The sequence below is a fragment of the Cynocephalus volans genome, chromosome 14 (assembly GCF_027409185.1).
Source record: "Cynocephalus volans isolate mCynVol1 chromosome 14, mCynVol1.pri, whole genome shotgun sequence".
Classification (NCBI taxonomy): Eukaryota; Metazoa; Chordata; class Mammalia; order Dermoptera; family Cynocephalidae; genus Cynocephalus; species Cynocephalus volans.
In genome coordinates, this window is record NC_084473.1 from 20,437,741 (window position 1) to 20,509,829 (window position 72,089).

Consider the following 72,089-nt stretch of genomic DNA (forward strand, 5'->3'; position numbering starts at 1 on the left):
CCATCCCCTCCCTTCCCCACCCTCCCACCAGGCAGGGCTGGGGGAGATGCAGGGATGCATCAGGAGGAGGTGTCAGCTCTGACGGGTGCCCCTCTTCAGCTTCTGAGCCCAGCCTTAGTTTAAACTGACCCCAGTGTTTAATCCTCAAAGCAATACAATGGAATTTCCTGGGAGACAGGCAGCAGAAGGAAGAAGGCTTCCACCTTTTCCACAAGAGAAGACCACAGAAAATTCAGGTGACCCTCTTTCCCCTTCCTCTCCAGAGTCTGTGAGTGTCTAGGAAAGGGCATACTGGAACACTATTGGTTTTCTATCTGTGGGTAGCTGGGAAAGCTGGTGGATGGTTCCTGTCTAGTGCGCACCATCTCTTTTCTCCTGCCCCTGGGCAGTCCTGAGGTAACCCGAGGGCCCTACACCAGCCAGGGCAGTGGTAGGGTGTGGGGAAAATAGAATAATTTAGGCAGGCTCCCTCAGCTCAGGTCTGGCTGGGGGGGTCAAGCAGCACATTTCTTGTAAACAAGTTATGAGTGGGTGGAGTTAGTGTGCATGTGCACCCATGTATCTTTCTAGTTAATTGCTTTTTGTGTTCTGCAATTTATCAAGCAGGCTGGTGGCAGAGAGCTAGTGTCTACCAACAGAGCATGTTTACTCTACTGGCAGCTGCTCAATTTCAGTTTTCCTTTGGACTTTGCAGGTAGCAGTTGAGTTTCTGAGTTTCTTTTTGTACTGCCTAGCTCATAGAGTAGTGTGTGCTGAATAAAGACGATTCCTTCTTCAACTAAGGCTCTAAGGACCATTTTGTCCAGTTACCTAACTCATAGACCTGTGTGTGAAGGGTTTGTGAATGGGCTCAAGGGGTCTGTGAGCTCCAGACCCTAGCCCTAGCTCAACAATTGGTGTCATCAGCAGGACTATGCCACAATTGGCATCATCGGTGCAGGATTCTGAGCAGGTACAGGAGCCAAGAAGCCCTTGGAGAAGGAGGAAATGTGGCTACTTCTGAACATGTTGTGCCCCGTGGCCACTTTCCTGTTGACCGAAGCCTGGCTGCTGCTCACTCTGTGGCAAACTGATCAAGATTTGAACTGGAAAGCAGAGTTGTTGGTGGATGACATGTAGCTACTGGCAGATTCGAAGCAGAAAGCAGAGTTGTTGCAAGCACGGATGAATGTTCTGGTGGATGACATGTGGTGACTGGCCACTCCTGCCTCTCACACCAGGGAAGAAGATGAACCCAGTGGTGAGTTGGGGGAGACCGTACGTCCCTAGGCATGACCTGTCATGCGCCAGAAAGTGAAATGTGAGCAGCCTATGGGACCGGGTGGACAACCAGTGGGCAATCCACAGATGACCCAATTTACCACCTATGTCCCATATACCCAGGTTGAGTAAGTTGACTTAGGGAGACAGTTTTGGCAGAAACAGGAGGAGCCCCTGGCTGCTTGGCTGTTGCTGTTATGGGACCTAGGGGCGGATAGTGTGATGTGCTCTGGTGAGGGGATGGAGAAATTGGCCTCCATCAACATTCACCTGTCCCTGAGGCAGCAGCTGCAAAATAGCCGCAGGTATGCACAAGGGCCAGATAATCACTTCTTAATGGAATGGGTGAGTGCAGCTGCCTGAAACATGTGGGCAAATGCTAGAGAACTGCCCAAGATTGTTAGTAAATGGCAAACGTATGCTGAGTTAGTTCAAATAATTCGAGAGCTGGGGATGCGGCAGTCCATGTTTAATGTGAACACTCACAGCCCGCACAATGAAAATTTTATAGGCAGCATGAGAGACATAGTGCTGCAGAATGCCCCGTCAATGTTCTTTGGGTCACTGATGGCCATGCTGGCCCCATACATTGGTCATCCTATACATGAAGTAACAACTATGATAACTGGCTTGGGTGAAGTAGAGGAGAAAAGACAAGCAAAGGGGTCAGGAAGGTGACTAAGACCAAACTCCCAAGAAATACTCGGGATTTTATCCCAAAGGGACCACGCAAGACTAGCTGTAAGCAGATGTGACTTGACTTGCTTGCATCAGGGGTTGATAAGAAGAAAACTGATTGGCAGCCAAATGTGGTCCTGTTTGCCTTGTGGCACAGACAAGACTGGTTGTGCACACCTGTAGGATTCTGGTCTCAGCTTTGGAAGGGTGCTGAAGTGCATTATACCCTAATAGAAAAGCAGTTAGCAGCTGTGTATTCTGCCTTAATGACCACTGAAGCTATCACAGGAACTGCTGAAGTCCTAGTAAGGTCAACATACCCCATAACAGGTTGGCTGTGCACGTGGGCAATCAACCTTAAAACAGGTGTAGCTCAGACTCCCACTTTGCCTAAATGGGGAGCATATATAGAACAAAGAAGCACTGTGTAAACAAGTCCTCTGTCCAAAGAGCTGCAAACTGTGCTAGGCCCAGTAGAGGTTGTGTAGGAAACTTTGACACAAATGTAACCCATAGAGGTTGAGGCTACACCTTTCCATGAGGGACAGGGACTTATCACAGGGCAAGCTTGGTATACAGATGGCTCTAGAATGGGACCTTCAGCATCGTGGACAGTGGTTGCTGTCCAGCCCTTAACAGATACTATGTGGTATGAAAATGGCACAGGGCAAAGCAGTCAATGGGCTGAATTGAGAGCAGTATGGATGGTGATTTAAAAATGAGCCTGGGCCATTAACCGTCTGTACTTACAGCTGGGTTGTGTACAAAGGTTTAACCCTTTGGATCTCTATTTGGAAATGTCAACAGTGGATGGTAGGCCACCGACCCCTGTGGGGATAAGCCATGTGACAAGTTATGGGAATTGGGACATGAGAAAGAAGTAACTCTTTTCCATGTCACAGGACACTTCCCCTTAGCCAGTCCAGGAAATGATGAAGCTGATGCCTTGGCTAAGGTAAGACGGCTGGAGAGAGCCCCAGCTGCTGACGTAGCCCAATGGTTACATCGACGAATGCAGCATGCTGGCAGCAAAGCCATGTGGATGGCGGCTCAAAGATGGGCCCTGCCTATAAAATGGGAAGATGTAGTGAATGCCTGTTGTGTTTGTCCAGTATGTGCTCAAGAGAGTCCACACCCCTGGCGGATGCCCCATACAGATGGGCAAATAACTCGAGGAAGGGTGCCCCTGATTCGATGGCAGGTGGACTTTGTCAGACCACTGCCAAGGTCGGAGAATTTCAGATACATCTTCACAGCTGTTGATACAGCTATTGGTCTTTTGTTTGTATGGCCTTGTAAGGCCCCAGACCAGGTAAACACTGTGAAGGCATTGACTAGCCTTATGGCCGTGTATGGACCACCTGTAGTCATAGAGAGTGATAATGGAACCCACTTTACTGGATGTGGGGTTCAGAGGTGGGCCTCCCAGTTGTCCATTCAGTGGAAGTTACATGTGCCATATCATCCCCAGGCAGCAGGAATGATTGAACGGTACAATGGTCTTTTAAAAAAGGGACTAAGCCTATCTGCCCCACCCCCATCTCTGAAGGGGTGGACACAGCGGTTATGGCCCACAGTCAGGATTCTAAATGAGAGACCCCGCAAGGGTGGACCCTCTCCAGTGGAAGCTCTGTTGCATAGGGCTGCAGCACTTATACAACTGCAAGTCACTACTAAAGAAGAGCTTTTGAAGCCAGGATATGGTAAGAATGGAAATATTCTCTTACTGGCCCTAACCTGTTTGCAACAGGGACAGACAGTACAATGCAAATGGCCTTGGAGAATAAAAGCCCCCCATATATGCTGGGTTGGCTTAATATAGGGCCTTGGGGAAAAGGATTAGAGGAAGGCTTGCAAGTTTCACCTTGGGTGACAAGTACCTGGCCTCCTCGAGTAAAGGTAACATGGTCTGGAACAGACAAGTGCTCTATTGTAAAGGGCACATTTGTATTATCATTATGCCAATTATGAGTTCGCCTATACTGTTACATGTAGAACCTATAGATCCCACGATGTTAGCAAATAAGGTATGTTATCATAAACCAGGTAAGATACCTACTCCTGCAACCTTCCTTTCTCAGGATGGCAAACTGGCATGTATCTTACCAGAGGGGCGAGAACTTCCCCTATTGGTACCAATAACCTTTCTGTCTTTTTGCCCATAGTGTTCTGGCTGCAGGTGCTGCACCAGAGTCAACTGGGTACATACATACATTGGCACGATCATCTGCTGAATATGCACCGATCTTCACATCAGTATGACTACAAGATTCCCATGGAAAATCACACTGATGATGACTACTAACCAGACATATGCGACTAAAGGACAGAACTACAGGACAAGCCCTAGGGACAAGCCTTAAGGCATATCAAATAGACAATGGGTTGTATAAATAAAAGGGTCATTTATCCTCACTAAGGGAACACCGTGGAAGACTTTTAATGTGTAGATCGTGTGGCGAGGGACCCTGAAGGGGTGGATTGTGGGGAAAATAGAATAATTTAGTCAGGCTCCGTCGGCTCAGGTCTGGCTGAGGGGTCAAGCAGCACATTTCTTGTAAACAAGTTATGAGTGGGTGGAGTTAGTGTGCATGTGCACCCATGTATCTTTCTAGTTAATTGCTTTTGTGTGTTCTGCAATTTATGAAGCAGGCTGGTGGCAGAGAGCTAGTGTCTAACAATAGAGCATGTTTACTCTGCTGGCAGCTGCTCAATTTCAGTTTTCCTTTGGACTTTGCAGGTAGCAGTTGAGTTTCTGAGTTTCTTTTTGTACTGCCTAGCTCATAGTGTAGTGTGTGCTGAATAAAGACTATTCCTACTTCAACCAAGGCTCCAAGGACCATTTTGTCCAGTTACCTAGCTCATAGACCTGCATGTGAAGGGTTTGTGAATGGGCTCAAGGGGTCTGTGAGCTCCAGACCCTAGCCCTAGTTCAACGCAGGGGGAGGGGCAGTGACTGGATTCTCAAGGATCTACAGTGGTGGGGGGGGGCTTGGAACTTAACCTCTCCTGGGCTGTCTTATCTTCTCCCCTCCAGCTTTCTATTTTGTTCAAAACTGCTCATATTATACTTTAGCACTTAATTCAACAGCCATAGAAAATATGCTCTTCTTACTTTTCTCATCTTCTTGACCTAAGATCATGTTGGTGCCAATTTCCTTTAAAATAGTTCACTACCTGTAGCCACTGGCATCAAATCACAGCAGTGGCCCCTGCTGACCCTCCCTCCGTAATTCTGAGGCCTCCCCTGGCTTGCACTCCCCTCAGGATCCTTGGCCTCTGTGTTTATACACTAATGTTTTTTTCTCACACGTTCATTGTGTGACTTTCCTTAATTTGGTGCCCCGCCGGGTGCCAGTGGGGGGCCACTCAAACATTATGTCAGTGATCTCAAGATCGACCCCAGGGCTTTCTTCTGCCAGCGGCCTGTGCAGATGCACGGCACACTTTATTAACTCAAGTGCCCACGAGCTGAAAATTTCATTAGTTTGAGGGGAGGGCTAAGTCCCATGAAGAGACCTGGTCTGGACAGATTCTTTGTGTCAACCTGACCCCTAGCAAAACGGATTATTGTTCTAAGTGAGACAAGTGACCTAATGTTCTGCCTATTATGCACACATGGTCTGTAACCTTTTAAAATACGAGTGTGGGAAAACAGCGCATTCTGCCACATCCCTGACCGCAAATTCCTGACAGGTGGCAGCGGGCCTCTTAGCAACGCCACAAGGAGCCTGGAATTATCCAGGGGCACGGTGGCTCCCTTAGGCCAGGTATGGGGTGGGGTCAGGAGACTGCTTGCTGGGGAGGAAGGCAATGCTCAGCCTCCAGTGCCACCCTGTGACAAGCAGGGGGACAGCCTCAGCGTGGGGGTGAGCTGGGCAGAGCACAGGGGAATCCAGGGATATGGCTGCACTCAATGCCCAGCTCAGAGCCTTGGGAGACTCTCTTTGCACAACAAGCCAACCGGAGCTTCCCTGTTAGTCTCCCAGTCCTGCTGGAAAGCCCTGGGAGAACGGTGTTTTCTGTCACATCCCTGACCACACACGCCGGACACGTGGCAGCTGTGTTCTGCAGGAAAAGGCAGGACACGCTCAGCTGACTGTGGCACCTTCTAGCAAGGCTCTGTGCCAGAGCCTGTGCAGGAGACAGCTGCCCCAGCCGTGGCCCAGGTGTATGCAAAGGTTGGGGATGAGAAGGTGGAGGAATGAAGTGGGGGCAGGGATGTGTGATCTCTGGGTGGCGTGTGGCTTGAGGAACTCGGAAGGGATTCCTGGGAGGAGCATGAGCCAGGCTGGACCAGGCCAGAGGGATGGAGTTAGGAAGGCTTCTGGGAAGGAACAGGGTGAGGTGTGGGTCTTGAGTGAAGTTTCTGGGAACTCTAAGAGGTGGCTGTGATTGTCCACAGCACCTTGCTCTGGACGATGTTGGCGGCTCAGACACAGGGCAGTTTCTAGGCTGAGAGACTCCCAGCAGAAAGTGCTCAGGCAGCATTTCTGGTGACACCTTTGTCTCCAGTGGGGCCTGTTGTGGGGATCCACGCTTTGACAAATGCAGCTTTTGCAGGGGTAGACAAGAATGCCTGGAGACCTAGGGACGTGGCCTCCAGGCCTGGGCTCCGCTCTCCCCGGAGGCTGTGTAAGCTGGCCTCCCAGAGAGCTGAGGGTAGGGCTGCACTGGCCCCTACCTTCTGACAGACACAAAGCAGAGCTGGTTGTAAAAACTTAATTAAAGGAAATATTTTAACAAGAAATTCCAAGAACAGAATGCCCTGCTCATAAGCAAGCCATCACAGAAATAAAAGCTGACAGGAAGCGTGTGTTCTGTCCGGCCAGAGAAAGTTTCTGCAAGAAATAAGACAGTTTAGAGAGTGGGCCTGTGCTGGACAAGCTGGTGAGCGGGCCGGTTCCTGCGGTCAGTGCCCAGCAGGGTAGGGGTACTGCCCTAGGGCTGTGACCACTCGCTGGGGGATGCTTGGACCCTAACTGTAATTCATGCGTCAGGCAGATCTCACTGAGCACCGACTGTCGGGCAGTGTGCGAGGCTCTGGCTGTGCAAAGCCTGCAGTTCACCAGGCGCTCCTGGGACGGGGATATTTTACAAGATGAAGAAATGGAGGCTCAGGGAGATGAAGTGATGGGGGGGCAGAGTGCCAGGAAGGGGAGGGAGGGGCACCCACTGACGGGCACAGGAGCAGGGACCCAGAGGGAAGGGAAGAAGGTAGCCCAAAAGTCCCCAGCCTCAGTCCGTGAAGGGCAGCCTGCCATTGCCAGTCACCATGGTGTTAAGATCACTGGCTGGAGGTCAAGCTAGTAAAGCAGGCAGACGAAGTGATCTAACATCAGAGAAAGGAGGTGTAGTGGGAAAAGCCATTAAAAATGGACCGAATGGACTGGCCTGATTCCTGATTCTGTAAAACTGAAATCCACTCCCAGTTGTCTCAGAGCAGAGGAAGTAGAGGTGGCTGGTGCAGCCGGGAGGCAGCAGGCAGCATGGTGGGGTCAGGGAGTCAGGAAGGAAGAGGTGGTGCTGGTGAGACAGGGGCAGTTCTAGGGCTCAGGGCAGGTGCAGAGGAAAGAACAGAGACTCTTCGCCTCCCACGAGCCCCAGCAGCCCCTGGCAGCCCAGCCTCCTTGGAGGATGTAGATTGTCCCCCTCCCAAAGACCGAAGTCAACCCCATGCAACTTCAGCTCCTTCCTCCTGCCATCCAAATCCTTTTATGAGAGGAAAAGCCAAGAAGTACCAGTTCACTGTGAATGATTGGTCAGTCAGTCAATAGACAGCACACAGCAGTGCTGAGTGGATTGTCTCAGAGGTGTCCATAGAAGGGAATGGTTGTTTTAGCAAACTCAGAGGGCCCCAAGAGGGGCCTTTTAACTCCTCAGCCACCAGGCGAAAAAGAAGAAAACCAGTAAGGCCTTGGAGGGAGCCCCTTGGAATGGCCTGATTAATTTCAGAATTTGGTCTGTGGAGCGCCGTGGGTCAAGACCAGGAGATCGGCACAAGCACATGGCCTGGGTGTGCTCCAGAGGCCATCAGAGGGGGCTTCAAGGACTGAGAGACGGTTTTTGCTGGGCCTTGAGGGATTTTCCTAGAGAGACTAAAAAGAACCAGTCACAAAGTTAGGCAAGTTTAGACTGTATAGAAGGACCCAGACTCCTTCAGTTCATCTGGAGCACATGATTGTCCTTTGAGTCCCTGTTTTGCAGATGAAGTAACTGGGGATCAGAGAGGTGAAGTGACTCTCCCAGGGCCCCATAGCTAGAGAGTGGCAAACTTGGAACTCACACCCAGGTCTCCCTCCCAAGGGTGGCCCCCTCCCTCCTGCCCCCTCTGTCCCACGATCCCGGGATCCCTGTGGGTCCTCCTCCTTGGGCTCCTTTCAGGCTAAGGGCTACCTCCAGCCTCCCACAACAGTGCCGTCTTCATTTCTTGGCCTTAAATGCCTAGGAGAATGCCTGGCCCAGAGAAGCAGCTTTAAATAGCTGCTAAAGTAATACATTTCCCCTGAAGAGTGGGAGCACGTCCACGCAAAAATCCCAGGTACCGTGAAGCAGGAAAGGGAGGCACAAAATAACGTTAAGTGCCCAACATGTGCCAGACACCTAAAGGTTCATTTCTTCCCTTTTTTGTTTTAACTAATTAATTACATAATATAATGACATTAATCGGTAGCATAATAAACACCACACACACCCCGCAAGAGAAGGGGAGCGTGAGGTAATTTGCATTCACGCTTGGTCCTTGCCTGCCCTTCCCCTGCCTCTCCACCAGACGGGACCCACCCTGGAGCTTGTCTGCACCACACCCCTGCACTAACACTATAATCCCAGAAAACAAAGGGTTTGGTTTCAGTTGATCTTTACTAAAAGAGTGTCCTGCTGCATTGAGTCTTCTGAGACATGCCTTTTTCCTCCATATTACACTGTGGTAAGATTCCTTCTACAGTTGTGGGTGGTTGCACGTCATTCATTTTGACTTCTGTCAATATAGCATGATCAGTTTATCCATTCTCTGTGTGCCAGGCTCAAGGTACATTAGGTCATTTAATCTTCACAACAACTTTCCAACATAGGAGGAAACCACTTTCTCCTCCTGCTCAGCATGGCTCTACTGGTCCTCTTTCATGATCTCCGTTTTAAAGATGAAAATGAGGATTAGGAGAGTCAAGTAGCTTTCCTGAGGTCATGGTGAAGTTTGAATTTGTCCTGAGAGCCGGGGTCTTGTTTTGAGAAGAAGGAAGTACTGGCAGCCCCAGTCTTCCCTCCCTAAGCTCAGTAGAGCAGCAGGGCAGCACTCTGCCCTCTTCTGTTCTCTCCATGATCTTCACATAAATACAGCAATGTTCTAATGACCCTGGCTCCCATCCAGCTAGCCCAGCCCCAGAACAAGGGCCTTAGGTCTCCTGGAGCTGTCCTGGGTTCCATTACTCTACAAGGACCTTAGTACCCGCCTGGATGAGCCCCACCTATTGGAAGAGGAGTAGAAAGTCCACTTGGAGAACTGAGAAAATTGGGGGAGCTGGGCTGTTGACCAAGCTGACCTTTCCTTAGGCCACTGTCTAGTTTAGAGACTAAGCTCTGAATGCCTCTGCTCACTGTGGTTTGGTGTCCCTGTTGTATAGCTGACAGCCCGACCCATAGCTGAAAAGCAAAGGTAGGGACACAGGTCTGCAGCTCACGAACCAGGTCCCCTCTGAGACCCGAGTTCTCCCTCCCACCCCAAGACTGGACCTCGGTGGTGCCAGTCCAGGGGGTAAAATTGCCACAAGGGTCAGAGCTTAGTGCCTAGTGCCCTGGGCATCACCGACCTAAAGCACTGCTCAGACCTGGGGGAGGCGTGAGCCAGAGTGTGTAGGAAGAAAAGGGCAGGGTCCTCTCCTTGTAGAAACATGTGCACCTACTCCACCAACTTTTATGAGGCCCTGGAATGTTATTTGTTGGTGACCACCCAACCATCCCACCAACAAATGGAGCACTCTGAAGGGAGTTGTAGCTGACCTCTTAATGTGAAACAGCATATAAGGAGATGAGCTAAGAGGTAGGGTCTGTTTCTGCACATTTATCTCTGGTTATTAGACACTTTTAGAGGGAACATCTGTTAGTCCACTCTGGCTCCCATATTGCGGCCCCATTTGAAGGCCAGCTTGGCCCTTTCTCTGACTGAATGGGGACTAAGCCATAAATTAGAGCCAGAAGGGGGCCCTAGAATAGGAAGTTAGAGAAGGCTTTGCTCATCTCACCAAAAAAGAGGGATTTGGGCTCTTCAACTGACCAGCCTTCAAATGAAAAGCGGAAGAAAATGGAGATAGTTTCAAAGGCACCTGGCAGTGCCCAGTCCCAATGGACCCATTTATTACAAGGTTTATCCTGAGGACAGCACCACTACTGTAGGTGGGACCTGGGAGTCCCACACAGCTTGCACACAGCTTGCTGGGGCTTCCCAAGTTCCAGCAAGCTGGGCTGGGCTCCATTATTTGATTTCTCCTTTGGTTTAAAAATTGGATATCTGTTTTACTGTAGGAATATCTGTGTTTATAGCAGGACTTTCCATGTCCCCTCCCAATATGTTCTTAGGAGATGTGCACATTGACTCAGTCTCAGGACAATAGGCCAATGAGTCGTACAAGAGGAAAAACTCTTTATTTTCTTGTTAAGTTTCTAAGGATACTTACAAGAACATAAAATTAATACAATAGGTTAAAATTCTCCTTTGCCCCTGTTCCTTTGGATAATGTTTCTCTAGCCTACGTATCTAGCCTGTTAGATACTCCCACCTGGACACACCACTGCAAATTGAAACTCACCGTGTGATCCCATAGTCCCATTCCAGCTGTGACAGTCCATGCTTTACCCTGCAGTCTCCCCCTCAGCACATTCCTCCTGTTTCTGTTGATGCCCCATAGTCTTGCAAGATACACAGGTTGAAAATTTTGTAACTCTGAAGCCTGCTTCACCCATTCTTCTTCCTTACTCTTCCTCTCTCTCCTGAAACCCCTCCAGTCCCTGGCTCCAGTGACCTACCAAGGCAGCTCCACTTATTACAGCTTTTGCACCCGTCTGTGGTGTTTTAAATAATCAGCCACCCAATTCTGTCAATTTTGCCCTGATGATGCTTCTTTTATCCTCCCCAGTTCCGAAAATCCATGACTTGACTGAGGTGCACATTATCTTTCTTGGACCCTGGAACAGCCTCAGATACAGAATCACCCCATTACAGTTCATTCTGCCTATGTTGCCATATTGGTTTCCCTAAATCACAATTCATATCACCCTCCTGCTCAAAAATTTGCATTGGATGTCCTTCTTTAGCAGAGAGTACTACCTTTCCACTCAAACATTCAAGCTCTCTGCGATACTGCCAAATCTGTCTTTCCAATCTCGTCTCCCTTTTACTTTTCTGTGCTCTGGCCAAACTAGACAATCCAGTGTTGTTGAAACCCACCCACCTGTCTTTCTTCTGTCATGTTTCTCCTCTTCCTAGACTGCCCTTTCTCCCTCATCTGCTCATCAAAGTATGTGTATCCTCATGCTTGGTTGCAACTTTTTCCATAAAAGCTTCCTGATCCACAACCTTTCCTGTTTCAAACCCTCATAGTACTTTGTGTATAGCCAACATGAGACAACACATTCCACCTTTGATAGGCAGATGGGACTGACACACCCCCAGGAATTTTATCTTATTGATCCTCATCTCCACTGTAGAACCTTTGCATGTGCTTAGCACAAAGAGGCATTTAATGCATGCACATTGAATTGGATAGGTCTTCCTGACTCCGTTCTCTCTCCTTGCCATTAGCTCACTTAAATGATCATTTAATACTGATGGCACTTTATTTTTACCTTACATTAAAGGTTACAAAACTCTTTCACATGTGCTTTCAACTGATTTTTATGAACAGTCTTGTGAGACAGGAAGGATAGCTATTATTCCCATTTTATAGGTAAGAGAACTGAGGCTCACAGAGGGAAATAAGTTGGCCAAACTATAAACAAAAAAGGAATGTAGCCATTAATTGAACTCAGAGAAGCATCCTGATAGGCAGAAGACCAAAGAAAGGACCCAGTGAAGTCCAAGCCCTTCCAAGGATCCAGAAGGATCCAACTTTATTCAGCTTGATGAGACATTCTAAGCCAGCCAGGGGCACCTTGTTTGAGGGATATCATCAGGGAGTTGGGCAGGAGGCACTGTGTGATTGCATGATTATTTTGAATTTGTTGCTATTTTTTTCCTTCTTTCAGCCCCAGACAGGAATATCATTATGTGAGTACCAGGAACCCCTGCACTCCCTCTTCCCACCCAGACCTCCTTTCAATCTGAACACTCAGTAGATTCTTGCTGCCCCTTGCACATCAGGCAAACTCTTGCAGAACTATATCTGAAACCACTCATGTGGTGCTCATGGGATTTGGGCTGAATTTTCCCTCTTCTCTCACCCTCAAAATAATCCCTCATTTACTGGCTTATTCATTCATTCACCTACCCACCCACCCATCCATTATCCAACAAACTTTCTTTGAGTACCAGATCTATGCACTACCATGTATTCCACCTTCCAAGACTCGTTCTGGCTCTTCAGTTTCAGGCAGAAGAGTCCTGCTAAGGTACCAGAAGGCTGTTTTCTTTTCCAGGCAATGCTTGTGCATTTTAATAGTCGGCTTCACCAAGAGAACATGCAGGCTTTATGCACGAAGGTTGGAGGTTGAAGGTATTATTGGATAAAAAAGGTCTTTTCCAAACAGACCTCATATAGGACTTGGGGGCAGTAACCTCCAATTTCTTACTCCCCAAGGTCACACTCTTCCTTTGTTCTTCAATGCCACTGAGAGTGACATGCCAGTTTATAGCTACCCTTCCCAATAATGTTAGTGCAAGTTGTGTTGCAGACATTCTTTGTAGCTTTTCCTTACCAGAACTCAGTTTGGAGGCTCTGCCTGGATGCTGCCAATGTTTAAAATTAGAGTTTGAAGTGAATGCATGTGGCAGGAGAAACCCTGGGGTTTTGATTACATTCGGGATTGTTAATTTATTTGGAAAAGTAAGAAAGTTCAAGAGCACAAATGCATGCTTGGTTGCAGAAATGTTAGGAATCCGTGTCTCATCCCTCCTCTCCCATCCTTACTTTTTTGCCTTGAATTGGTCCTGGCTGAGTTGCAGGGAGACTTCTGGGATCCCTATAACCATAAAGCCCTTGGGGCTAGCACTCCCTAGCAATCCCTTCCCCACTACTGGCAGTCTGAATGAAATAAAGGGGCTGTTGGTTAATCTCAAAACCTAACAGAGAGCCTTGCCTGGCAAAGGCAGGCTGGTTGGTGAGGAAGATTGTGCGGCACATGAAGACAAGTGGATGCTTCTCAGGATCAAAGTATGTGAAAGTCTGTAAATACTTCTTCCTTCTCACTTGGCAGATAGAATCCCCGAGATCAATTGCCTCTTTCTTTTTAGGTGGTAAAATATTTCTCTCCACAAATTTTCCCTTGCCACTTTTATTCTATCACTTAAATCACAGTATATGTTCTAGAGGTTTTAAAATGCCAGAATATTTGAATCAATACTCTCATTTCACTGTCTTTCAATACACAGAGCCACATGGAGTGATATGATACACAGTAAAGAATCCATTTATTTGTTCCCCTCCCCCCAGGTTTAGCAAAATAACTCAGATCCTGATTTCCTTTAACTTGCCAAAAATGTCACCCTCCAGAGTTCAGAGACCTTCAGAGCTCCAAGGCCAGCTTCAGTGCAGGTCCAGTTCATATGTGCTTTTGCTTATAGTCAGCAGCTTGCTGCAGGGCTGGCCCAATGTATGTTTTTATCAATACATACAGTTTAAAATTTTCCCTTACTATGTGAAAGTTTAATTGGAATAGAAGAATAAATGAGGATTGTTTTTGAAAAATTAGAAGGTGACAGTAAGTTCTCCTGGAGCAAGCTTTATGTAGTGGCTTATGACTGTGTCTGATTGCAGCTTTTCCAGTAACTCAATGACATATCTCAGAAACATGTGGCAGTTTTGAATGGACAGGTCAATCAATCTTTTGGACTCAGCAATGATTTTTTCATAGTAATCAGAGAGTTGGTCTGGAAAATCTTGCAGTTTATACCTGAACTGCTGGTGATAATCAGAAATGATTTCCTTCATTGTAATAGCCCAGCTGTTAATTATTTCCTGAGCCATGGTAAAAAGTTCTGTAATCTTCTCTTTCCCTTTTCCATCTTCATCAGTAAGGATGCTAAGATATTTCTGAATATCTCTGTGCACAAATTGCTCTATTTGACATGAAAGTTGGGAAGCAAGATCAGCAGCTCTGATGGTGTATTTGGAATGTAAGTCCTTAAGGGCAACTACTAGGTTCTTGATCAGGTTGACTATTTTTTCTTCAAGTTCATAATATTTTACCATCCAGCCAACTACAGTTGGGTCAAAATATTCTTCACGAAGAGCCTTTATGTACTGATGAATCTTCTGTAACTCTTGAGAAGCTTCCTGAAGTTTGTTCTGAACAAATTCATTGAATTTACCAAGGCTAAGGCATAAGTTTTCTTTCAAGAACCTAAAAATATATAAAATATGTTCATTGAAGATTGTGTTGAGCTCATGTTGGATATCATTAATGAGAGAAGTAAGTTTCTTCTCCTTTAAGTGTATAATTTCTCCTTCTATCTCTTGGAAAACTCTTTCTAAAAATCTCTGAAGATCATTTAGCATCTCTGTAATCTTGATAGACTGGAGGTCCTTAAATGCCTTTTGGATATCCTGTGATAAAAATTTCAACTGTTCCCTAGATGCTAGGATTACATCTGCTAGTTTATGATTCCTTGAATCAAAAGGAAATGTAATATTTAGGTCCTTGGTTAATTCAGATTTTTCCACTAACTCTTGGAAATAGGAAAGTATTATTTCTAACCCATTATGGATATTTGAACATGCCTGAGACAGTACATTCCCTACTTCCCTCAAGACCATAGTGCAGAGTTCATCTCTAGTGTATGTCCCAGCTTTCCCTGGGAACTGGAATCTGGTGAACTTCAGGAAATCAATGAATGAGTCAATCAGACTCTTGACTGTCACATGGTACTCCTGCGTAACTTGTAGAAAGCTGTCATACACCTTATCCTTGAGTCTCTGGAAACTGGTTTGGCCCTCGTCGGCCAACAGTTCCTGGTACAGATTCTGGGTCTTATCCTTCCACTCTTGGTAGGTTCTAGTGGTACTATTGGTTGCTCTCTGGAACCCCCCGTCCATCTCATCAATTTGCCTTATGGCCCCTTGATAGACTGTCTCAGCACTGTTCTGCAGACTTCTTCTTAGTTTTGAAGAAGCATCTCTCAGGCTGAGTCCTGTGTGCTCGTTGTGGTACTTGTTGACATAGTCATAAAGGGTCCCCGTGGCCTTAGGCACGTTGTCTTTCAGAGAGCTTAGCAATTCGGAAGCTGCCTCTTCTTCCCAATTAACTTTGATCTGAAAATCTTCATCAGACTCCTGGTATCTCAACTCGGTTTTGAATATGTTGAGTTTTTTATCTGGAGAAGACTAAAACCAGCCAAAAAAAAAAAAAAAAAAAAAAGATGAAAAGATGTTTTCAATTACCCTGATTACATAATATACTACACCAAAACTTCATTTAGCAGTTCAAAAAAAGATCAGAAGAACTTTCATATACTGAAGAGGATTTATCTTTCATATGTCAGTTCATGTGTTTGTTTTATGGTTAAACAACTTCACTGTTGTTAATTCCTCTTTATCGCATGCCCCAGGAAGGATTTAAAAAAAAATGCATTTACACAGTGACACTTAACATTAAGACCTTCCTAGAACTGAAAATTGGAAGAGGAGGAAGAAACAATAAAAGACAAATTCAGAGAAAGAAGTAACAAAAAAGGAAAAAGTCTGGAGCCCGTCCAGCAGAGATCTAGAACACCAGTATCAGTATTTGTTATGACAAACATCAGTAATAGAACTAGATTGGGTCTTCTCCTCTGCTAACGGCATCTTTGATTGGGTCCTGGCATAGCTCATAAACGTGAGAGGAATTTGATGTATCTCATCTAACAGTTTATTTGGGGAAGAATTTTGAAGCCTCGAACACTCCCGAAACCACTATTTGAAAAACGTACTCTGCATACAGCTGAATTTGCCCATGATTTAGGTGATGAGGCAAAACTCTCATCTTTCTAGATTTGCCCAGAAGTAATAAAATAATAGTGCTAATTTGATGTCATATGGGCATCTAATAATTAAACCCAATAAAGGACTCTTTATAACACTTTCTGGAGAATAGATCCTCAGAAAAGAAGTTCAGCTTGCTCACTGCCTTTTACACAGTTTGCGAAAGTTCTGAGAGAATACTTTGTCTCGAATCAAATGTATCCACCTCAATTCTTTGCTTGCTCTTGGGGCAACCCATTAGATAGGACTCACCTGAGGGCGGTAGTAGAAGCTGCATTTTAAAATCTCGTTCTTTTCTTCCACGTCCACGCCCACAGTGCCTATGGCTGGGGAGGCTACCGAGGAGGAGAGGCCGTGCTTGTCATGTTGGTAGTTCAGACGGAGATTAGTGAACACTGGGCTGGTGACATCGAGAAGAGCCTTCATTTCCCAGTAACTGAAAGCAGAAAAGCAGATGAGCCATCATGAAAAAGGGGTCTGAGGTTGTCAAAAATCACAATGAGTTTTGAAATGGGATAAAATTTCAATAAAAGTTCTGTACTTAAGCCCTTCATATTTGACGTCTTCTTCATACTCTGCGCTGAAGTCACGGTGAGCAAGTGTCCCTTTGGTCTTACAGACTAATGTGCCATCTTCAATTTTGTGTGTTCCCACAACTGTACAGGAGAGATTTTATATTTCATTAGATTAAAAACTATAGGACATAGACATTTTCATTGTGGAAACAGAGAATTCTATCTTAAGCAAGCATCTTACTTATATGTTTAAAGTATGCAATGTGTAGTCCACGGATGTTTTAATAAATAGTTAGAAGAAGACATTATTAGTCTTAAAATCATTACAGAAATATCTGTTTTCTCTGAACCTACTCCTCTTGAATACCAGAAGATTTTCTACAATTTGGTTTTTACATGTGGGGTATATGTATCTCCTCTGCTCTTTAAAATTTTGCTAAATTTAGTCATAACTAAATATATAATTACTTACAACTCCTACTGAAAACATATAGTATCTAGGAGAGAAGGCAGGATATTTCCTTACCATTTAGGTCATATTCCAGGAATTGGATGGTTGAGCTGCATGTGGAATCCAGGAATGTTTCAACATGATCTGCTTTGTTTTTCAAACCAGCACTCCAAGAGGCATTATACAGGGGAGAGGCCACCCCAAAACGTACAGTCAGTGCTCCAAAGGAAGGAATGAAAATTCCAGCAGGTACAGAGAATTGAATGGAAGGAATCTCAATAGTCTGCTCTGGTATGATGACGGTAGGCAACTCAAAGTCTGCAGTCTTTTTGGCCATCTCATTTAGATCCAAGACAGCACTGCCAACTGAAATACTTTTTGGAAGGGTGAACTGGTACACATTTAACTGAGATTCAGGCACAGTTATCTCAAAAAAGGGAACCGATGAGTCTTCTGGTTCAGAATATTTTGTTAACACATCAACTTCAGGAAATTTTACTTTAGGTAGTGTTAGTAGGTTGAGGGCAAATGGTGAAGTACTTAGCTTCTTATAAATTTTTATTTCACTGAAGTCAAGTTTGTAGGACGGAACCTGAAGATCTGTAAATGGGACTGGGAATGTAGGTGTGACAAAGACTGGCTTTGGATCACTCAGTTTCAGCCCAGGGATAATGAATTTATCTGACAATTCTTGCACAGGAAGAGAGAAAAGATAGCCATTGGGGTTTTTGGTGTACACAAGGGCAGTTGAAGCATTAAGATACTGTCTCCTGCCAGGGATGGTGGTTACATCTAGCTTTAGGAGGTCCCATAAGCTCTTGTCATAAACTGGTAGGACATTATAACTGAGGAAACTTAGGTTTCCTTCTAAGGATCCTGCAATGTCAAGGCGTGCCTCTTCTTGGTCATTGGAAAGCTGCACATTGTTCTGGAGAGACCCAGAATTAACCTGGACCTCACTTTTCCAGCTGATCTTTTGGTTCTTAGGGTTAGCATTCAGGGCCACTTCTTGGCCAAGGTAAGAGATACCAAGAGGGGATTGGGGTTGACTGGCATGGACCTGAACGAGGGCTGACATCTTCCACGGGGAGAGTTCCAGGGTGGCTTTGCTTGTATGTTCTCCACGTGTGGAAAAGAGATCCTGTAGCTGAAAGCTGTTTTTTGTATTGTGTTCCCAGACAGCATATATGCGTCGGAGAGTGGCTTCTCCAGCAAAATTTTCTGTTACTTCAAGGTTCCATATATGATCAACTTTGGAAGCCCCTTGCAGCTTCACTGAAGACCGAGTGCCCTTGGAATTCAAATAAGTGTTGGCCTCACTGGTAATTGTTCCTGAATATCCTTGTGAAAGGACTGAGCCCTTGATACCGCCTTTTGTAGATGACTCGATGGAAAAGTAAGAGGTAAGGCTTTCTAAACTGAACTTGTGGTCAACTGCCCCTTTTGCAGTGGAGAACAGCGCTGTGGAATTGAAGTCATACTTTAATTGAACAGATGAAGAGACAGTAGGTTTTGACTTGGTATTTCCACTAAGTTCTTGCTTGAAGTTCATCCTCAGAATTGGAATTTGGACTTTTGCAGTTGTTGTCATGGATGCTTCCATGTTTTTCTTGGTTAAGCTAATGGTACTATCATGACTGCCTTCCACCAATTCATTACTCAGAGACAGAGCTGTGGCTAACTTCAACCCTCTCTTCCTCGTCAAACTTGAGGTGCCCTCTAATTTGTACTGCAGTGCATCAATGGTGGATGAGGAAGAAGAAAGAAAATGAGCAACAATATCTGATTGGTTATAAAGTCCAGCATTGGTGTTCAGTGTGATGACACTTGATTTGAAAGAAAAATCATAGGTAATATTGCCCATGGCTGGAATAAAAATATTGTTTACAGCACTCAATTCCTTGAAATCTGGAAGAGAAAGTTTGTGAAGATTCCAAGGGATATGGAGGGTCGGCAGCTCTAGGGATGGCAGGACTAATGTGTATGAAGGCACATAGGAGCCAGAACCCAGGACGGTGACATTAGGAGTGCTGATCGCTTCTGGGATCACATGGCCGAATGCTAACATCTCTACAGTCAATGGAGACACTTCAATGTTGACGACTGGAATAGTGTATCCAGGAATTTGAAAGGTCCTTGGGAACTTGTTGAGGGATTTTTCAGCTCTGTATGTATCAAACTTAATTTTTGTTTCATTATAGGAACTGGTGAGAAAATCTAATGCACTGTCTCTGACTTTCTCCCAACGCCTATTAAAGGAATTGACGTGCTGACTGATAAACTTATAAAACACACCCAAAGGAGTTGCGATGGAATGCTTGTCTTTGTTTTTCTTATACTGAGCCTTTATGCTTAAATCGAATGATTGCTTTGTTGTTTTCAGAAATTCCTGTAAGCCTGTTTTTTCCCATAAGGAGAAATCTTTCAGTGGGGGAGTTGTGAGTGTTGTGTAAGGTAGGGTCATTTCAGGAATTGTTAAAGGAATGTTTAAGAAATCCAGGTTGGCTTCTCCATTTATTCCTACATGAGCCTCGATGCTGTTCTCACTGTTTCCAGCAGAGAAATGTTGATTGTACTTGTACTGATTGAACCTAGCACCTGCTTGCCAACTTGCTTGCTGGGCACTAGGCCTCAGAAGCAGTGCATAGTTATTCAGGAAGTCTATCTTCCCTGTCAATTTTAATGGAAAACTAACTTTCAAATTTCCTTCGTTATTTGTGGATGCAGTAATCTCAAATGGCTGTGCTGAAAAGAAAAGAGAATTTTTCAAAGTCCCAATAACTTTTCCATTTAAATGAGCACTGTGGTTGCCAGTTATCTCTACCTTCCCTTCTCCAGGCAGTGCTGTGCCTACAGCAGTTAGAACGCTGCGACCCACATGCTGGGATTCAACTTGTGACTGAATTTCAAATTTAGAAAAGTTGGGAAAGCCAGATTTATAAATCCAGTTTTGGTTTACTCTTAGGTGTTTACTATTGATCTTATTAGACAATCCAGCGGAAGTGATGGGTCCTTCCACAGTGAAGCTAATTTGTGATTCATGTGTTCCCTCATCCGAGAATTTGGGGCAAGCCCATTTCCATGACCCCGTCCCAGAAGAAGTCCATGCTATGTGGCCAAATTCCAACAGTGTCTTCATTTCATTGCGCAGGTCAGCCTGACTAGAGAAGTCCAATTTGGGGATGTTCAATTTGTGAAAGTACTTTGTGTTGCTGTCCAGGGTAAGTTGATTGTTCATCTTGACAATCACACCATTACTAAGCTCCAGTGTATTTTTTTCTGTGTGTACACTTGCCACTGTATCTGATTTTCCCTCAATAGCATTTCCAAAAAATAGCATTTCACTTTCATGCTCTGTTCTCAGGTATTTGTTGGAGAACTTCACAGATTCCTTCAGAACCAGTGGATTAATCTTAGGGTCTGAAAGTTGTACATTTGCTTGAAAATCAAAATTGACAACTTCTAACTTGGACTCTCCTTTGGCAGCAACGGAAGCTGCCATCTCCGCTTTGCTCACGGTTGCATTCTGTATAGCAGCATTTGCATCTAAAGTGAAGAAGGGAGATTGGATTTTCAAAACACTATACAGCTTGCCAAAAGTTGGTACTTCGATTGTGTGTGAGATGTGGGGAAGCTGGAATTCTGGTATGTGAAGGTCAGGAACTTGAAAATCGTTAAGGTTGAGATTTGGAATTACAAATTCTGGAATGGTGACTTCTGGTAAATGGAAGTTTGGCAGACTGATTCTAGCAAGAAGGATGTCCTCTATCTTCAGATCCCTCATATACACTTCTGGAACTGGCCACTGCAGCTTGCTGTGCAACATTTGGTCAATGGTTCTGATGATTTTTACTTTTATTTCTATTAAGTCAATTGTAAAGGAAGGAATGTGGAAGGTGTTGAGGACAGTAAATTCTGGTGTGGAAAACCTGGATGGGATTTTTATATCTTTCAACTCTTTAAAGTTTATCTGAGTTGATGGAATCCTCAAATCTGTCAGGGGGACTATGAAGTCAGGAGTCTGGAAGGAAGCCTCCTGAAGGGCACGAAGACTGACTTCAAAGGCAGGCATGGTCCCGAGGATGGTCTGGATTTCAGGAACAATGAACCCTTGTTCTACTAATGCTTTCATCTTTTCAGCCCAGTCTGGGATAGAGTACTGCTCTGCAAAGTCAGTAAGGTTCTTGGCAGCAAGATTCCACCAGTCAGAAATGTAGGTGACAAGTGTGCTGTAAACCTGGCCCAACAGGGACAGGCATCGTTCAAGTTCCTGCTGAATATCCATTTGGTATATTCGGTCTCGTATATCTTCTAGGGTCTCTCGGAATTTGGCTTTCATGTGAATCAAAGATTCTGAACTTAAATCATCCTGTAGCCAATCTACGATTGAGGTTATTTTGGTGTCATTTAGGCTTTCCAGACAGGCTGAGACTATGGCCTTGACATCCTCTACGAATAGTTTTAGGGATTCAACTTTCTGTGATAGTTCCAGAGCCTGTAGTTCACCATTGATTCTCTGAGTCACCTCACGGATTTTGCTATTGGTTTCATGTACAAACTGGTGGTAATCAAATGACTTTAATTTCTTTACCAACGTGTCAAGGAATCTATTTACTTCTTCAATGAATTTTTTAAAAGACAGTGCTTCAAGCTGCTTGACAGCATCATCAATAAACCCAACCAATTTCTTAAAGTAATCTTTTATCTCAACTCTTTGTAGGACATTGCTTAGCTTCTGAATAGCCTCCTTCATCTTGTATTGGTGGGCCAACTCTACTGATTTCTCCATTAAAATCTGGATTTGTTGGTCTGCTTTATATACCTTAATTAACTTATGAACTATGGCTCTAAAAGCATTGATTTTCTCTGTTACTTCAAAATCTTCAATCAGATTTATAACAAAGTACTTGATATGCTCAAAAATTTTCTCTATTCTTTGAAATGGAATTGCAGCTCTCAATTGATCTAAAAGCACTCTGACATCAATAGCTTCAACCTGTTGTTTTAATTTTCCAGCAAGCTGCTGGATATCCATATTCTGAATCTGTGTCTTAAGCTGTTGCAATTTTTCTTGTACCTGGATTCTGATTTGATACTTAGTATCTACATTTTGAATCCAAGATGCAGCACTACTTCCAATTTTGTTAAAATCAATATTCTCCATAAACAAATACAGATCGTGAATTATTTTTACTAAATTTCCACGAACATGATAATGTTCATCAAGAATTTTTAATTTTTCAATGATTTGATCAATAATCTTAGCAATAGCTGTTTTAAAATCATGTATATCATAATTATCTTTAATATACTGATCAAATTGTATCACATATGTCTGCAGTTGAGAAAGTTTTTCATTAAAGTTGACTTTAGCATTATCCACTGCAATTTGTAGATCATTTTCTGTAATTCTATATTTTTTTGTAAAAGCAGTTAGTTTCTCCTTGGCACTTGAAACTTGCCTCTCCCACTCAAATGAATTAAGATAGTCATTAACTTGCTGTGGGATTTTGCCAAGAACTGCTCTGTATTTCCTCACAAACTGATCGATATTGATGCGTTTCAATTCTCTCCGTATGGCTTCCAGTGCAGTTAGGATTACTCTCCGATTTCTCTCAAAATATTCTGGCAGGGTTTGAAAGAATGGGATGTTGATGGTGTGAATATCCTGGTTCTTATCATACTTTACAAAAGCAACCATTGTGAATTCTTGGGGCTCGTCAACAGCATCTCTCATCTCTAACGCATCAATGACATTGATGGGCTCACGGAGTAAAAATGGCACTTTAATTGGGGAGTCCAGCACAGTGAGGTCAGCCAGGGCTCGTCCACTGAGCTCCACACCGATTTTGTCCTTAGTGTTGTAAGCGACAAAGTCGTGGCTGTATTTGTTGTTGTTCAATTGGGTCGTAAGTTTCCAGGTGCCTGTCTGCTCAGCTGGAGTAAGCAGGGCGCTGACTTTGTGATCAAGAGCCATGCTGATGCTTTTCCTGGACTTGAGATGGTGACTTGTGGATCCTTTGTAATCATGAGAGAAAGTAAAGGCCAAAGGTTCTGCCTTCAATAGGAATTTGCTATACAGCTGCCCAGTATGTTCTCCCCAGAGAACCAGTTTCCCATTGCCATTCGTATGTGCATCAATGGTCATGGTAAATGGGGCCATTACAGAGCGGAAAACATTGCTGAAGTGCAGTGAGTCTGAATTATAGCTTGTACTGATGTCAACAGCTGAAGCCAGTCCAGCAATGTCTGCGTTGAGCCGGTGGCTAAACTCCGTACCCTGAACCTTAGCTACAGTGTCTGCTTTATAACTTGCTAATAAGTCAGCATAAGACATGGTGTAGATGTGTTTTATTTCATTATTTTGGTAGGCTCCCTTTAGGTTACCCCCCACATTCAGCTTCAAGGGTTCTAGTCGTAATTTCCCATTGTTGGTCAGATCCAGAGCATTGTATTTCAGGTCATTGTTTAAAGTAGTGACAAGAGAATAGGGCTGTAGCTGTAAATTAAAATTTTGCTTATAAAACTTGTCAGAGCTGTACACGTTGTCAAGTTTTGAAGAGAAGTCCAGTGATAGACCTGCAATGTTCAGACGGTTTGTGTAGTCTAGTTTCATCTCAGCATATGAGCCCATCATGTCACTTGAGAGTTTAAGTCCTTCTTGGTTGATTTTGAAGTTGAAAATGTTTTTGCTGTCAACACCCAAAATCATGGCCTGATAAGCACTTCCCAATGACACCTCCGTGAGGGCAGCTTTTCCATCTAGACTGAATTTTGCATGGTGTTCCCCAAAGCGGCCATTTGTTGTTAATTTCATAGATGCCCCAGAGAGGCCAAGCTCCCCATTTAGCTCATTCTCCAGCACCAGGGGACTATACTTCAAATTGGTCGTTGTGCTGGTGGATATTCCATCTTTGGCAATCCTTAGTGTTGCCTTGTGAGCACCACTATTAATTCTGTCAGTGCCCAGGATGTCAGCATTTAATTCAAGACCATGGGAATTTAGTGATCCAGAAAGCAGGGTGAAGAACCTCAATGACTTGTAATCAGCCTGATACTCAGAACGTAGCAATGCGTTTTGCTTAGAGAAGGTCAGATCCACCTTGCTAGAAGTGGCAAAGTCCTCGTGCTTCCCATTGGTATCAGATTTCAAAGTCAGCTCATAGTTTTCATATTTCAGGGAAGCAATATTTTTAATAATGCCACCTTGCAGATCAGAAGAAGAGGTGAGGGAGAGGATTCCATCTTCATATCTTCCCACTATCTGGTTGGTGCCCTGGAGGTAGGAAGAGTTAAACCTCAGGTTTGACTCTCCACTTAGCTGTCCGGTGGTAGGATTCTTCTGATAAGACAGGCCATACGTGCCTTTAGCATAGAATGAAGAGATGCTGAACTGCCCATCGATCTTGACTTCTTTGACATACAAATGCTGTTTCTTTTTTGAGTCCAAATGGACTGAAGCAGACATCTGTGTTCCCCGGACACTAGCTGCATTGAATGTTAGTGAACCTTTCGAGGCTGGGCTGTTTCCAACTTTTTCAACATGACTGAACTTGATATTTGAATTTAGAAATTTGTGGCGTAGAGACCCATTACATGATAATGTGAGTGTATTCCTGTGGTCATATGTTGTTTCTCCAGATCCTAACATAAAAATGAAAGACATTGGTTAAATTGAGTAATACATTTCCAGAACAATCTCTATGTTGAAAGTCTTTCAATAATAAAGTCCCATTTATCTGGGTCAGTTGTGGAGTAGTCCCCTCCATCGATAATGCAGAAACAAAATCTGATAGCAAAAGGAATTCCTCCAGGAAGTCTTCCCTGACCACCACAGACCTTGCTAGCTTCCCTTATTAAGTACTTCTACTGTACGTTATACTTACATACTACATCCTATCATAGGACCTCTCACACTGATTTATAATTGCTGGTCTATCTGTCTGCTCTCTCTGTTACTGTCTAGTAGAATATTTAATGCATATTGTATGTTTAATAAATATTTCTATTGGTAGAATAAATGAAAAGACTTCCAAGTAGCAAGCAAAATATCTGTAAGAAAGTTCAAGTTCTTTCCTTCCACCAGGAGACTCTGCTATCAGAGCCTGAAGTGAATTAGCCTTGTGCACCCTTTACCTGAGCATGGCTCACCTTGCACACTGTAGGAGAGTAGGTCAACCACAGAGTCAGCCCTCATATGATACTGAGCCTGAAGACTGAAGTGGTCCGTGCTGGTGTTGCCACCAGTGTACGAGGCGGACCAGTTGTACAAGTTGCTGTAGACATTCGTGGAGAGGTCTAGAACACCCAAGAGAGGCACTTGCAGTTGATACAACTTGGGAATGGTAAAAGTGGGGACTTGGAACTCTTGAGATGGCAGGTGGAATCCCACAGACGGGAAGTTGAGGGCTGGTGTCCTAACAGTCTCTAACATCTTTAGATCTTTGGAGGATTTGCCACCAAAAGGCAAAGGAATTTCAATTTTCACACTGTTCTTGTTCAAGGTATATTTGACCCGGCCATCACTGAAATGAACAACAGAGACAATGTCCACACAGTCAAACATTAAGAAGTCAAAAGTTCTCTGCTATCTGGCCTTCCAAGCAATATTGCATCTGCCCCATTCCCAAACCCACTCTGTACTTTGTCCCATGCTGCTCCCTATACCTGGATCCCTCTGCTTTTATCTCTACCTACAAAATACTCAAATCTTTCCAAGAGCCACTCCTTATCGTTATCATCCCACCCAAGTCATAGCTAATTTCTCTCATTCTTATAGTGACATAGTCCCTTATACCTGTCTCAAAAAGCATGTCATAATTCTGCTTATATAGTTAGTTACTTGTTCATTTGTTGGCATCTACATGGTATTTTCCTGAGAGGAAAGACTACATCTTATCTAGCTTTCATCTTCTCACTGCACCTAGTCTAGTTTTATACAGACAAGGAATACTTGACATATTTGCTAAACTAAATTGAAGCAACTTGCTGTATGGAAAGAACACAGGTGTGGGAGTCAGTAAACTTGGGTTATAGTTTTATGTTCCACTAATCGATAATGTTGGTGAATTAACCTCCCTGAGTTTCAGTGATGTTATCTGAAACATAACATCAAGGGGATGGTAGTACCTTTTCTGCTGACCTCATAGAGATGGCCTTGGATATTAAATGAAAAAAATACATAAAAGCACATTGCAATCTTTTCAATACTATGCATATAGAATGGACCATTTAGATAACTTATAAAAATAAAGTAAGACAGCAGGGTTAAATTGTTATAAACACATAAACTGTTAATTGTATCACTCCACAGGGGCTGGATGTTGTCCACTCAGGATCCCGATCTTCAGCAGGAGGATGACTGACAACCACTAAGGCCCTGTCCAATTCTGTCCCATGGCTCTGTATCTTCAGCACAGCACAGAGGAGACTTTGTCAGAAACACCAGTAGTATTCCCGGGTCCTCTGAAGCTGCTGCTGTTTTCTCTCACCCTCAGTAGGCTTTGTCCATATGAATGCTTTGGCCCCTTCACAATAAGCCCGTCTATTAAAGCTTCTTAGCCCTAGACTATGGAAAGGCCCATGTGACACAGGCCACTTGTTTTTTAACCGTGATGATAATAGAGAGAACAATCTGGAAAAGACTACAGTCTTTTCAGTTCATGCTCTGCTATTTTATTTTCATGAAATAAAGCAATCAAAGCATTACATGTATTTTTATTTTATTTTTTTATTTTTTATTTTTTTTTTAAAAGATGACCGGTAAGGGGATCTTAACCCTTGACTTGGTGTTGTCAGCACCACGCTCAGCCAGTGAGCGAACCGGCCATCCGTATATGGGATCCGAACCCGAGGCCTTGGTGTTCTCAGCACCGCACTCTCCCGAGTGAGCCACGGGCCGGCCCAACATGTATTTTTATAAGTATAGAAATGGACCCAGCGGTTTAGAATCTGACTTCACCATAAGGGTTAAGCTACACCGATCAAGTGAAATATGCTCTCAGAACGCTGCTTTCATTCAATGCTCGATGGCTGTTGTGACCCTCTGTAGCTCAGCAACAAGCCCATAGTCAATCACTCCTCCCTCAGCTTCTGTGAATTCACAGTCAAACAATTCTGAGTATATCCCCATCTGGAACAAAACAGGTATTTGCTCACAATGGAAGAAAGTTGAACGGCTTTCAAATTCAGATTGTAATGAATAAAAAGTCTTAGGGTGAAAGTGCCAGAAGTTCCTAATTACTTTCTTAGGGCCTTTCTGATTGGATTGGCATTCACATTGTGACCTCATGTTTAATAATGTAAAAATGCCACCGTGTTTATGCTACAGTTATTAATCTCCTTAAAATGCTTAAGTTATTGCCCTTAAAAATTTAAATTAAAAAAGTATATATCATGCTAAGTAAAATCTTCCATTTACTTTGCATAGTTCAAGAAACATTTCTGGTGTCTTCTTTTACCTTTTTAAGAAGAGGTTTTCTGGGATGTGGAAGTCTGGCAACCCCATTTTCTGGAGGTTCAACTCCTGTAGGCCACTGAGGTGATCTTGCAAGGTCTGGGCATAAGGGAAACTCCCGGATGCCTTCTGAAGCCATGTGCTTGTTGCCTACAAAATGATGGAAGGTTTTTAGAGTAATGGGCATGGCTGAGCCTCAAAGTACAATTAACATTAGGTGATAATCCAGATTTGACAGGTCAAATTTTAAGCAGGATGATACACTGAAAGTTAAAATTAAATCACAGAAAATTATGAATTTTGGCTGCTGGTCACTGATCTCTTCCTGTACTTATAAAAGGCATGTAAAACACAGACTCCTAGCCAGTGTCCTGAAGCTTCCTTCGATATCTTTAGGCACAGCAAACTCCTCTGCTTAGTGGTATTCATTTGGTATTCATCACATACACCTTTTGTACCAGGGTACCAGGGTAACTGCATACAGCATGAATGTTTCTTTTCTTCTCAGGAATTCGCTAGGGGCAGGAAGCATACTATTTACATTTTTGGATACCCTCCTGCACCTAACTCAGAGCTGAGGATATAACTTGCGCTTACAACCATGTATTGGTTGGCTGGCTGACTTATACTTACAACTATGACTTTGGAACCCATATGCCGGAAAGTCATGTCTGTTTGGGGAACTTTGTGATCCAAGACACTGTTGGCATACTCTTGCAAGCTTCTAGGATAATCAGAGAGATCCACAGGGAAATTGCAAGCCACTTTTTTGGTGTCCACGTTGGTACCTGTGTTCCATTCAAATCCGATCTTCTCCTCATCTGAAAATGCACATGTGAAATAACCATCAGTGGTACTCAGTCAGCTGCTAACCACGGATCTCAACATCTGTGCTCAAGTACACAGTGCTCTCAGAAGTGCTCGTGTGTGGGCAGAGGCACGTACCATAACGCCATGCCACCCTCTTGGAAATTGTTGAGCCATAAGCTGTCGCAGATGAGTCCATTTGGAGCAGGAGTTTTGTGGGGGACCACTGTGTGTGGATCTCACTTCTGGCTTCTGCTTGCAAACGGGGAATGGAAATAACACCTTTGATTGTGCTGTGTTCCTTCTTGTCACAACTATTGGAAAGGAAATTGGTTGGCATCAATGACTTTCTCCATTCCAAGGAGATATGCAGGATTAAATGATTAGAAGTCCCATTTATGGTGATAGAAGTGAGAGGCATGGATGGCTCAGAGAAATGACCGCAGATCAAACTCATTAACTTCTAAAGCCAACATTCAGTACAAATTCAGAACTTTGCAGGGAGATATGTGGGGAAGAAAAGGTTTTGGAAAACTGCTTGAATCCTGCTTGGCTATTTGCTAGCTCTATGGCCTTGGCCAAATGACTTAACTCCTCTGAGCTACCATTTCTTATATATAAAACAGGGAAACTCATACCTACTTTGCAGTTTATTGTGAGGACTGAAATAATTTCTTTAAAGAACACAGCACAATGCTTGAAAATGAATAGTAAGTGCCTGATAAATGGCAGGAAGATACCCTGGACACGTGCAGAGGGTTAAAATGCTAAGGGCTCTACTGGCCACTCAGGACGGAGATCAGGGACTCACCTGGCTTGGCCAGAGTTAAAGCTGAGGAGGAAGAAGGCAAAGACTCACTAGGGCCTGGGGCTCAGGTCAGATCACCCTAAGCCTTCCTTACCTTATGTGGCCCAGGAAAGTGACCTCAGTGATTTTCTTGTTCTGAATGTCCAGGGTAAGTTTGTAAGACTTTTTGTCCTCAGCAGATTCATCACTGACCCTGAGGACTGTCCCAAGGTCAATGTCAAAATCTGGAATTTGGACTTCACTAGATAAAGTCATGCTCTGCCGATTATATTTGAACATCATAGTAGCCTCAGTCTGCTTCACACCTGAAAGAGTGTACAAGAGAATCAAGAAATGCATGTTAAGAAGCTATGCTTAGGAAGAAAGGAGAGGAAAAGGCAAAACCCCAAGTACTCAATGTGCTTCAACGAGGACACAGTTCAGGATTTTACATCAATTTTTTTACTTAGTGGTATCCATACTTTCGCTCAATCTGCAAATGTTTATTGCTTTACTGAGTGCTAGGTACTGCTCTGGGCACTGGGGACTCCTCACCCTCATGGAGCATACATCTAGTGGGAAGTGTACAGACAACAATCGAGTAAATTGCTTATGTCAGATGGTAATAAATGTTAAGAAGAAAAATAAAACTGGATATGAAGATAAAGGATAGAAAGGGATAGAAGAGGCACTACTTCATAGGTGGTGGTCAGAGAAGTTCTCTCTTGTGAGTGGATATGTGGGCAGAGACACATATCTGAAGATGGGCTGAGCTGTGCTGAGTTCTGGCAGGACAGCATTCCAGCAGAGGGTGGGAAATGCAAAGTGGGGAACACTCAGTGTGTTCAGGGAACAGTAAGGGCTCGATATCCTTCTGAATCAGAAAGACATAACATCTCTCTATTTTCTATCAAAGACACCTGTCCTGGTTACTTGCCAACCCTGTCCCGGGCTCCTTCTGCCCAGCTCCTTTTTTCTCCTTAACAAATTCTCTTCATTCCCTTAATTCATAGCCTTACCCATTTTATATTTTTTTAAAAATAATTTGTCTTTCAGCATGCACCCTTCCTATCCCCTGAAACCTGCTCCTCCAGTAGCATTTTCCATCTCAGTAAATGGCAACTCCATTTTTTAGTTGCTCAGGTCAAAAAACATAGAGTTATCCTGATTCTCCTCTCCCTCTTACTCTCAACATCCACTGTCTCAGCAAATCTCGTCTGCCGAATCTTCAAAATATGGCCAGAATCTGACCACTTCTCACGTCTGCTCTGTCACCACTCTAATGCAAAGCACCCCCACCTCCTGCCAGGATTACTGCAAGGACCTACCCACTTGTTTCTCTCCACTTGTCCCCTACAGTCTTTTCTCAACAGAAACATTAATCAAATGTTTCTCCAGTGGCTTCTTGTTTCATTCATAGGAAAATCCAAGGCTCTTACCACAGCCCACAGGACCATTCTTCCCCGACCTCCTCTTATCTCCCTGACCTCATCTTCTACCACTTTCCTTCCTGGTCTCTCTGCTTCAGCCACACTGGCTTCCTTCTTTTTCCTCAAACACGGCAGCCACGTGCCAGCCTCAGGGCCTTGGTACCCGCTGGGCCCTTGGTCTGCAGCACTCTTTCTACATGGCTTATCCACTTACCTCCTTCAGCTTTCTTTCTGTGCCCACTTAACCAGTGAAACTTACCATACTATTCCCAATGGCACTGACTTTCCCCAGCCCCGCTCCTCCCCACCACTCCTAACACTCCCTACACCCCTCTATGCTCTGGGTTTTTCTTTTTCCCCCAGAGCTGACCTGAAATTCTGAATATTTATTTATTTGGTTGTTTACTGTAACCCCTATGAAGGCAGAGACTTCACTGTTCACTGTTCTAGATCCAGTTCTTAGAACAAGCCTGATACTCAATGGGCACTATCAAATTCGTTAAATACATTAAATTAATATTCTCCTTGTGAGTCCTGAACCTGAGACCAAGGGCAGAGATCGAGCAGCCCTTTTTTGTATACTCACCTTCTGCCTGAGTTACAAACTTCAGTGTGTCCACCAAGGCTCTGTCCTCCCTCTGGAGTTCGTAGGTTGCGCTGGCAGAATACTGTTCTATCTCCCCTGTAGGCTGCAGTTCCAGCTCAAATCTAAAGATGTTACAATACATACAATGCATACTATTGGAGCTTTCAATGATGGGGATAATGTCCACAAGACAATTCAGCTTCAAGTGCAACGAAAATATGGTTCTTATTTTAAAATTGCCTATTGCCCTTAACTAATGATGATCATTACGATCCCTTCAGTCCCTCCAGGATCCTAAGGCAAGAGAAGATCCCAGGACTCCCAGGACTTTTAGAAAAGCAGAGCAAGAGTCGGCTAGTTGTATCAGCAAAGCTGAGAACAAGCAATGGAAGTGGGGACTGAAGGAAGACAAGGAGCCCTTAAGCATGGTGAAGGCTGTGAGCACGTCGGTGGTTTCCAGGAAACTCAGATCAATGTGTCTGGAGGCTCAGAAACATGGTCACCGAATTAGGAGCAAATCAGAATCTGCGCTGTGATTCCCCCATCCAGGGCCTAAAGGAGAGAGAAGGGACCCCAAGGTGTTGGCCAGAGCACCACTGCTTTAAATACTCAAAGGATGTTATAGAGCCCTTAGGCTGGTGACATGGGCCTACCGGGTGGCCATAATGTGGAAGGCGAACAGGTGCTGGACTGGGCATTGTGCTTTCTAACCTCGTGTCCCCGGTCAGCGGATAGTAGGACGCTGAGTCTGTGGAGCTGGCATTGGAGTAAGCACCCGTGATGCAGTAGTTCAGGCCAGTAAAGAAAGGCTTGCAAGTTGACCAGGACTTCCTGTTCTCGATTAGAGGTGGGATCACTTCGGTTTTGGTGGTAGAGACCAAATGCAATGTATTGCTGGTGAAGAAAGAAAAAACGCAAGTTATCTTTAAGTCATGAATCTAAACGAACATCAGTGAATCTCATGGTGCACAGGCCCCTTACTCTCCCCTCTAGCTCCCTTCTGTCCGTACCCACCTCAAATATTGATTTACCGAGAAACAAGTAAGAATAGGAAGGACATCAATATGACCAACACTCATGGTGACTCTTCTGTTTCACCCATTGCACTGAGTTCCTTACATCTGCTACCTGTAATTCCCACCACTGTAAGGCTTTAGGATCCTCATTTTACAGAGGAAACAGGCTCAAAGTCGTTAATTTAAGTAACTGATCACTGGAACCTGAGCCTCCAGTGTGCTCCTTCCTTCATACAATGCAGGGTAAGAGATACCCTGTGTCTCCTTCATCTGAAATCTCTTACTCTCCCCACCAGCACTGAACGTACTCAAGTCTCTCTCCTTGTCAGCACACACCCGTGCTCACACACACACACGTGCTCACACACACACACGCACACACACACGTGCTCACACACACAAGTGCGCTCACACACACGTGCTCACACACACCCGTGCTCTCACAAACACGTGCTCTCACACACACGTGCTCACACACACACACACACCCGTGCTCACACACCCATGCTCTCACACACACGTGCTCACACACACACACCCGTGCTCTCACACACCCGTGCTCTCACACACGTGCTCACACACACGTGCTCACACACACCCTTGCTCACACACACGTGCTCTCACACACACACGTGCTCTCACACACACGTGCTCACACACACACCGGTGCTCTTACACACCCGTGCTCTCACACACGTGCTCACACACACACATGCTCACACACACATGCTCACACACACCTGTGCTCACACACACGTGCTCACACACACACACGCTCACACACACGTGCGCTCACACACACGTGCTCACACACACACGTGCTCTCACACACGTGCTCACACACACGTGCTCAACACACCTGTGCTCTCACACACACACCCGTGCTCACACACACACGTGCTCACACACACGTGCACTCACACATGCTCACACATGTGCGCTCACACACCCATGCTCACACACACACGTGCTCTCACACACACGTGCTCACACACACACCCGTGCTCACACACACACACCCGTGCTCTCACACACAGTGCTCACACACGCCCGTGCTCTCACACGCCTGTGCTCTCACACACACACGCTCACACACACCCGTGCTCACACACACGTGCTCACACACACCCGTGCTCTCACACGCACACGCGCGTGCTCACAGACACACACGTGCTCTCACACACACAAACACGTGCTCACACACACACGCGCGCTCACACACCCATGCTCTCACACACCCATGCTCTCACACACGTGCTCACACACACCTGTGCTCACACACACCTGTGCTCACACACGTGCTCACACACACACACGCTCACACACACCCGTGCTCACACACACAGTGCTCACACACACCCGTGCTCTCACACACACGTGCTCTCACACACACAAACACGTGCTCACACACACACATGCTCACACACACAAACACGTGCTCACACACACCCGTGCTCTCACACACACACGTGCTCATACACACGTGCTCACACACACCCGTGCTCTCACACACACGTGCTCTCACACACACGTGTTCTCACACACACGTGCTCACACACACACACCCGTGCTCACACACCCGTGCTCACACACACACGTGCGCTCACACATGCTCAGACGTGCGCTCACACACACACGCTCACACACACATGTGCTCACACACACGTGCTCTCACACACCCGTGCTCACGCACACACACCCGTGCTCTCACACACACGTGCTCACACACACGTGCTCACACACACGTGCTCACACACACCCGTGCTCGTGCTCACACACGCTCACACACACACGTGCTCACACACGTGCTCTCACACACACACCCGTGCTCACACACACACCCGTGCTCACACACACACACCCGTGCTCTCACACACACGTGGTCAAACACACATGCTCACACACACCCATGCTCACACACGTGCTCACACATGCACACGTGCTCACACAACACACTCGTGCTCACACACACACATGTGCTCTCACACAACACACGTGCTCTCACACACCCGTGCTCACACACACACACATGCTCTCACACACACGTGTGCTCTCACACACACACACACACACACGTGCTCACACACACACTCCTTTCTTTCCCTTCTTGCCTTCTCTTGTCTCCCTCCCAATCAAGAGCTGTCTGCCTCTGCAGCTTCCACTTTCTTTCCACGTGCTTCTCCTTGACCTGTGGTATGACTACCACCTGCATCGTGCTTCTGGAAAGGCTTTCATCAACATCTCTAATCTCCTTCTTGCTCCTAAATCCACTGGACATATTTAAGCTTTATCTTCCTTGACTTCTCACAAACATTCAATAGAGCTGCTCACTTATGGCCAGATTAAGACATTAGAGTCCCTAACCTCTGAAGAGCTCATGGTACCCTCCTCTCAAGTACGTACTTAAAAAATTAGTGAGTATAAGTTCAATGATATCTTGGTTTCTTGTGAGAATTCTTTCTGAAATACTGCATTCTTTCCCTGGTATTGTTTCCCTATTCCACCAAGCCTTGCTGGTGGCTAGAGCCCTAACAGTGGTACTGGTCTCCTTACGGGGTGATCCATGTTGTGGCCTTTCCTTAGCTTCTATGACACTTGTGGTCATGGTTCTCCTTCTGCTCCTCTGGTCACTCTTTCTCAATCTTTGCTGTTTATTGCCCCTTTCCCTTTACATGTTTATTCTCCACATTTCTGTCCTTATCTCTCACATCTTGCTCTATACCAAATGCTGTTTGACCTCAACAACCTGTACAAGCTGACAATTCCCAAATGCATATCTGGAGCTCAAACCTCTTCACTGGGCTTAGACCATAGGTCCATTTGCCAGCTAGATATTTATAATTGGTTGTGTCGTAGGACATCAAATGCAGCATATCCAAAACTGAATTTGCTATCTTGCAACACTCCCCCTTTCCTTTTTCTTTTGCCTCCCCGCCCCCCATATCCCGTCAATCACCAACTACTCATTATTCTACCCCTAGTAATTTCTACAGTCTGTTTACTCCTTTCTACCCCTGGGTCTCCTCCATGCAGGCCATTATCACCCTTGTCCTATAACATTTTAACAGGCTCCTAACTGGTCTCCCTGTTTCTAGTCATGTATCCTTTCCACACATTTTCCACTGTGGAGTCAGATTATTTCTTCTAAAACACTAACCTTATCTCATTTATGTTCCTCTTTTTAACTCCATTGCCTTCAGAAGAGTCCAAACTGCTTATGATGGCTTACAAGGCTGGTCACAATCTGACCCCTGCCAACCTCTCCATGTCATCTCTCGTGTTTGTTCCCTGTGCACTTTACCAGACCTAACTTCTTTCCGTTCCTTGAACCATATTCTTTTTCCTTCAGGGCATTACACATGCTTATCCTTTTGCCAGGAACACTCATTCCTTTATCCTTTTCCTGGAGAACTCTGACAGCCCTTGGATATCAGATCAAGCATACTTGCTTCAGAAAACTTTCTCCAACTCCCACAGGCACATGATACATAATTTCATGGTGCTCCAGTACTTCCTCTAACTTAGTCCTCACTGTATTGTTGACGCTTTATTAATTGTATATCTTCCCTGTAAACTGAAAGCTCTAAAAGGCCAGGGACCTTGTGTATCTCATTCAATATGCTGGTACCTATTAAGCAATTAAATACTATTTTTGAATGAACAAATGAATGTGTCCAAAATATGGACACTAAGGTAAATCACTGATTGAGAATATCATTGAAAATGGAACTCTCAATATGAGGCTGCATCTCATGATCATGAGATTAAGAGTTTCATGCCGTACCCACTGAGCTAGCTACCATAAATCAGTATATCCTTTGTATTTTTCCTGGGAACAAAAGATGTTCCTTTCCCATGATGATTTCTCTAGAGCTAGCGTTTCTTCATTCTCAAGACAAACAAGCAACGAAAACCTCACAACCTAATAACAAGTGACTAACCAGTAGATCTTAATTAAGTCTCAATGCAGAAAGATACAGGACAATTTTGTAAAATGTGGAAGGTGGAGGAAAGGGTGATTATTTAGTGATTCTAGACTAGGTTGAAAATAGGTCATCCAGAATTTTCCCTCCCCTGTCTTCTCCTCCTTCACCAGGACCTGAGTTATCTCAACTGGCTGTGTAGAGCAGACAAATCCTGCAGATACCTTCTCAACTCTCTCTTTCAAACTGGGGAGGCAGATCTGGCTGAGAGAATTACCTGCCACTGAACAGCTTGACCGGCTTCTTTGGAGAAGGAACGATGAGCTTCAGCTGCCCAGCTTTCAGGGCGACACGAGCCTCCAGGCCTGACTCATGGAAGAAGTTGGTGTTCATTTGGACCCCGCTCTTAGCAAAGTCCGGAATGATGATACCCATGTTTGTGACAAACTCCACAGACACAGAGGGCTTTACCACCAGTTCAGCCTGCATCTGTAGGTCAGAAAACAACCGATTTAGGTTTGCTACATACTCCAGTCCCCTGGCATCAGATCAAGCATCTTTTCCCATTCCTGGCACAAACATCTCACCTCAGGAGACATTATGATGTGATGCTTGGAGGAAGAAAAGCAGGTTCTCAGTTCCCGAGAGCCAGACTACACTACCCAGGACCAGGAAGACCTGAGCTAACTTTACACATAACAGGATGAAAAGATAACAGGAATACTCATTGACGGAGAGAACAGCTGAGTTCTCTTCTTACTACTCCAACTGGAGCTAGTGAGGCGGCACATTCTGGTGGAACCCCAAAGTTTTTCATAAAAATTAATGAGGTGATTCCGATGGTGATGCACTTTGTCTTGAACTAGAAAGACATTTTAAAAATGTGCACAAAAAACCCACCCTGGAGGAAAAGAACACCCTAAGGAATCAAAAGGAAAGCAGAGTCTTACGTGGGCTAGTTCCAGTTTCACTCCAGCCTTGGTTCCGGGAGTGATGAGTCCAGATGAAGACACTTGCAGTTGTAATCCAGCTCCGGTGGGGAGCTCAAAGGCATTGTCCATGAAGATGTAGTGAAGAAACAAGTCGTTCTTTGAGCCTTTCCTTATGGCCTCTCCAATCTGTAGATTCAACAGGGGAGAACAACTAAAAGTAAGTCTCATTTAAGCGGGTATTGATAAATGCAACCTCCCATACATGGGACCATAATTCCCCCTTACCCAGAAAGGAAGGGCCTAGCATATTTTAATTTCCTCCTTTATTAATAAATTAATAAAATTACGGTGAATTTTGTACAGTGGATTACAGTTTGTCAGATACTTTCCTTCATAATCATTATATCATTTTAAGATTAAGAGGAGGCTTTGGAATAGGCAGAGGAAGGTACACTTAACATTGTTTTCTAGATGAACTAGCTAAATCCTCTTAAAAGATGCAGCTGACATTATGATTAGCTTCATTAGTAAATGTTACCAATTTCTTGGGATCCAAAAATCATTTTCATTGAAATTCAAGGCAAACCTGCCTCTTCAAAGGGTTTGTGCGGCCGGGATCTTACGGGAGTCTCGGAGATCCAAAGAGAGCACTGGCTAATCTCATGGGCCCTCTGATAGGGCCTGGTTCACATACCATCTGGGGGATCCCCTGCAGAATGCGAGCACCATTCAGCAGCAGCTTTCCCAGGAGCTGGACGTCTTGGAGCCCAACAAAGCCCAGCTCCTCTCCCAAGATGCGGAGATAGGCTCTGGCTTCTGGAACTTCTTTGGATTCCAAATCTTTAATCAGCTTCTTAACATTGAGCATAAGCCCATTTACCATGTCCTGGGATTTTGATAACAAAATGTCTAGTGAGATGTCAGCACCATCAAACACCTTTAGATTCCTGATGGGGTCCTGTCTGCTGCAGCCATGACAGGCCTAAACACTAAAACTCAAGGTGGGACACAGAACAGATACTGTATTCAAGCTACCACCTTTTACTGAAAGAAAATTACTCTGAATAGAGATGGGAAAAACTGAGGTCTTGTCAGGAAGAGTGGTGCTCCCAAAGCTGTTCTTAACTTGAAAAAAACATAGGCATTGTAAGGTGGATGGGGTGGGGTGGGGTGGGGGAATCCCTGTTCTCAACCAGGATCCTTAGGGTTATTTAAGATTAGAAGACCCTCCATCCCCAACCCCCTCCCCTATTTAGTCCTCTCTCCTTTGACTAGGGAAGAGTAAAAGGGATTTCTTGAGAAAATGTAGCTGCTATGTAAGTTGGAAAGCTTGAAAAACACTTGATCCTAGACAAATTCTTCTTAGAGATAAGAGGAATTCCATAGACAGATGCCTCGGCATTAAAGAGAGATTGACAAACCCAAAGCGGATCAAAGACCCTCAGCCTCAAGTGGAGGTCAGTAAACTGGAGGACTAAGGTAAGCCACCAGTGAGCACCTAGGCCTTACTTCTCAAACCTGAGTGTGCATATAAGTCGCCTGGGCTCTTGTTAAAATGCAGATTCTGATTCAGTAGATCCTGAGTGGGGCCTGAGGACCTTCGCTTCTAACAAGCTCTTATGTAGTGCCAATCATCAGGCCACACTTTGGGTAGCAAAAATTAAAGAATAAGAAATTCCAGATTATACAACCTATTTTCTTCTCCTTAAATGGGGGGGGGCTCATTGCTAGCTTCAAAGTGGATTTTTGGTCCCATTAGCTAGTACCCTGATGTGAGTGAGAGCCAAAGAAATCAGTTAATAATAATAAAAATGTTATTTAAAAACTCATAATAGTACCTGCTTACTGAACAATCAATACCAGTGTCAGGCACTGTGCTTGGCATTTGACATACCTTATTTCATTTAGTCTTAAATGACCTTGTGAGTATGAGTACGAGATCCAGAAACAGGTACATATAATATAAGCAACTTGCCCAGGTGTGCACAGCTTGAAGACAGTGAGGTTAGAATTCAAATCCATGCCCCCGAGTTCACACTCTTTATCATTATATAGAGTGCCTCTAGTGAGTCTGGTTCCTGGACAAACTGAATTTCTAGGAGGCCCTTCCCTGCAGAGGATACTGTTCATTATCCCCATGTGACTGGTTAATAATAGCCACAGCTATCCCTTTAGTTATGGTAGTACCTTGATGACTTCCAGGCTTAGAAAAGAATGTTTTTGCATTGAGGCACAAAGCTTTCCTTGAGAGGATATTTAACAAATACGTACCTGCTCACGTTTATCATCTTTGGTATAGCCAAAGTGGTCCACCAAGACTTTAGAGACATGATCAGGAACTTGACCATCAACCCAATACAAAGCCTTGTTGACACTGTCTGGGAAAAATCCTTGCTTCCCAAAAAGAGCTTCCAGTGTTGGTTCAAAGCCTTTTCCTTCCAAGCCAATCTGAGAAAAGAAATTAGGCGAGACAATGCTTCGGGGTTTCTTTGCTGCATGTCAACCTCCCATCCCCCTCTTTATGTCCATTTAATTCCACAGGTATTTGATGAGTGTTCTGTGGCAGAGACTGAGCTTAGTACTTCACAGAAGTTGTTTTATTTAAATCTTACTAGAATCTTGAAAGGCAGAATTTGTTATTTGCCTTTTTCTAGAAGAGGCAGCTAAGGTTCAGAGAGGACAAATAATTAAGCCAAGGATTGAGAGTTGGGAGTGGATGCGGAGCTTGAACGAGATCTGACTAGACGGCTCGTGAATTTCCTTGGATTTAGGGTTTAAGGGTTTCTCTGAGACATCTACATTACCACTGATACTAAGAAATCATACTTCAGGTGACCCCTAGTGGGGAGAGGGGAAGGTGAGGCAGGAGGGAAAGAAGAAGGCCTCAAGGTGGTGGCACGAACTCCTGATGATTCCTGTTCCCAGGCTGGCTCCCGGCTCCCCGGACTTTCTATTCATGGTGTCGTACAGAATGCCTAGAGAACTCAAGACTCTTCACACATACCTCAAAGAGGTCAGTAGAAGCCAGTCCAAAGACAGTGAGAGTAGTTTTCAACATGCTTTCTTTAGGAAGGTAATTATCTGGATCAAATATGAGATTCCCTTCGATTTTGGCTGAGACTGTGTCAAGCGATGGAAGAGAAACAGATTTGGAAAGGTGATAGTTCCGGGAAAATCTTCTGAAGTCCATGAGAGTTGGGAGTTGAGATTCTTTCAGAGCTTCTTTCACCAACGTTTGCACGCTAGATGAAAAGAAGCATGTATTTTGAACCGACCCACCATGTGACTCACCCATTGTTTCTCAGATACCAAGGAAACATGGATTTCCAATCACTACCAACATATTTGGGTTTCATTTGCCCCCAGACTTTGGCACATTTGCACAAATGTTTGTTCATTTGCTGCACATTTGCACAAATGTTTGTTCCAGATTCAGTAGATCCTGAGTGGGGCCTGAGCACCTTCCCTTCTAACAAGCTCATTTGCTCATTTGCTCATTTGCTCATTTGCACATTTGCTCATTTGCTCATTTGCATATTTGCACAAATGTTTGTTCCAGAAGAAAGCACACTCCCTAAAGGGCAGGCAGTGGCTATAGCAGAATCAAGGCTTGGACTCCCAGCCCGAGCCCTCAGTGCAGAGATTATCTTACTTACTACTGGACAGACAGTTCTTCTGAGTTCAGGATATTGGCAATGTGGGAAGCCACAAAGTTCTTCACTTGACCATTCTGTTCCCGTGGGAGAAGTTGGACAATATTGTTGATCTCTGTCTGGGAGGGATCCCTCATCAGCATGAGATAGGCAGCCAGTCGCTTCTCCACTGGAGATGCACCATCGAGGACAGTCCAAAGAAGCACCCTCCGGGTCTGCAGCCAAAAGAGGAGACCGTTATCACCATCCTTTGGGAGGAGCACAGAATGTGCCCGGCCAACACTGGCAAGGTCTGCTAGCTCTTTCTAATGGGCAAGTCTAATTCCTTATTAACAACTCTTCAAATGCTGGTATTGAGTTTTCTTGCCAGGGTTTTCTAGAGCGCTATCAAGGTAGGTTTCCCGGAAGACTCCTATCGAACATGTGTTGAATTTAATTGTACTAAAATTCACAAATTATGGCCAAGTTATGACTTGTTTGGTGATCTGCCACTAAGTGAAAATAAAGTTGTTTTAATGTAAAAATTCAATGTGAGGGTAAATGTGAGAAGGAATGGTGAGAGTTTGGGGCTAATAAATAAGGAAATTTCCAAAGCTCTTGGGTCATTGCCACTTAAGGTGGGGCCAGGTTGATTATCCTAGTCTGGGGATCTTGGGGAAAATCAAACATTTTTTCCCAAGATGAGAGTGATGGTCAGTCTGGCAGGAGAATGGCATGTAGTGAAAACCTCATATTCTGCATGCTGGAGTAGCAGTAAGGTCAAATATTTCTCTCATGTTCACATACTGCTAGGTAGTCAAGTCAACAGGCTTGTTGAAATTCACAATCAGAAAACAGTAGAATACAGTGAGCAGAATGATGAGGCTTAGGATTTCATTCCCCTAGTACTTCCCAAATCCTTGCTAATCTGGATACACTGTCACGTTCAGGCCTCTTCTGTGGACTTCACCTCATCTCGAAGTTCCATTTTCCGCAGGGCCTGGATGGCAGCTTTTTGAATCAGCAGTGATGGCTTTGTACTTGTGATACATTTCAGGAGTGCAGGCTGGAGTTTTGGAGTTATGCGTTCCATGATTTGGCCCATATTTCCTATGACCTGAATTGAAGAAAAGAAACAAGAACTCATCACGGTGCAGAAGCAGAGGTAAGGGGTGTCCAGGAAAAGTGTTTCCAAAATGATGCCTATTACAGAAAAGACTGAAAGTACCCTCAGAATCAAGTAGGTGTGATCTTCATCCCCAGCGCAGTCATTGTCAATCTGTTCCAACAGGTAATCCTCGATGTCTAGCATGGTCCGTGTCACTGTAGAGGTTGTCTTATGATAGCTACAGAATAAGAGAAGGGAGTTACGACTTAGTAAGTATAGTTAAGCTTACCTTAAAATCTAAGCTTCTATCATTGTGTAGTATATGCACCTACTGTAACAACACACTATACCTCACAAATATATACAAGTAAATATTAAAAAATAAAAATAAAAATAAATATTTTAATTAAAACATATCCCAACTTGTGTTTGCTGATTTCTTATTTAAAATCATTACTTTCAATCTTTTTTTTTTTTTTTTTTCTTTTTGGTGGCTGGTTGGTACAGGGATTGAACCCTAGACCTTGGTACTATCAGCACCATGTTCTAATCAACTAAGCTAACTGGCCATCTCTCAAATCATTACTTTCAAAATGATAATAAGGAACAAAAGAGAAAGCATCAAAGTCTGAAAGTAGAGGGAGGGGTACAATTTTAATACAGAGATGTGGGGTTTTCCTCTGCTCCTAGGAGGAGAAACATAGTGTGAAACTCACTTGTTGACCACGTGGCTCAGCGCATATAGGGTGGCCCGGCTCTGCTGATCCCTTGCCATGTTGAAGATCTCCCACACCGTCTGTGCTGAGGGCCTTGGCATCAGGGCCACCAGATAGGTTACAATATCTATCAGAAGGGGACTGGCATGCGTACTTCTTAGCCATTGGAAGATGTGAGAGTAACAGTGGGGCTGTCCACACTGCACCAAGGCTTGTAAAGTGATGGGGCTGAGAAGAAAAATGTACAAAATGTGATACAGACTGCCTTCTAGGCAAGAAAATATCCTTTGCCTACCATGTGCCCTCTGCCAGGAGTGTCCTTGTTTCCCTGATTAACCGTCCAAATCCAGCCATCTTTCAAAATCCAACTCAGAGCCCAAGAACCATGGCACTTTTCCGAGGAGAAGCACCCCTGAGGAAAGCCCAAGAAGGATCCCCCAGACCTGCAGCTAAAAGAGGACTGTGATCACCGTCCTTCGGTTGGGACGCAGAATGTGACCTTCAGAGCACTTTGAGCCAGTGCCTTGAAGTGCAGAGAAATGATATCGTTATCTTGTTTGCCTGAGTTCTCTCTTCCTAGCCTATATCTTCCAGAGGGCACAGACTTCTTTTTCTCTCAAACTTTCTGGGGTATCCACTATAGAACTACCAGTACACATTAACTGATTGACTAATTGATTAACTGGATTGATATTTAAATGGTCCTTGAGATTCTCTGTTTGGCCAAGGTTGGAAACTTCAGCCAGCTACCTTACGTTATGCGAAAGACCAAGCAGCAACCACTAAACAAATACCTGGACACGTCGATCAGCTGTGGCAAGAGGGATGCGAGCGCCTCGTTGCTGAGGCCTCTCAGCTCAGTAACCAGTTTGTTGAAGAGGTTACCTCTCTGGGCATTCTGCTCAGAGGCGGACAGCTTTTTCAGTTCCTGGAGGGTCTTCAGGACCTCCTCGGCCTGCTTTGGAGGTGATGTGGATCTGGTGCTCTCAAAGGCGAGACCCACCCCCTCGGCACCTGGAGGAAGGAACATGTCAAAGGAATTCCAGCTTGCTTCCACGTGTCAACCACACATTTGTCAACTGGAAACTGAGGAGGTATCAGCGAAGGGGAAAAGAGAAGAAAACTGTCCTGTGCCCAGTGCCTGTTAAGCATCTGGCTCTGTGCTAGGTGATGGGAGGGTTAGCATTATCCTCCAGATTGAAGAAAAGGATGCTAAGACCCAGAGATGACCATCTTTGCCCAAGAACTCTCATGGTCGAAGAGGCAGAGCTGGAACTGAATTCAGGCTTGTTTGAATCTGCTGTCAGATCACCCTTTGCTGGAAAGAACTGGCGAGAAGGTGCTGTTGCTGACGTGGCTACAGCTGAGGCTCGACTCACTGGTGCTCTCCTACCATGTCTAATTGGACCTATAGCAGCTTGTGGGGAGGGGAGACCCTTGTGCAGTCCCTCCATCACCCTGCTCTGACCTATGCCAGGAAGAGGGGTGAGAGTCAGCGTGGAAGCCTGGTGTAATGGAAAGAGTCCTGGCTTCGATTAGACCTGTGTGCTCATCTGCACCACCTCTGATATTCTGTGACCTTGAAAACATCACTAAGCCTCTCTGTGTGTCACTTTCCCTTCTGTAGAATGGGTATAAAAAGCACATGTCTTTACCACTTGACATCACAGTTTTTATGAACAAACAAAACAATAAGGTAATGCACAAGAAAGAGTTCTGACGGATTTAAATACAATACAAATGCTGGGTTAGATCTCTAATGTCCCTTCTAGCTCTAAAGACATCGATCCCTGAGATTACTATCTTGCCTGACCCTGAAGGCCGTCTCCCACTTGCTCCATCTCACCCAGGCCAGCCCCAGGTCGTAAAGGATGTATGATGTCAGTTCTACCAAAAATGTCATGTTAAACCTAGGATTCCAGTTTCCTATTTACAAAAACCTAAGTAGCTTTGGAAACTTCTCCCTTTCCTTTATTCCACTTGACATTCTAAAATGGATATGCTTTCTCACTAGAGGTAGCTCAGTAGCCAGAACACCAGAGTCCACTTCATTCATTAGCCAGCAGACATTTAATAGGGCCCTGCAGATTAAACCATCATTGGTACACCTTGAGCGGATTTCCTAGCTACTATATGCACATAAAATCTTACCTTCTTCAAAAAAGCGACTGTTGATCTTAGGTGTGTCTTCAAGTTTCAAAGTCTGTGTAACATGTGCCATCATCCCGTACTTATTCCTGGTAACACAGGAAGCATGGCGTGTCATGGACGGACAGTCCTGAGAACATACTGTTCTTTTCATGTTGACTCTTTTGCCCATCTCTGCTTCTACCCAAATCCACCTTTCAAAGCTTGGTTAAGTCCAGCCATCCATGACCCCCTAGTGAATAGCACCCACTTTCTCCTGGTCACACTAGCTGTTCTTCCATCAGAAGGACAGTATGTACCTTATACCCTCCACCAGCCTGGAGTACCCAGAGTGTAGGGACTGACACTGTGCCTTGAAATGCTTGTGTGTTTCCCACAGCACAGTGCCAAGAATATAACAGTTACTCAATAAATATCATTTGTCAGTTTTCAAAATGGTTTGGATACACCAGTCTCCAGTCAAAATCCCAAATCCTCCACGATGCCTTTACTAACCAGGGCAGACATTACCCAGCTTTTATGAACTACAGCCCTTAAAATTTGGGTCTAAAATATCTTTTGCGGGTCTTGAGTTGTTTTGCATGCCTAAGACTTTTCTACCTAATTGTCTGTTAGCTCGGAAAGGTGGACAGGGATGGGCTCTGCTTTGTACCTCTCCATAGCTCGCTCCCAGGCACAGCCTAGCCCAGAACAGGGCATTTGAGAAGCACGTGGCTCACACCAACTTATTAAAGGAAGAATCAGGGGTGTAGTGGGTGACCTACTTATGGGAGAAAGGCAGGAACAGGTGCTGCTCCTTGCAGATGGCTTCTGATACATGCTTCCTCTTGAAGTCCAGGGTGTACTGGCAGGACTGGCTGCTGCTGATCAGAGTTGACAAGGGGCGGGTCTGCGAATGAGATCGGGGAAAGCGTTTTGATCAGTTCCTGGGGCTTGAACCTGAGTCTCCTGTCAGAGGAATTTACCTTCAAGGTAGAAGGGAGTGGGAATCCTGTACCACTAGATAAACTCAGTGAAAAGAGAACTAGGTACTTGACATTTAGATAAGGAGACGCAACACGCAACGAGTTGGCATAGCGATGAGTTGGCATACCCAAAGCAGAGTCAAGCTGCGGATGCTTCTTATTCCACCCCAGAGGACAAAGTATACACCTGTATCCTACACCTACCCATCCCCCCACACGTAACAGCTCACACCCTCCTCCTCATGACGTTGTCTTTGCCTAGAAGCCTGTCCTCATGTCTCTTTTCGTTTATACATCATTTGTATTTTACAGAATTGTGCTGCACATCCCCCATGAAACTTTGCCCAGTGGGCTACGTGGATAGCACTGACTGCTTCCTGGTCTAGGACCGCTTCCTGGTCTGCACTGCTCACTTTGTCACCCTATCGGGCACCCCACGTACTGTCCTTTACTGGCACATGTATGAGCCTGGTTCCTGCATTAGACTGGAAGCATCATGAAAAGAAGGTCCATGGTTCATCTGCCACTGTCCTTCCCTAGTGGTGCCTGGACTGAGGCTGAACACACATTAGGTGCTCAGAGAAGACACCTAAGCAAGTGCATCGCTGTCTTCTGATTGTGGCACTTGTGATCACACGACTCTCTGTTTTTGATCTCAAGGACAATGACCAGAAGCATTGCCAGGCATGGCAGTGATTGCTCAAATCCCTCATGTTTACTGAGACAACCTGTGACTCACATCCCGGAAGATGTTACTGGGGGTTAGGCAAGCTCAGGCAATGTGGCACTACATGACCTCAGTTACCAGCAGAGAAGGTTAGTACTGAGAAGGTAACCTGGGCAGGAGGCAGAGGGGCTGGGGTCAGGGTTGTACTTGGGGTGGAAAGACAGGAAGCTGCAACACCTGTCACGTCACTTCGTGTGATGAGAGAGAGGAGACAAGAATGCAGGTCTCAGGACATCCTTGGAGGCCAGAGGCTTAGAGCTGGGTACAACCAGCTCTCGCACAGGGAGGACAGTGGGAAGCTTTGTCACCCTGCATCAAGCCCCAGAGCCTTCTCGGGGTGAACTACCATTACTCTCAAGTGATGGCAGATGGTTTGGTGCCAGTGACAGGATGACAGCAGGAAGGACAGAGCTCTGGGTTGGGAGTCAGGAACTGATTCTAGTGCTGGCTCAATTAACAACAGGCCATGTGGCTTCGGCAGCCCTTCCCGTGCCTGGGCCTGTGTCCTGACTATAGTCTGTACAAAGAACAGGCTGGGCAAGCTCTTCCCAGAGCCTCTATTAGCTCAAACATTCCGGAATATCAGCAAGACGAGCTTCTGTGCTGCTGCTCGGTGTGCATGACGACGCTGATGGGAGACCTACCATGCCTTTGATGAGAGCCAGCGGGCTGACGCCTGTGCTGATGGGCTGGAAGCTGTCGCACTGCTCCAGGTTTCTTTCCGTGGATACTTCTGTTGCCACGTTTTCCTTCCTCGTCTTTACACTGAAGTGAGTGGAGCAGTTTCCATACACGGTATCCTGTAGGAGCAGAAGATACAGCAGGGCATGGTCGACGTGGGCAGACAGCCTGAGCTACTCGGGAGGAACTGGGAAAAGAGCCTGGGAGAGAAGGCGGCAGCGGTGCAGATTTGCCTTCTTTCCTCCGAGGCAGCGTGTGGCACTGCTGGTTCCTGAGCAGCCAGAGTTGGGGGGGAGAGTGCCAGTTACGGTGATGCTGAGGGGAGGCCTGCACAGGACGCATCTCTGCACCCTTCAGGCCAGTGCAGTCTAGAACTTGGAACACAGTGAGGGCCCCAAAGTGTTTGTGGGACTGAAGTCAATTGAATTCTCTCTCAGATGGAAACCTGAAACCCTTAAAAGAGGCTGGCAACATATTTCACTATTTTTGGTGTTTAAAATACACAAGGCTTTACTGGGCCATACCATGTGGGAAAAGGAGAACACAGTCAAAAAATGCAGGGGTGGGTGGGCAGGCCTCCCCCTCAACTGCTTGAAAATTGACCCAACTTGATCAGCCAGCTCAGGATGAGTGGTCAGTGGGCCCAGGGGACAGAAGGAGTCTTGGGCAGTGGTGTTTCACACCAGTATAGGGTTTCCTGTGTAACTAGCCACATAGGCAAGTCAGCGACCCACTTCATGTACAGTGGGACTGGTCTCTGACACGCAAAGATGAGTTTAGGGGCCACTGTTATCAGCTTTCTAAATTCTCACCAGAAATAGCACTTGCTTGACCTCTTCTGTCCCCGGGGGAACCAGGAGGGTGGAAATGATGCCTCTCTTGATGTTCAGGATGTGTTTAGGTTCATCCTTCTCTGGGTAAAGGACAACTTGCTTCCCTGCTGGAGTGGCCAGCCTAAGCTCGTTCCTGTCCCAGAGAGAGAGAGAGTGGTCAGAGAAATGTCCCTCTCCGTTGTGAGCCTGCTGGAAGCAAGGCAGCCTTGCAGACTCCTTTGTCCTTAATTGTTCTTCTTTTTACGTCATTTCTTTGTAAACATATCTACACATATTCATATGTTTTCAAAAAAAAACTATGCAAATGTGTATTTTTGCCATTTCTTTTCTTCTTCTTTTTTTTTTTTGCTTGGCTTCGCCATCCCCTCTCTGTCCTCCACCCACACGTCTCTGCCCCATTCTCTCCATATGGACACCCTAGTGGGTCTTGCATTGATATCCCTATACTCTGAAATCCTGTACAGACATGGATGGGTACAAATGTAGGCATATAAACATTTTGTTGTCATTTGTTTTATGCAAATGGCATTGTGCCTACTTTATTTTTTTTTTTGCTTTTCTCATTTATACTTCACAAAAGTCCTCCCGAGCCATTTGGTACAGCCATAATCGATTCTTTTTAAAAAACTGCATAACATTCCAATCTATGGTCATTCGTAATTCATTCAGACATTGTCCCATTTGATGGTGTTCACCTTCTCTCTTTCCGGATTTTTTTTTTTTTTTTTTGGCAACACAAACAATACTGAAATAAACTTCCTTATGCATCTATCTCCACATGTTACTGCTTTTATTTTCATGGGTTAGAGTCCCAGAGACTGAAATTGCTGTGTCAAAGGGCATAAGTATTTTTAATTAGAGTAGATAATGCCTGAGGGCTGTCATGTCCACCAGCAGTGCATGAGAGCATGATTTTCCTCACTGGACTGCCAGCAACAGGTGCTTTTGCTATTTGAAAGTTTTGCAGTCCACTGGGTATAAGGTGATAAATATCTTATGGTTACATTAATTTGCATTTCCTAATACTAGTGAATTTTAGCTTTTTTTCATATATTTGTTGGACATGCACTCGTTTATATGGTGTCAGGCCATGTCTGAAGCTCACAACAATCAACTTTGGCTTTAGGAATTTCTCTTTTTGGAACTATTTGGGTTTTTGAGGATCCAGCTGCACCTGCTGTAGTTTAGTCATAAAGAGGCAAAGGAGAACAGACACTACACCTTCTCAGAAAGTTCCAGATATGGCAGTGCAGGCCAGGAAAGCCCTCCTGGTCAAGAGCAGGAGTCCTTTTTGTTTGGAGATAAGCAAGGACCAGAAAGTAATTGCTTCTCCTTCTGGCCACCTCCTCTTCTCCCACATACACATATAAGTTGCAGATAAAATAAGGGGTATTGATGAAAGACAGAGCATCAAAGCCTATATTTTTGCCAATAGTCTAGTGTTTCGCAAATCAAACGACGGGCAGGGATGGGGCTTCCCTATGCTACCAAATTAATAACTCCATGACTGCACGTATTCACCCATTCCTAGGACCCTACAAACTGTGACTGGGGATGAGGCAGGGGTGGTGTTGAAAATTAACAACTGGTGCAGCATGGGCACCAGTCAGTCAGAAGACATGCCACCGCCAGCAACCGCAATGGCCTTATCAGCGTGCACTGGATGGACGCCTGCCCTGGGTAGGGGAAACACTCAGGCCTTGGTTCTCCCTTGCCCTGCACCATACAGACCCTGCACAGTCACGTGTAGTTCTCAGCAGCAAGGGTTGCTGGGACTCATGCTGAAGACCACCAGGCACCAGCCTTATTTAATTCTTTAAATAAAAATTCACTTTTTAAAACAATCCATCTCAGCTTTATTGTCTTAAGGAGTTTAAAACATCAGATCTTTTAGAAACACATTTAAATGATAATTAAGGGAACCTAAGCAGGAGAAGGTAAATAATGCTTTCCTCTTTTTGATAGTCATGAAAACTCAGCAATTCCTTGATCCATGGTGAATACACACTACAAGTATTCACACTCACATACGCGTCTGCTATGAGCACACATATTCATATCTCAGCAGACACACACACACTCATGAACAACACATCCAGGGATGCCCAGAGCTCAGAAATTTAAATCCGCAAGCCCATGACTTACTGGGACATGGCAGCAGCAAACTCCTCTGAGTTCTTAGTCTTCTTCAGCAAGGCTTTGCCCTCAGGGTTGAAGCCATATACCTCCTTCAGGGTGCACTGGCTGGTCTTCAGGATGAACTTGCAGAGCTGGGGAACCTCCAGCTCAACCTGAGAAAAGAGGGCAGGAGCACACGGAGATTCTCCATTGAGAACAGAAGATGTCTCCCACGGCCCAGGGCTTAATCTCTAACCAGGACACAGGGAAATGCTGGTGGCGAACATGACCCAAGACCCCATGACTTCTAAACACGTCTCATGAGTTCTCCATGAATCAACCTAGGCTTAGTCCTTTTTTCAGCCATTTCCCCCTCCTGCGGTAACAAGTTTTTTGAATTTGCCCCCATGCACGTGAGGGAGGACATCCTCCTATGGGTTCTAAATTTACTCACTTTAGTTATAAAGAGGTGTGGTTGGTTAGAAGAAATGTTCATAGCTATTAGGGTCTATTTAGAATTTCACATATGGGTACAGTTTAAACAGACCCCTAGTTATTATCCAGCACTATTCAAAGAGCTTTCTGCCATAATAGAAATATTCTGTATTTGCACTGTCCAATATGGTAGCCACTAGCCATGGCTGGCTTTTGGGTGCTTGAAATGTGACTAATGTGGCCCAGAAACTGAATTATTAATTTGATTAAATTTAAATTATTAATTAATTATTAATTATTATTTATTATTTATTTTAATAGCCATACGAGGCTAATGCCTACCTTACCTGACAGCACAGACGAGAGCTTTAGGGCTCTATAAAGAAGAGGGCAACTTCTCAGCCTGACTTCTCTTCCCCACACAAATTCCAATAGTAGCCCTTAGATCTGCTCCATATGTACATGGACAGGAAGGAGTACAAGCATCTCAGTAATAAGTACAGTTTCCTTTTAGAAAAAACTGCGTATTTAATTTCTTTCTTTCTTTCTTTTTTTGTTTGTTTTTAGCAGCAGATCCTTCTGACTTATATGTTAGAAACTGCATTCCACAGTGCCTTCCTGAGACACCCACCTCCTTAAGTTCATCCACCCGGCTTCTCTCATTTTCAAATCTACAAACCTACACTGCTGATATTCTAGATCATGCACTCCCATCACATCTTGGAAGCTAATGGGAAAGTAAATATAGCTGGCAAATTTTTTTGTGGTAGACAACTTCTCAGCAATGTGACTGACTTCCAACCTGAGGGACAGTCCCAGCAGCACTTTGAGATCACAACAGTCCTGGCACGTGCTGGGTTTGCTCAGGGCACAACCTCCTGGAAGGTCCCATGCTGGGTACCCGGTGGAGCAGGGTTGGGGGAAAGCTGCAGGCTCCATGTTCCTCTGGCCCTCATCCTCCATACCTTGCAGTTGATCTTGGTGGCGCTTCTTGAATCAGCAGTCCCAGGGACTCCGCTGGAACTTTCGGCCTCATAATTGTATACGTATTTCCGGAGGTGCTTGAATCGAGTTGCCTCTTCTAAAATGAGGAGAAATAAGTCAGTCAAAACAGAAATAAACCTCTCAAGGACAGTCAATTCCGGGCAGAGGGACAATGGAATAGATAATAAAAAATTAATAAATTGTTTTTAATTGACTTTGCATTATACTTAATTTTCCCTTATAGATTTAACTTCTCCAATATGTTTTTGCTGAGGGTAATGTTTAAATAAGCTCGTATTCCTTAACCATATCATCTGAAGTATAGGGAGGGGAGTGTCACGTATCAAGGAATGGGGCTCAGAAAATCTATAGAAGAGACTTCTGGAAAATTAAGTGTTGACAACGTTAAGCAAAAGGATAGTACTATTTCTAATGCTTTTTCAGCTTGAAAACACCATAATTCTGTTATTCTTTTTGGATTCTACCAAATGCATGAGGCAAAGTTCATTAAGCATTAAGAGTATCTGGATAATTTAAGAAACCCCCGCTAGATGAAATTTCTGGATGTTTCCACTGTGCTTGAGAGGAATTTTCTGAACAATTTGAGAATAAGAGCTAGTCACGAGTTCAGATGCAGTAATGGCAGATGCCCACCAGATGGCGGTGCAGCCCCATCAGAGGGCAGCCCTGCCTCGCTTAGGCGAACACAGGGCACTTACCGCTGCAGGGCCAGCTCCTTTGACCCCTGGGGTCAGGTAAATAGGAAGGGGTGAGGGTCTGGATTTCGGCACAGAGGTTAAAGTCAGCATTTCCTCACCCTCACATGCTCTGAATCAATGATCAGTCACTGATAAACAGGACAGCAATGTCTCTTCAAAGTGTCCACACACACATACACACACACACACACACACACACAAACCGGGGGGGGGGGGGAAGAAGATATAACAACCACAATTATTTGAAGTTGATACAACAAGCAAACAGAAAGGACATTGTTGGGGGGAGGGGGGGAGGGAGAAGGGAGGGAGGTTTTGGTGATGGGGAGCAATAATCAGCTACAATGTATATCAACAAAATAAAATTAAAAAAAAAAAGAAAAAAGAAAAAAAAAAAAGAGGAACTACAAAAAAAAAAAAAAAAAAAAGTGTCCAGAGGCCAACAGAGTGACAGTCCCTACCCCACCCCCAGGCGAGCTTTGGGGACAGAACAGAAGGGCAGGTAGAAGACAGTTGCGATCACTTGGGGGAAGGCAGAGGCTCTGAACAAGGCACATCAGTGCGAGCGTCAAAGCACTGCAGAGTGAGCGGTGCTCAGCGAGCGCAGGTGCAGGAGGGTGGGCTGGGCGGGGGTCGCCCTTCCAGCCAGGTGGGGAAATGCCTTACTGGGACAGCTCGGGCTGACATTGTCCAGCACTTCGTCCTCTGCAAGAAAAGGGGAAAGAAAACCGTGGGTTGTCATCGTCTTCCCAGTGGGTGCTGGAGCGACCACTCCCCAGCCCCTCCAGCCTGCCGCCGCCGCTCCCCTCCCCCCATCCTGAGTCTGGAGGAACCACCAGCTGGTCCCGTCCCCTGTCCTCGGACCCTCTGCACCCCTGTGGCTGCCCTCCCTCTGAGCCAGGCTCCAGCTACCTCAGCCAACCTCCTGCCACGGGCTCCCACCCCCTGGTTTAAAGCGGGCCCGCACCGCACCCCGCACTCACGGGCCGGGACGCCTGCAGCCAGCAGCGCCAGCAGCAGCAGCAGCAGCAGCGCGGGCCTCGGCGGGCCCATGCCGAGCGGCGGGTGGGGCGGCTCCCTGGCTGCGGCCTGGCCTGGCTCGGTGGCTCCGTAGGGACAGGCACCGCGGCAGGCTCTACTCCGCCCGGCAGGCCCAGGTGCGAATGGGCGGCCGGTGCCCGCGCTCTATTTATGGGAGGCCCTGGCTTTTAGAGAATTGCAAAAGGTCCAAAGGGCGCGTCCCAGCCGGACCTGTTTGCTTTTGCACAGAGGCTTGTCTCTGGGCCCATGGAGGGGGTCGGGCAGGGGGCTCACTTGGGACCCAGCAGCAGCCGCCGCCCCGGGGCTTTCCCCTGGCCTGGCCTTTCTCTCTGGGGTCTCAGACAGGGGGGGTCACAGCGCCAGTGGACTTAATGCTTAGAAGCCTGCCCTGTCCCAGGAGTGCTTTCAGGAGGTGACCAAAGAGGGAGAGAAAAAAAACCCTCTCTCCTCCCGGCTCTGACTCTGGAGGGCTTTGAGGAGTCAGTCCTTAACAGGTCTTGGTTTAAACATTTCTCTACCTGTTTTTTTTTTTTTTTTTTTTTTTACCATTTTGGTGGATTTAGGGTTTGCATGGATGTCTCTAATCCTGATCAGTACCTATGGCTGTGAGTCACCCGCCCAGGTGCCCCAGTCTTCAACAAGCCCCAGCGAGGTGGGGCCTCTGGAGAAGACCAGCCCCCCAGCTGCCCCTACCCCCTACGTGCACCAGCTCCTCGGTTTCCTCCAGTGGTGGGGAGACCAGTGAGAAGCAGAGTAGTGGACTAGACACAGCATGTTCCTCAAAAACGTCCCAGAACTTTCTCCATGAATCGTTTCCTTCTCTTCTAGGTACCGCCTATTTCCCACGGGCAACTTTGGCCAGTGCTCTCTGCCTCTGCCCGGCTGTAGGAAATCAGGTGCAGGACAGGGCTTTCAGCTGCACGGGTTGTACTGACCCAGGGTCAGTCAGAAAGGCTTATTGATGGGCGGTACTGGGATGCGAGAAGGAACGTTTGAGCCCGGCTGCGTCCGCAAGGCCCCCGCCAGTCTGGTTGGGGAGATGTGCAGACGGGAAACTCCAGTGAACAATCGAGGCAGGATGTGGGGTGTGACAGCTGGAGGGGACACAAGAAGGAGTGAGAGCAGGAGACCTAGGAGCAGTGAAGTGAGACTAGAGGGATGGGATACGGGAAGCCCCTTCCGTGGAAGTCAGTATTTATCGTCACAATTTGTCAGCTTTGTTTGATTTCTAAGATATATCCGGATGGAACAAGCTACTTACGAAGTCGTTGAACGATGGTTCCAGAAGGGTCAATTCTGAAAGAGTAATTGTGTCTAAAGACGCTGTTCCCTCAGAGGAGACTGACACGATGATGTATGTCTCGTGCCCTGCACTTGGGCCTCCACACCTCTCTTCACTCAGATATTGTGACCTTTAGCTGCGAACTCCCTGTGGGCAGCTAAATTCCCTTCAGTCATCAGTTGCTTTGCATTGATGTAAATATTGTTGAAAGTGGATATCACAGAGGTCTCAACCCAAGGCTCACTGAATTGTGAAAGGTCTTCAAAAATTAATTCTCCCCAAATCCCATTTCTCTGAGCATTTAATTTGAGTTATTTTATGAGGACTGACTTTCCCCAGGACTGGCTGCTGTTAGCCTTTGGGGAAATGGTGCCTGCTCGTGCACGCATGCCTATTCACTTTAAGGGGAACGGGAAAGAATATTTAGGCATAGAGAAGCCAAAAGGAAATGGCTAACTTTAATGTACAAACACAAATCCAGACTGTCTCTGTCAGATGACAGATGAAGCCAGGGTCCTGCGGTCAGCATCCACAGAGAACGTAATTTTTACAAATTAGGAATCAAAAATAAATCTAATAACTTGCATGCAGAAGCAAGTCATGGGATGTTTGGATGAGGCTGAGCTGTCACCGACTCTAAAGGAGAGATCCTGAGATGGGGGAGCACTGGGTTTGGCTTCTCTTTCTTTCCGTCATGGCTCTTGGAAAGGCCCCGCTGGGCTGGGCCTCAACTAGCAGGACTGATGCTCCGACAGGTTCCAGCACAGATACCCTACGGAACGAGTGTTGGATTGTAGAACTGACTTGCGTACACTGGGAGAAATACTGTAAGGTTTAATGTGTAGATTTTTCTTAAATTAGAAAGTCCACTTAGCTCTTTGTCATAAGCTATTTGAAAATATGGTATTTGTGACCCCAGATATCACCCTTCGTTTCTTTTCCTTTAAGTAGAGACATTCTGGTGTCATGCAGATTAATCTCAGCCAGTCGCTTTGACTTATCAGCTCATGGCTGCAAAGTCCTGCTGGGCTAATGGTCAATCTGAGTCATCACAGGGCTTTCGGTGCCCATTAGAAGGCCACCTGACTAGTGGCATTTCAAGGAATTAGATAATGCTGAATGTCCTGGATATAGTCTCTAGAAGCAAAACTATCCATTCTGCTACCTGAAGGTGACAAGAAGGGTCTTAGTCAACTTCAAGGAACCATTTAAAGATATTAAATGCCCCAAGAATCCCAATATTCTGAGTTCAGTGCAGTTCACATACTGAAACAGGTGCTCAGTAAATAATTTGCTGAATACGAATGAATGAATCTATGCCATTCAGTTATAGCCTTTTGCTTTCAGGATATTTATGTACAGTGCTAAATATATGTTTTCAGTGACATAAAGCAAGGAAATACAATCTGATACAAATTATTCCCAGCCGTGCTATTCAAAAAACTCATCTGGCAAATAGGGACCAGTATTGCAGTGATTAATTAGCCTATCTCTTTTCTGCCTATAACATTATAATTGCAAAGGATGCTCAGAAGCTGGAAAATAAACTTCAAGAATTGTAGATGGAACCATGCCCAGTGTGTTCTGTACATGCCAATGACAATACATGCACACAAATGAGAATGTCAAGGAAAAAAATGGTGCATTTAGGTGAATGGTGCAGGTGGGGGATACCGGTGTCAACCAAATGTAGACATTACATATATTACCTTGCCAGCCAGAGAAACCAAGAAGCCCAGTCCAGGAGAAACTTTCCAATAGCCATGAGGGAAAGAAATGGAGGCCGAACCCAGCACTCCCCAGTCTTGGGATTTCTCCTTTAGAGCTGGTGACAGCTCAGGCTCATCCAAACATCCCACAACTTTTTCTGCATCCAAGTTATCCGATTTATTTATCCAATTTGTAAAAATTACGTTCTCTGTGAATGCTGACCACAGGACCCTGGCTTCATCTGTCATCCGACAGAGACAGCCTGGACTTGTGTTTGTACATTAAAGTTAGCCATTTCCTTCTGGTTTCTCTACACCTACGGAATAAATGCTATGATGATAATGTCATATGGTCCTTGAGAGAGAGTTTTCTTTCACATATGCACTTCATTTTTGCTCTTGAGGGATGCTGTGTATTTTCATATCTTAATTTAGAATGCATAGTGTGAACTTGAAGTTGTATGAGAGAGAGGCCAGCTCTGTGACCTGGGATCATGGGACAGTCTCTAAGACTGGAGGTATCAATCCCGCATCTGTGTGATGAGAGAACAGGACCAGATGACCTCTTAGGCCTATGCCAGATCTGACTATTTGATTCCATGGAAACTTTGGGACCTCAAAAGTGAGTACATAAATTATTCTAGAGTCAAACCTCATGCCAGCTAAAAACTGTGGCTAAGGATTCAGCATCATCAAGCAGGATGGATTTCTGGGAGGCCACCTACCTCTACAAAGACCCACACTTATACTATCCAAGAGATAGAGCCCTTCAGCCATCTTAAACAGATATCCAAATAAAGAGAGAGCATGCCCTCCTGGGGGCACTGGAACAGGGAGTCACAACTCTCAGGAAGTTCTTCCTCATGTCTAGCTTGACGCTTCGTCCTTGCCTTGACCTCAGACAAGCTTCCGTATATAACTTAGGGTTTCCTTTGAGAGGTTTTTTGCCAGGTTTTGCCTGCTGCTCTTTACTAATTTTTGCTTTTTAAGTTTTCTTTATGTTCTCACAGCAAGACTAAGGCCCATAACGCATTACCGTCAGAACGCTGAGACCAGGGTGGTGACAGACAGCTGGATGGATAAACAAGCCTTACCACCCCACACTTCCACGAATTCTGTTAGAATATTTAGGGAGTCCCTGAGCACTGTTCTTTGAGAGCTCACAGATGAGAAGGGCATAATTACCCATCATGGCTAATCACGAGTGTATGTTAAGTGTCCACTGTGGGGTCTGCACTGCAGACTGTAGTGGTCTGGTGTGGGTCTCGTGGGTCCTGGAGGGGTGAGACTCGACTGGTTCTTGGATGACAGACAGGGTTTGGGTAGGTTGGAATGGGTGGGTCCATCAAAAGAGCAGTGGCAGGAAGCTGAGAATATGTTTGATGTGTCTGACAGTTGGTGACGCAGCCAGCCAACTAAAGTCTGCGGAGGGAATGGGAGAAAGGAGATGGGGGAATCGCAAGGGGACACAGCTTTCAGGCTAATTAAATCTTCGATTTAATTTGGCATTAAATGTAGTACATATGGCATTGAAACTCTAGATTGTATAGAAACCATGAATATTGCCCCGAATTCTTGTCCAGAGCTGTGAAGGGAGACGTAGGAACAGGAGTTCACAGAGTCAGACATACAGAGGATCTCAGAGTCTAGACTAACATTCTCGTTTTATAGATAAACTGAGGCCAACGGTCTAAGATTTTTGTGTTTTGTCTTGTTATGTTTTTCATGAGAAGGACAGAGATAGGGCAAGAATTCGGGTCTCTAGTTTATAATTTAGGTTATTCATTCTACTCTGATTGAGCTATATCAGCATTGGCTATGTAAAATTTCTCGAAGATTGCTTTATAAAGATGAATCTTTGATATCAGTGTATTTCCTTACAATCTATTTCCAATTAAAAGTGAAACGTTTAGTTGATTTTTCGTGGGTTTGTATTTAGAATAAATATTACTGTGTAACTAATTGTATAGAATCATAGAGGTTCGGGATCTCAAAGGCCCGTAAAGTCACTGAATCCAACTCTTCTCCATCAGTCTGAGAACACCGAGGCACGCATTAGTATGCTGCCTAACTGGTGGGATTTTATGAACCAGACAATGCTCTAGTCAGCACAGCAATTAAGAGTCTCTAAAAGGAAGCTTCCCCAGCCAGTCTATCTACAGATGGCCAGATGGATCCTGCAAGTGTATGTAATGTTTTATGGTCATGTCTCAGGTCTCTGCTATTTCTGTCCCCCATCTGGATCACAGGCCATCCATTATAGGGAAAGCTGAGAACAGTATCAGTATTGAGACAGGACTTTAACTGACACTGTCTCTACCTATATTCTACAAACAAAACCAAATAAGTACCCGATTGCCTGATGTTGTTTTCATCTGCACAAACTTCCCTCTCTATTAGCATCGGGGAGGGCTCAGGCCATCTTCAGAACCCAGCCTGTTTTGGTTACTTGGTCTCTAAAGCAGAAAGTGGGTAGAAACATGCTGTTTAGGATCAAGGGTTCCTTGACTTTCTTTTTTTTTTTTAGTGGTGCACTTAGCTTCTAATAAAGTTACTTTTTAAAATAATGGCCATCTTTACCTGTTCTAAGGTCCACACTGGAAAGGAACTTCTCTCTCTTTCTATTTTTAGTTGAGATAAAATTCACATACTATAAAATACACCCATTTAAAGTGCACAATTCGATGGTTTTTAGTATAGTCACAGAGCTGTGTAACCATCACAACAATCAATTTTAAAACATTTTTATCACCCCAAAAAGAAATCTGGTACCAATTAGCCATCACCCTGTATGTTCCCCATTCCTTCAGCCCTAGACAACCACTGAACTGCTTTCTGTCTCTATAGATTTGTATATTTTGGACATTTCATATACATGGGATCATACAATGTGCATTTTTTTGTGACTGGCTTTTTTCACTTAGCATAATATTTTCAAGAGTCATCCATGTTGTATCATTTTGTTCTCTCTCATTAACAAATAATATTCCATTGTATGGTTATTCTGCATTTTATTTATCTGTTCAGCAATTGTTGGACATGTGTGCTGTTTCCAATTAATGGCTATTATGAATAATACTACAACATTTGTCTTCAGTTTTTGCATGGACATATATGATTTTATTTCTGTGAGGTACATACCTAAGAGTAAAATTGCTGGATCATGTGGTAATTCTATGTCTAATCATCTGAGGATCTCCAGACTGTTTTCCAAAGTGCTTGCAGCCTTTTACATTCTCACTAGCAGTGTATGCAGGTTCCCATCTCTCCCTGTCTTTGCCAACACTTGTTACCTGTCTTTCTGATTACAGCCATCCTAGTGGGTGTGGAGTGGTATCTCACTGTAGTTTTGACTTGCATTTCCATAATGGTTAATGACGCTGTGCATCTTTTGTGCTCTTACTGGCAGTTTGTATATCTCCTTTGGACAAATGTCTATTCAAATCCTTTGGGTTTTGCATTTTTTAATTGGGTCGTTTGAACTTTCTATTATTAAATTGTAAGAGATCTTCATATATTCTGGATACAGGCCCCTGTATCCAGATATAGAATTTACAAATATTTTCTCTCATTCTGTTGGTTGTCTTTTTGCTTTTTTTTTTTTTTAAGAGCAAAGTTTCTAATTGTGATGAGGTCCAATTTATTCTTTCCTCTGTTGCTCCTCCTTTTAGTGTAATATCTAAGAAACCATTGCCTAAAACAAGGTCGAGGTGTTTTCTTCTAAGAGGTTTATAGTTTTAAGTCTTACATTTAGGTCTATGATACATTTTGAGTTAATTTTTGTGGACAGAGGATTCCTTTTTAGCCTTGTTTTTAGAAATTTGTAGGTTCTGGGAGCCTGTAAATGGCCCTGTTACCTCTTCTGCCTCCTTGCTAACAGGGTGTGACATATTCCTCATCAGGATGACATCAGTCGTATTGCTCAAAGAGCAGGATCCTTCCTCATCAAGGTCTGATCCTCGCTGGTGCTTTCCAAAGCAGTGGCCAGTCACTTGGAGCTGAGAGCCACAGTACTGAGGGGACAGACCCTGAGCCTTTTCCCTTTGTAGTCCATAATGCACTGATCACTGTTCTTCCCTTTTCCTTCAGAAAGTATCTAGTGATCAGAGAAATAATTGCTTTCTCTTCACCCTAAACCGCTCAATGTGTTTTACAAAGAAACATACAAAACTAGTAACAAATAAATAAGGTGACATCAAACACCTTAGGATAGTCGCTTTTGGTCCAAAACAGAAGAACAAGAGTTGGGAGTGGAGATGGGGTGCACAGATGGGAAATTAACAAACAAATAAACCAACAAAACGAGACAGGGGCCTTCACAGACCAACAGCAACAGCGCAGATATGGAAGAGGGAGAGTGGTTCCTGTCTCTGCTCTTGAATGGCAGCAGAAAAATAATCATATTGTTGTCAATGTTTTTTAAACACCCTAATATTTATCAGGGACCGATCATTGTGACAGTTAACTTCCATAAATTATCTCATTTAATATTCAAAAAGAAAAACCTGCAAAATAAATATTTTAACCACTGTTCTTACAACTGAGGAAGCCAGAGCTAAGTTCTATGAAGGTACTTCAAATAGCATGTGGAAAAATAGAATTAAAAGATAATGGTAATCTTTCCATGAACTTTTTGAAGACCCTTCACACATAACTAACCAAATTCTACCATCTTCATTATATAAGTACAGGTACTTAGAAGGGATGATTATGAATATGTAAGATCAAATAAGCAACATAAAATTGTGTCTCATGACTTTGGAAGACACACACAAACTGCCTTCTATCTGGGGAAATAAGCTAGTATCTTATTGGCAAGAGTTGCAATTGCATAATTCCTTCCCTTTATAATTATGCAGTTGCATAATTATAAACCATAGTGTATTCTGGTTTATAATGGGCTTAGGTACACATTATTAATTTTTAATCCTAATAACCCTTGAGCTTTATGTTAGACATCACAGGTGAGGCACCTGAAGCTCCCTGGGGTTGAGTGACTTGCCAGAATCACCTTCCATATAAATAGCTGAGCTAGAACATCAACTCAGATGTTCTGACTTTATAGTCCATGCAGTTCATACACTACCATCCTGAATCTCAATGAGGGCATTAGAAAATTCAAGACTCTTTATGGCTTTTTTGTTAAAGAAATAAGGCAGGGGGGTTCCTAGCCTCTGCTGGCTCCTGGGGAGGACACTTAGAGAGACAACATGAAAATACCATAGTGATTGACGGCTAGAAAAGGAGATGGGACTTCGAGGCATTTCCTAGCCTATGCCTTTGATAATACTGAGATTTCTGATGAAATGTGCTTAGGGGAGAAGCATAAACATGAAATACCTGTGGTCATTTTTCTTTGTGTGTGTTCTTAATGTAAATGCTGCTGATCACAATTTTCCCCTTCTAAATGTCTTCATGCGTTGTTCCCAAGTAGATAAACAAGCAGCTGAGCTCAGACATGTCAGTTTTTTTCCATACTTACCCTGAACATGTCCAGTAATGGTCTTTACACGGCTAATCCTACTAGATTCACAATCTGGAATGTGAGATACTGCATCACACCCAGACAACACCTCTGAGAAAGTGCCGGTTGTGAAATGAGGTGTCTGTCCTCTCCTTCTGGACCAGGTGCTGGAACTGCAGTTCCTTGGGGGCACACTGGTTGACAGTATTTTTTAATCACTGACTGTCTCATATGCACAGCTGGAGGCCATCTATATCACTTAATTTAGGTGAGTCCAATATAAAATGGTAAATCAAAGAAATTCATTCAAATCAACCTATTCCTCTTGACTCCTATACCTTATCTGCCTGAACACTCTGGTTGAACATGGTGACGGATGTTTGAATTATCCAGACAATTACATCATTCTCACTTCATTAATGACGTAGCTGTGCCACCTTATAGAAGAAGGCAGGTGAGATATTTGCTCCCCTACTGGTCAGAAAAGCTTCCAGAAAGGAGGGAGGCAGAGAGGTGGTTGAGTCACATAACTTGGGCAGCTTTCCAGCCCATCCCACTGACGACCTGATCCCTATAGTCAGGATAGACCAGCAGCTACTCCTCTCTTCAGTCCCGATCCTCCCTCCCCAACACTCTTCCCTGGGGGGAGAGGAAGCATTCCTGGGTGTGACTTTCTTCTCTTCCCACCCTCTCATCTCACTTCCACCTTCTCACTCTCTCTCAGGGCACCCACTCCCCTGCCCCAGTCACCAAACCTCAGCCCTAATCTCCACCTGCTTGATGAAGGTGGTCCGTCCTATTTCTCCTACTCCTTCACATTCTCATGATCATTTCTGCCATTTGGTGCCCCAATATGTCTCAATTAACTTATTTTCTGAGTTATTTTATGGGCTGTGATGCTGGCACCTCTGAAATGCATCACAATGACTCCATAACCTGTGTATTAATCTGCTCGGGCTGTCATAACAAAGTGCCACACACTGGGTGGCTTAAACAGCAGAAGTTTGTTTTCTCATAACTCTGGATTCTGGAAGTCCGAGATCAAGGGACTGGCAGGTTGGTTTCTTTCAAGGCCTCTCCCTCTGGCTTGTGGGTGGCTGTCTTCTCCTGTGTCTCCACATGGCCTTCCCTCTGTGCATGTCTGTGTCCCAATCTCTTCTCCTTGTAAGGATGCCAGTCATACTGGATTAGGGCCCACCCCAACAACCTCCTGTCACATAATTTCCTCTTTAAATGCCCTGTCTCCAGGTAGAGTCACATTCTGAGGTCTGTGAGTTACGGCTTCAACATGTGCTTTAGTCTGTTTGTGTAGCCATAACAAAATACTGTAGACGGGTCGCTTAAACAACAGAGACTTATTCTCTCACTGTTCTGGAGGCTAGAAGTCTGCGATCGGGGTGAGGACCCTCTTCCTGGCTTGTAGACAGCCACCTTCTCACTGTGTCTTCACATGCACGAAGGATGAGAGGAGAAAGAGCTCTTTGGTGCTTTTTCTTATAAGGGCACGGAGCACCACCTTCATGACCTCATTTGAACCTAGTTCCCTCCCAAAGGCTTCATTGCCACATGCAATCACATTGGGGTTAGGACTTGAACATGTGAATTTTTCTGGGGGGGTGGGGTGGGAATGGAGGTGACACAACTGAACCCATAATAGCCTGAATAGGGACTACAAACAGAAGTCCACGAGCTCCTTATAGTAGGCAGTAATGTAGACCCACACTTCTCATATTTCCTGAGAAGGGCTTTAAAAGGCTTTGAGAAGACCCTGGCAGCTCATTAGCTGACTAGGGATGATGGTCCAAATGGTCTTGGAACTGTCTCTTTAAGTGTGGTTTCCCCAGTGTCTGAGTGCTTCCTAGGTGGGTTTTAGCCATGACAATTGCTGCAAGGGAAGGACATTGTTGGAATGTGCCTCCAGGGCACACAGATGGGCAGTTTTACCACTGCACTCTGGTGGCCATGCAGCCATGAAATCTGTGGCATTCATTTCAGAGGTAGGACAAATCCAGAAAACAACAGCCCTGGGACATTAAGACAACGTGTCAACAAGAGAAAAATTACCCAGGAAAGAGAAAGTTGACTTTGGTGCTTTAGAGGCTATTTTTCTCCTAGCAGAGTAAACTCATCTCCAGGGCATTAAAGACAGGCTCCCAGAGAGTGGTGGTCTCCCTTGCACCACCAATCCAGCAATCCCCTTAGTCAAGAGACAATGCAGGGCTGTCCAGTTATCTCAGTTGATTAGAGCATGGTGTTGTAACGCCAAGGTCAAGGGTTCAGATCTCCAAACTGGGCAGCAGCCAAAAAAAAAAAAAAAAAAAAAAAAAAAAAAAAAAAAAGGGATGCATCCACTGACCTTGGCATAATGAGGAAAGGCAAAGTAGTTCTTTGATACTATGAATGCTTTGGTTGGGGAACAAGAGAAGTAAAGGCTTCCTTTGCAAGAAAAGAACAGACCCAAAATTCTAGGAATTAGACAAGATTTATTTACATAGGATAGCAGGCTTCCTAGAGGAAGTGCTGGAAGAACTATTTTTGCTATTTATTTATGAGGTTTTTAGAGTGATACCACAGACATCAACCAGCCTATATATATATATATATATATATATATATATATATATATATATATATAAAAGGCACAGTGATTGCATATTTGGTAAAAAGGATATCAAAACAAGACAAAAATAGCATTATATTACTTGACTGAGTTGTGTGACTGAAACTAGCAGTTGTTTGATTCCATTATGGTCAGAGAATTTACTCTGTGTGATTTCAATTTTTTAAAATGTGTTGAGGTTTGTTTATGGCCCAGAATATGGTCTATATTAGTGAATGTTCCATGGGCACTCGAAAAAAAAATGTGTATTCTGCTAAGTTTAGTGTAGTTTTCTATAAATGCCAATTAAATCTTGTTGGTTGATGGTGGTGTTAAGTTCTTTTATATCCTTACTGAGTTTGTCTGTTGGTTCTATGAATTGCTGGGAGTGGGGTGTTAAAGTCCCCAATTATAAATGAAGCTGGGACTCCAAAAACAAAAATAATAATGCTTCCTAGTATCAGCCAATCAATGAATCAGTAAAATAGCATTTATCGATTACTCTCAGAATCTTTAGCCCTATACTGGGTAGTGAAAGAAACAGAAGACGCTGGCTTAGTTAAGAAAACCAGGTATTGCATTGTGTGTGAAATAGATGTGTACAGGCTCATGCTGATATGCCGAAACAATTGTAACTTCCGTTTCTAAAGATTTTTATATGTGTTTGATTAATTCATCTGATTAGCCATACTTGGTTCTAGGTAAACCACATGGAGCAAAAAGAAGGAAGGCAGAGCTTCCACATGTTGAGTGGTCTAGGGAGCAACTTACTCATGTAGAACAAGCTTATTCCAGGCAGACCCAGATACTCATGATTTTTTTTTAGAAGTGGGCACTGATGTTTCCTTTGCTTGAGTATCTCTTCTTTTAAGGATGTGCACTAACAGAGAGGCTGAGAGCACATGCTCTGAAGCCAGGGGCCTGGGCTCACACTTCAGCTCTGCCACTTACTAGCTCTGTGATTCGGGACATGTTATTAAATCTCTTGTGCCTCTATTTCCTTATCTGTAAAAAGTGGATCATAATAGGTGGTACCTGCTTGACAGGGTTTTGTTATTATTAAATGAGTTAATACAGATGAGGTGCTTTGCACAGTGCTAGCACATGGTACGTAGTCCGTAATTATTAGTTACTTATCTTTTCACATTCAATTCCTTTCTTCTTCCAAATGTCTGAGACCTTCCAGTGTGCATGCATAATGTCCACTTCAGGTGTTTCCCCCAAGGATATCACGATGAATAAAAAGTTTTTTTCTGCTAGTTTACTTTCTAATGGAGGAAGTAAGGCCTATATAAACAGTCAGACTCTAAGACCAAATATTGCCTTAAGAGAGAAATAGTAGCTTCCGGAATCGTGGGTGGTAGCTAAGGGAGATAAACTGCTATGATGAAAGACCTAAACCTTTGGAGTATTTTGCAAATGGATTCTTTGGATGCTAGCTGAAAGGTCAATTGACTTTGTTGTAATACTTATGTTTTACTAAATATGTCCATGATATATATATATATACATATATATATATACACACACACATATATATACATATATATATATATATATTTTTTTTTTACTAGGTGGAACGTGTCTTCTCACTTGAAATAGAAACACTAACTTCTCGTTTTGTAAAAATCTGCTTCAGTTTCTTATTTGGCACCTTTATATTTTCAATAGTTTCTGCAGAAACTTTGAGACTTTTAAATTATTTTTTCAGATAGGCTGTCTCTTCATCTAGCTTTAACATTTATGAAAAACAAATAATTATGTTCCCATGCAATTTGTAAAAATATCATTGTAAGTGTCACTATAAAGTTTGCAGTCCAGTTAAAAAGTTCCATGGTTGGACTGAAAGTTGAGTTGCCTTAGCACCTCCTGAATGGTGTGGGAGTAGGTGGGCCCCTTGTCTCCAGTATCCAGTACCCCAGACCCCAGTCAGGGGTGGAAAGTGACCCCTCACTGTGAATTCTGATAGATAGTATTCTTATGTTAAAGAATTCAGAATTGAAATGTATGATTTTGTGATTTGTTATTGTAGGGAAATAATTTTCGAAATTATAAAAGATTAATACTACATAACAAAATGCATCCAACTATCCACTAATCCAATCATTTCTTCCAAAGCTTCTTGAGGCTGTGACTCTCCCAGATACAGCCATGATACTCTCACACTAAAAAAGAACATTCATCCCTTGGACAAGTCTCTCAGTCACTAAGGCTCTTTTTTTACTCACCTTCAAAGTGTAGGGGTTTAACTAAGTAGTCTAAGATTCTGCGATTATTTCTTCTCTCACCCTCCGTAATTCTGCAGTGATTATTCTTTGAGAGTCAATACCCTTTCAACACTGTACTATCATATAATTTAAAAAAATGTTCATTTTGGGGCCTAGTTTCAACCTACATATGAGGTAGAAAATACAGTTAAGAGATAATACGAATCTTTCTCTGAACTTTTTGAAGTTCCCTCGTATGTTCTCAATATATATTTCCTGACTCTCAAGGCTCTGGTCTGCCAGGCTAAGAGTTCTGGATTCTCTATAAATAAGGAAGATTCAGTGAGGGATTCTATATATAGATGAATCCAGAGGAAACAAGAACATTTAAAGGGTGAACAGGGAAAAAGGAGCACAGAAAAGAGAGGAATAAGAAAAGAAAGGAGTAAGAAAAGACACAGAAGAGGGCAGCAGTGCCCACCTGCCCTGGTAGAGATGGGCACTGAAGGCTCATGTCCCGGCTCTCTGCTCTACCTGGACCCTGAGCCCCAGAGACCAAGGCTCTTGTGACCTGCTCATGAGGCACCTCATTCTCACTAATCGGTCACGTCAGAAGTGCAAAACCTAGTTCCACTGTGCCCCGGAAGCTCCCATGTACATGTCCTAAGATGCAACCTCTATGTCAGAGCAGCAGTGTAAAACAGTAGTTAAGGACATGGCATTTAAAGGTAGCCTGCTTGAGTGTGAACCGTTGTCTGGCACTTATTAATTGTACAACCTTGAGCAAGTCACTTGACTTCCTTATGCCTCAGTTTCCTTACTATTTAAAAATAGGGATATTCACAACTCCACCTTATAAAGTTGCTCTTGTTATAAGAATTAATGAGTTAACACAAATATGAATGAGTTTCAGAAATATGAAAACATTTGCAAAATATACATCTGACAAAGGATCAATATTCAGAATATACAAGGAAATGAAACAAATTTACAAGAAGAAAACAAGCAACCCAATTAAAAAATGGGCCAAAGAGCTAAATAGGCATTTTTCTTTGTTTGTTTTGTTTTTGTTTTTGGTTTTTTTTTTTGTCTTTTTTGTGACCGGCACTCAGTCAGTGAGTGCACCGGCCAGTCCTATATAGGATCCGAACCCGCGGCGGGAGCGTTGCCGTGCTCCCAGCGCCACACTCTCCGGAGTGCGCCACGGGCTCGGCCCTAAATAGGCATTTTTCAAAGGAAGATATACGAAAGGCCAACAGACATATGAAAAAATGCTCAACATCACTCAGCATTCGGGAAATGCAAATCAAAACCACACTGAGATACCATCTCACCCCTGTTAGGATGGCTAAAATCCAAAAGACTATGAATGATAAATGCTGGCGAGGTTGCGGAGAAAAAGGAACTCTCATACATTGTTAGTGGGACTACAAAATGGTGCAGGCTTTATGGAAAATGGTATGGAGGTTCCTCAAACAATTGCAGATAGATCTACCATATGACCCAGCTATCCCACTGCTGGGAATATACCCAGAGGAATGGAAATCATCAAGTCGAAGGTATACCTGTTTCTCAACGTTCATTGCAGCACTCTTTACAATAGCTAAGAGTTGGAACCAGCCCAAATGTCCATCATCAGATGAGTGGATATGGAAAATGTGGTATATCTACACAATGGAATACTACTCTGCTATAAAAAAGAATGAAATACTGCCATTTGCAACGACATGGATGGACCTAGAGAGAATTATATTAAGTGAAAGGAGTCAGGAACAGAAAGAGAAATATCATGTTCTCACTTATTTTGGGAGCTATAAATAAATATATAAATAAATACACAAAAAAACCGGGGGTGGGGGGAGGGAAGAAGACATAACAATTACAATTCCTTGAAGAAAAAGAAAAAAGAATTAATGAGTTAACACAGGTTGACAGCATATGGCAGAAGTAGGCAAGGTATGACACAGTGTTAGCTATACACATTTACTATTATTACGTGTGCTCAAACCTTGGTTTGCAGGAGAGCTCCACTTGCAGGGGTGTGCACAGCTGATGTGCTGCCTGGTCCTGGCTAGCGCCTCTTCTTTGCTTCAACCAGGATGGAATTTCTCTGGAAATCAAACACTAGCACCTAACTATTAGTCTGGTCCATATATGACATTGCCATTCGTGTAGGTCATCACATTTTTGAATATTGAAAATTTCCCATGGTTCAACCTAAAATAAGTAATGATCTTGGCATAAAACCTGCAGACCAGACCATCTTTTATTGCTGTGCATTATGATCTTGAACTCCCCATTTGGGGACCACCACTGCAGCTCTTCCAGCCCTCCTCGTCCTGGCAGGGCCCATTTTTGGTTTGCCACCCCTCCATTATAGCCTGGAGCTGAGGAATAATGATAATGGTAGTAATCATATAGGAGCACTCATAGCTAAAGGCTATAGATGAGAGTTCTAGGGGGAACAGAAATTACCCCAACTTGGAATAGGTTGGCTGATATTTTAACCCTCGTATTAGGGTGCAGTTATAAGGCATAGATAGCCACGAGATGTTCTTTTCACTCCATCTGCTTCATGAGGGTCTCTAACTTTGAAGATCAGTGATAATTAAGTGACAGAAGTTGCCAACTTCTAGTTTAACATTAAAATATTTACATATCTTGGGACTACGTCCTAGGCACCCAGTAGTGACTATCACAAAAGGCTATTCTTTCCACAGTAACAGAAACACAGGCAAAGGATATAAACAGACAGTTCACAGAAAAGGACATAATTCTTAAACATGGGAAAAGATGCTTATTGTGTGTTATAGTAAGAAAAATGCACTCATAGTTATATTGAGTTGTCTGTCACATGACAAACTTTCTAGGGGTTGGGGAGTGGCAAACTCCTGCATAAGGAGTGGGGGAGGAGAGGACTGGCATTCCTAGTTTCTCATTTCTCCGGACCTACTGATACTTGTTTTCCACCTCAGTTTCTGGTTTGAAGGTAAAGCTGCTTCAAAAGGTCAGTTACGAAATGCAAGATCATCTTGTATTCATGTACCTTATGCTCTCTTTTCTGTGACTGCCATTCGTCTTGTCACTAGTTCTGTCCTGAGTACTAAGCACTGTGCTAGCCACATGGAAAGACATTTATGACACTATCTTGTCCTCCTAAAAAATCAGAGAATAGAACAGTAAGTGGAAGAAAATGCTAGGCTCCTGCTGCTGCTTCTTTGCTCCTGATTCAGCATTCAGAGGCTTGGTCTTTCCTTAGTTTTTGGGTAAACAGCTAAACAGTTGATCTGGTGATGTAGGGAATGGTGAGATGGAGAGACATCACCTTGCCATTCCTGGGAATAAAGTCAATATGACTACTAAGGGCAATTCCAATTGAGTCATTAGACTGTGATTCTCTCCTCTCCTATTTGTGGCAAGGAGGCTGGGTAAATATTTCCCTGGTGCTCTGACAGCCTGCAGAGAGAGGTGTTTGCATGAAGACATAAGAAACTAATCTCTTTGGCTTGAGAACTCTTGGTAGTCACTAGTGCTGAGTGGTAGCAAAAGAATAATTGTGAAAGACAGTTTATTTCCATCCCTCCTGCCACCTTCCCCTGAGCTCTGAGCTTCTTCCCTGGGCAGGCATTTTACCTGTTGGGCTTTGCTTGTGTGTGTTAAGAAGGCAGCAGGGTCGGCCTCTAGGGTTTCTTTCCAATCCTTTGGTTGTGCATTTCTGAATTTGTTGGCTTGTTTCAGATACCAAACTAATTGCTCGCCCTGTGTTGTTATCCTGTCCAGCTTTTGGAGGTTCTTACTCCATCTATTGTACTCTCTCTCTCCTAGGTCCATGTGCTGCTCTGTCACGTGGTTGTTCTAATCCTGTTCCAAGGTGTGCATCCTGCTTCAGGACTCATTGATTGGCACAACAGTAGGCAAATTGTTTAATCTCCTAAAATAAGTTTTCTCATCTTTTAAAAGAGCACTAAGAACATTTTGTTACTGCACAGACTTTGAGACTAGACTTCTGGTTCAATTCAATTTTGGCTTTGCTGTTTCCTAGCTCTATGCCCTTGAAACATACTTTACTTCTCTGTCCCTCAGTTTTCTCATCTGCGAAATGGGAGTGACAATACCACTTACCTCATAAGAGCTGTTGTGAGGATTAAATGAGGTAATAAATGTAAAGTGCTTAGAACAATACCTGGCACATAATAACTAGTCAAATATTAGATATTATTATTATTATTATTATTATCATTTCTCAGAGTTATTTTGGGGATTAGCTGGAAAAGCATGTAAAAAATGAAGAACGGTGCATATAAAAACATGCTATATTGTTTGCATATAAAACTTATCAAATTCCTGCCACCTTATAAAATGTTTTTTGATACTGAATTACTTACCAGCACTCTCTATTTCCCCTTAATTTTCCCACAATCTTCTCCAAAATGTAGTTTATGCACATTGTCTCCATTTTCTCGCCTTTATTCACTCCTCGGCTCGATGCAATCCCGCGTCGGCCCTCTCTACCACCCCACACATGAACACTGCCTTATTCATGGTGCCAAGGCTTACTTGACAAATCTGGTGGCAGCATCTCAGTCATTACTCTGCTTGACCTAACTGCAGCTTTTGACACTGATGTATGCTGTCTCTTTCTTGAAGCCCTACTCTCCTGTCGGGTTTCATGCCACCAGGTCTGTTTAGTCCTCCTTCTGCCTTGCACATGTGATCTCTGCAGACGACTTTACAACTACTGCTCTGCCTATTCTTTAAGCGTCAGTCTTCCCCTGGGCTCTGTGCTTGCTACTCTTTATCTCATCTATCCTGTGGCTACAACTTCTGTCTGTATGAAATGTCTTCCACATTTATGTCTTCAGCCCCGTGTTCTTCTCTGGGATCCTCACCTAACAAATATAATGGCCAACCAAACATATCCATTTGGATGTCCTGCAGGCATCTCAAATACAAGGTGTACAAAACTGAATAATAAATCTCTTCCCCATTTACCTTCCCTATTTTAATACATTGTACTGCTATCCTCCACGTGACCAAGCCAGAAGCCCAGGAGTATTCGTAGTCCTCTCCCTCTTTGACTCCTGCACCCTGTCAGTCATGAAACCTAGTAAGTCTGCTTTCTAAATATCTCCTCCACCCATTCCTCCACCCCTTCTCTACTGACACTGACCTGTGTTCTTGCAATAGCCTCCTTGTTCTCCAGCTACAGCCACACAAACCAACTTGTGATTCCCTGAATATTTCAAGTTCTCTCATGCCTCTGAGTCCTCAGAAATGCCTCTCTCTGTGCCTGGAATGCCCCCTTTTCCTTAGTTTGACAAACAAACTTAAAATCCTCTCTGTAGTCTTCCTTGGTGTTCCCAGAAAATTCAGTCGCTGCTCCTAATGCTACCCATGTTCTTTGTGTATATTTCCTTTATAAAACAGATTTTACTGTAATTGTTCATTTGGCTGTCCATCTCTCCATAACGCTGAACATTTTAAAAGTGGAGGCCATGCCTTTTCATTTTTGTCATCATAGTGCCAGGCACACCAGAATATTTACACCTGAATGTCCCCAAAACATCTTCCTGTAGATTGCATACCGCCCCTCCCAACCTCACTGAGGCTTAATTCCCACTGTAACTGTTGAAGGTGGGAAATCTTATTATGGTAATTGAAAGGTGGAGCCTTAAAGAGGTGATTAGATTGTGAGGACCATGCCTAGTGAAT

The 72,089-nt window shown here is 44.2% G+C and overlaps 1 protein-coding gene across 1 annotated transcript; it reads right to left on the reverse strand.

Moving 5' to 3' along the window:
• Positions 1-13,835: 13,835 nt before the first annotated feature.
• Positions 13,836-53,128, reverse strand: APOB (apolipoprotein B). The gene is made up of 29 exons (XM_063077743.1): positions 53,059-53,128; positions 52,742-52,780; positions 51,338-51,453; positions 49,965-50,110; positions 47,799-47,952; positions 46,950-47,105; positions 45,378-45,502; positions 44,617-44,702; positions 43,260-43,479; positions 42,466-42,693; positions 41,870-41,987; positions 41,612-41,758; positions 40,666-40,877; positions 40,014-40,251; positions 39,281-39,457; positions 37,704-37,895; positions 37,028-37,195; positions 36,355-36,566; positions 31,850-32,032; positions 31,139-31,260; positions 29,238-29,448; positions 28,474-28,649; positions 28,162-28,349; positions 27,533-27,678; positions 25,224-25,597; positions 17,148-24,716; positions 16,648-16,762; positions 16,359-16,542; positions 13,836-15,470 (listed from the first exon to the last, which is right to left on the reverse strand). The coding sequence occupies exons 1-29, from the start codon at positions 53,126-53,128 to the stop codon at positions 13,836-13,838; spliced, it is 13,707 nt and encodes a 4,568-aa protein (XP_062933813.1).
• Positions 53,129-72,089: the final 18,961 nt, after the last annotated feature.

Excerpts from the sequence above, each read along its gene's own strand:
- APOB (XM_063077743.1), bottom strand. The coding sequence starts at position 53,128 with ATGGGCCCGCCGAGGCCCGCGCTGCTGCTGCTGCTGCTGCTGGCGCTG. Across the intron at positions 51,454-52,741 it reads TGTCAGCCCGAGCTGTCCCA|AAGAGGCAACTCGATTCAAG; the intron begins GTAAGGCATTTC and ends TCCTCATTTTAG. Across the intron at positions 41,988-42,465 it reads CTGAGCCACGTGGTCAACAA|CTATCATAAGACAACCTCTA; the intron begins GTGAGTTTCACA and ends CTTATTCTGTAG.